Below are 63754 nucleotides of genomic sequence, written 5' to 3'. Positions count from 1 at the left end.
AAAGGTACCAATTATGAGATTAACGTGTGCAGCCTTAGGCTAAATGAGACAAAGCCTAATTTCTAAGAAATTAGAAAACAAAGAACATGTTTAATGTTTAAATAAAGAAGACAGAGGATTTAACCACAGAATTGATATATTAAAAAAGAACAAATCAATATTCGATCAAGTGCAGTAGTTTAAAATAGCAGAGCTTGACCGTTTTAATCTCCTCTTAGACATTCTTTCTCAAGCTAGCAGAATGAAAGGATAACAGGTCAACAAGGTCAAAGGGAATCTGTGGAATAATCATGTCATGATGTTAACACCCCGGCATCACCAGATTCTGGAAGGATAATGTCTGTGAGAACAAGAAAAGTTACATTCTTGCTCACTGCATCACCTTATACTGAGAAAATGCCCTTCCTAAGACACTTGTGCTATTTATACTCTTTCTGTCTATCTATATATCTATCTAGACTCCTAGGTAGGAGAAATCTGTTCTTACTGCCTTTCAAGTTTAATAAAGGCCGGTAATGTTTGGGTTAAATTATTCATTTGAGATGGTTGGGTGGGTCCAGGTTGTACAAATTAGCATGTAGTAAAGGTCATACATTTCTTGTATCAGATGTGCATTTTTTAAACTAATTTTTCCACTCTCAGAAGGTGTCACTCTGCTGTACAATCACAACACACGTTTTCATTCTTTTTCTCAGAGTTTGAATGGCACACAGAGGGCTCTGTCACTTGAATGTAAATCCATATGGGCTTTCGATTGCTTTCCACAAGTATCTGAGAGAAATGTCAAGTTTAATATCGGCGAAAAGGTCTGTTATGTCTTCTAGCTATTTGCTAGCCTTTCCTATCGGATGGCACTGGGCAGGAAGTATATCATGTGTTTTAAGAACTTTTTTCTCCTGAAAACAATAGCTCGCTGAGGCAGAAAACGATGCTTAGAAGTGCAGTGAGACAGCTGTAGGAGGGGGTCAATTTTCAATGTTCACTCAACTTGTACAAAAGCTTAATAAACAATGTCTATGCTGAGCAACAGATAGGTGGCATTTCATGTCATTTTACACAAACAGACACTATTATTAAGTGCCAAAATCAGTATTTGACGTAATATCAGTGAAATATGAATGCACCTTGTTACTCATGCTAGCTAGCAGTAGCATTAGCTGATGACTCAGCAGCTTTTCCTTTTATATTGATTCCCTCAGTTCCAGAAAACCAGCAGGGTGATAACCAAAGACTATTTTTTATCACCAGCTTAAGTCTCTTTTCAGGTACCTTGCAGCTGCCTGGGGTATACTCTACCTCTCATTCAGTCACAGTTGGAATAGACTCTAGCCCAACAGCAGTCCTGATATGGATAAACAGAAGAAAATGATGGAACGAAGTCTAATTTTTCATTTATTATATGTCTCATATGTGGGTTCATTACTGTAGACTGCAGTCCATGTAATCTTAACGAAAAAACGAGATGCTGAAAGTCCAAGATTTGCAAAAATAGAATCCTCTGTGAACCCATCGTTTACCCATTTTAGTATTTCATGAGCTTTGGGGATTGTTTCACACACTGACACTTGAGGTCATCGTGGTTTTATGTGGATTGTGGCCAGCAGACAAGACTCTCATTGGGGCAACAATAAAGTGTCAAATTAGGTTAACGGTTCTGAAGGGACAGCCTGCACTTTAAAAGGAGCAAGGGTTATGGACAGCAGACTGCGTAACAGAGTTGTAATTCAGATGGTGATCAGAGCATCAGACTGGGCAGGTCGTTATTGTTGCTCTGTGCGTGCTGACCCAGCTAACCACTCTCTGGGAAAAACAGGAAGCCATTTATCCAGGGCCAAGTTTCCCAACAGCCTTCTTACAGCAGCTCCAATCTGGGCTCTGTTGTTTTGTGAGCCACTGATGATTTTAGAACTAAATTAATTTTTGGAAACTGAGCCTGAGAGGCTTACGTAAGAGACTCTCAGTACTACTCTCCTCTGGGTCAGACAAGAACTCAATACATCTGGCCAGAGAATATCACCTTGGTCACCACTCAGTTTTTTTTAAACTATATATTTATTGTTTTTTTTTTCTTCATTTAAACATGAAGTAACACAGACAGGGTCGACGTAAATAAGAAAATATATTAGAAAAAAAAGTTATATCATCGGGGAGAAAATTTTGATATTTGGTTGCCAATTCAGAGTTATATATACACAAAAAGAATATCTTATTAATACAAATGTTATAAAGAAATAACACAGGAGTCTACAGTCATTTCTCTGTGAAAGCATTTCCATTTCTCCCAATATTGTTCATATTTTTCTGAAAATAGTCTCAAAGAGAAGGTTAGTCGTTCCATAGTGTGAATTTCATGTATTATTTCTGTCCAGTCCGAAACATTTGGTGCTTCCTCATTCAGCCATTTGCGTGTAATAGCTTTCTTGCTGGCAGCCAGTATCTGTAGCCGGTATCTATCCTGTTTCTTTAGTCTGTTTGGTATATTGCCTAAATAAAAAACACAGAAACTCCCTTCAAGCTGGGACCCAATTATCTGTTTAGTGTGTGCAATCACAGCTGACCAGTAGGGAGAGATTTTAGGACATTCCCAAAAGATATGGAAGTGGCCTGCTGAAGTCTATCCACATCTCCTCCAATATTTCCCTTGGTCAACATTTTTGCTTTGGTGTTCTTTAATCTTAGGTGTAATAAAAAACCTCATAGTGTTCTTCCAAGTGAATTCTCTCCATAGTTCGGAGCTGGAAGTAGTGGCTATAGTTTTACATATATTAGACCAATCTTCTTCTTCAGCTCTATTCCGGCCTCTTTCTTCCATCTAAATTCAATATACGTGGTAGACAATTTCCTTTCTGTTTGTAGTGTTGAGTATATCATAGACATTTTTTTTTTTTAGCACTTTCCCTTTACATATGTTTATAAAGATTTGGACTAAAGACCACCACTCAGTTTGATACAATAATATAAAACTTTGAAGAGGATAAAATATTTACTGTTGGCACGCATTTCAAGTGTTTTGTAACAAAAGGCAGAAATTGAGAGGAGTAGAATGTCATCAGAGACATCACAATGGTCTATATCTGGCTGACTACTACTTTAGTTTCGTTTCCTTTACATACCGTCTTCCTGCTTCCTGCCCTTTGTCTCTGTGTGTTTATAGATATGTTTTATGTGATTGTTATGGGAGGTTCCTTCCAAGTCTTTACAAACACTTCACATTGAGGATAAGCTCATTTTGAGGGTCACAAGCAGTCTAAGCAGAGATTTCAAGTCTTCCCTCCTCCCTCTCGCTAGCCGCTGTCCCCAGGTCCCTACCGAGGCATTCCAGGGCCAGCCGAGCGGCATAATCCCTCCAGTCTGTCTTAGGTTTGGGGTTTCCTGTCAGTAGGATATGTACAAAACACCTCAGCTTTGGAGGCATCAAGAAACCAACCATCTCAATCGGTTCCTTTCACCACAGAGGTGCACAGGCTATTTGACATTTACTGTAGACACAAATTAATTATTGTTGTTTTGCTGTCACACATCATTTTGTCCAGGTCCATATCCATTGTTGTGCCTTGTTTTTCCCCCCTTTATAGTGTACTGGTACCTTAATGCTTATTACCTTTACCAAAGAAAATTAGCACAGAACATATTGCCATAAATAATCAGACATGACAACTTCATTATTATACAGACTTTAAGTTATATTTGTTTTTTGCTAAATAACATCCTAAAAAGAGATGAATCAGTACTAACCTATGATGAAAACAACAACAACAACACTACTATAGAGACTCCATATTGCATCCTTTGCCACTAGCTGTAGTGGCGTCTAAGGAAAGAGCTCACAGACTAACATTATGACAACATACAAAAACTCAGTCAAACTCATCAATAATTAAAATGTCCTGAAACGTTGAAACCAGCAAATCATCTGTATCATTTTCACTCTATTACATCTTCATTATGCTTGGCACATTCCCATCTGTGGCAACAAAAACAGTAATGGCCTAGTGTGTTACGAGCAGCATACGTTTGTTCATGGTCATCAACACATTATTCCACATTTGATATTCTTTCACAATATTGGCTAAAAAACATGTTCAACTCATTTAATCATCCCAAAGTAAAACATTTGTTACAATGAAGTGTCACAACTGGCACGGAAATAAATAATAAAGATCACAAAGGAAATATCATTGAATGTTATTGCCAAACGCAAAAGTATTCCTATAAAAGTCATTGCTGTGATCTTTAGGGTACTCTGTAAAAGGACAGTTTCCACTATATCTGCATGTCTCAGTGAAACCAACGATTGCACTAAAGGCAACAAAAACAAGCTGCAGTTCATGTTTTTTCATCTGGAGGAGTTGGAGTGGTGGAGCCCCTAGTGGTCTGTCTGTAGTCAATCCTCTTCACTTCCAGACTCTGCACTAAGCTGAGGCTGTGCTGTATGCAGAGTCCCTTGTTGTCCAAATGTGGCACTCTTCTCTTCATCAGTCATCCAGGTTATTGTAATCTAAGGAGGTTGGAAATACTGGACTTCTTAAAAAACAAAGTCTGTTGTCACTGTCCCACCTTAAAGCCTTTGTGTCCAAACATGGTTCGTTTAAAGTACACGTCCAAAAAAATAGGAACCTCTTTGCGCTAGGAGTAGATAGTAATGACCTCCCGACCTCCTCCCCGAACCAACAGTACACGGTCTAGACCTTCCATTAAAACTTCCAGGAACTCCATATCTGAGACACACATTCTGGTTAAGGGGGTTATGCACTACTATTAGACTCAATATGCTTTATTATTTTCTTACCAGGATGAATCAGTAAATGCCACTTCAATATCTTTATTCTAAGTATCGGGTTTTTAGGTCTGATGTCATTAGCAGTTTCCAGGTCCAAACTCCACTTCAGGTCCCAAAGTCAAACGAACAGTGCAGCATCACTGAGAGCTAAAAACTGTCTAAATTCTTTCATCTTTAATAAAATGATCAGCGTTGCTGCTTTACCAGGTGTAGTAATTAATTTTAACATCCAGGCATCCATGAAAACAGAATTTATTAAATTTAATGGAGTTAGAAGTTAGCAGGAAGTTAGCTCGCTAGTTTCCACCCAAACATGATATAGCATGTTCTGAATGAGAGATTTCTGAAAAAATTAAACGTACAGCTCTGCTATCACTTCCAACATAAATGAAGACAGAAAAACTAAACAGCAGTAATGTTTGTAGGGTTACTGAAGTTGGGCTAGCTGTTTTATAATGTGCTACATTAGCATAATCTAAACACATTATCACAGTGAAGCTGGAGGATGAACGCTAATGTTTTTCCACTTAACAAAAATTAACATGAATGCTCCACAAATGCAATTGCATTTCTTTTAGGGGCTTGTTCAGATTAAATAAAACAAGATACAAAGCATTAAAACATGTTAAAAACACAACAGCCTTAATAAACGCAAAGTAGTCTGGACCCGGAAGCCGGGTTCATACGTCGTCACTTAAAGACTGGATAGAACTGCTGTTATAGTTGGATAGCTTAGCTTAACTTAGCTTAGAACTGGGGCAAAGAATTAACATTGGTCCAAAATGTAAAAAATAATCCAAAATTCAACCTGGAGTTACGAAGATATGGAAACATTAAGGATTTACTTTGTTTTTTATAAGACTGCTTAGAGTCCTATTAAAACGTTTTCACAACAGCATCTTAGTTTTTATGTTCAGTTTTAGTGTGGTTTAATTAATGACATTAACTGAGTCAATATGCTTTAAAATGCTTCTAGGAGGATTTTTTTAACCTTTGGAAGAAGACACGATTGTTGACTATCTATCCATGCTTAGTTAAGCTAGCTGACTCTAGCATACAAACATGACAGTGCTATTAGGGCTGGGCCATATCATACCGTTCACGGTAATACCGGTATAATGTTGGGCAACGACAAGAAATTGAAATATCGCGATAGAATTTGGGTAAAACGCGTGTGCCTATGTTTTCATACGCATATGGCGGAAAAAGCATGCCGGCGGTGACGGAGAATGAGGAGGGCGAAAGCGGATCGTTGAATGAAGCGGATGAACCAGAAGTGGTTGGTAAAAATGCTGCAGCTTCAGTGGTGTGGAACTGGTTTAGCTTTCGACCGTCAGATACACAACAAAGCACTATTTTTGGTAGCGCATGCTAGCGGGTCATCGTTACTACCGTGTTTTTTGGAAAATACGGCACACTTAAAATCAATCCTTTGATTTTTCTGAAAATCGACAGAGCACCTTATAATCCCGTGTGCCTTATGTATGAACTCTGGTTGTGTTTACTGACCTCGAAACGATTTTATGTGGCGCTCGAAAATCTGTCAAATGTTTTAGGACGATTTTGCTAAGCTACGAACCCACACCGCTTGATGGATTGTCGGAGCATTACCGCTTTTGCAGGCAGGAGTCTCGCGGAGTGATACGTACTGTGCTTCAACATAATATTACCGTATTGTGTGTGTGTGTCTGGTCGTTAAGTGATGACGTGACGAATCCTACTTCCGGGTCTAAAGTAGTCTGCGTTTAATATGGCTTTTGTGTTGTTAACATGTTTAATGTTTTGTATTTTCTTCTATTTAATCTCAAAAAGCTCCTAAAACAGTCAGTGATCACTGTTGACCTCCCTCAGCTTTTATTACCGCTAATCATTTATTTAAGCTCAGTTTTTAAAACCTTAGGATGTAACTACAGCCCAGCCCATGCAGCAGTATATGAATGACTAACCTCGTATTGTGGATGGATTATCTCAGTTGTACTCCTGGCTGAAGTTTGGTCCTTTTACAGCATCCTGCCATGCGATTACATTTGTTCCTGACCGAGAACACTCACAGTAACTTTTATCGAGTGGAAAAAAGTTAGCTTGTTTATATTACGCTAACATAGCTGTGTCGCTAGCGGTCACGTAGCACATCATTATATACCAGCTAGCCCAACTTCAGTAACCCTACAAACGTCACTGCTGTTTAGTTTTCTGTCTTCATTTATGCTGGAAGTGATAACAGAGCTGTACGTTTTAATTTGTTTCCAAAACCCCGCAGTCAGGACATGCTATATTGTATTTAGATATAAGCTAGCGAGCTAACTTCCTGCTAACTTCTAACTCCGTTAAATGTCATAAATTCCGTTTTCATGGATGCCTGGATGTTAAACTCAATTGTTACACCTGGTAGAGCAGAACGCTGATCATTTTATTAAAGATGAAAGACTTTAGACAGTTTTTCAACTCTCAGTAATGCCATAGTGATCGTTTGATATATGGACCTGCAGCGGAGTTTAGGTCCAGACACGGCTAGTGACGTCAGACTTAACAACCGGATAACCTCTTTTTAAGTTTTGTGGATATTATACATGGTTATGCTGAGGATATGTTGGCCAGTTTCCACTGGAAATGCCTTTTGGTTAAACTATCAGCAAGGAATTTGCACTGTTACGTTTTTATATAACTTTAATGCACATAAAAAACAGCTGCTTATTTTTGCACTAATAAAGTTGTGGAGTTGTAAAGTATTTTGTCTAGTGTCAATTATATCGTCAGTTATATCATTATCGCAAATTTTCAAATGTATAGCTTGATAAATATTTTTGGTCATATCGCTCTGCTCCAAGTGCTATGACTAATCTCATATTAATAGCAAGAAAGTGGGTGTCTAAATATCAAACAGTTTATCTACTGTGGTTGACTAAATGACTGAACAACTCACAGACTGAAAGAAAAATCCAGTTAAGGGCTTAATACTGCTGGTACTTTGAAAAAGGATACAGTTGTCATCCCCTTTCTTGTTCTTTGGTGGGCCCGGCATGTTCAGCAAGACGAGCTCCGAGTTACAGGATTTCTTCACCACCACCTCGTTCAGTTTCACCGCTGTGTGCATCCTCCGCACATTAGAGTGGTTGCTATGTTTAACCAGAGACATTAACAAGGTCTTTAATTTAACAAAAAATCATGCAACACAGTCAATCATCTTCTAAAGTATGCTATACTATCATTCATCTGTCCACTCAAGTGCAGTATAAAAGATTGGGGATGACAATGAAGGATGCAAATGCAGATGGATGCAGTTTCCTTGTGATAAAAGCACGAGCTTTTTGTCTCATCACGTATGCATGCATGAACTAGTTAATCGCTTTTCTACCAGCATGCCAACAGAGATTATTTCACACGTGAAAAAGTTCAAGCACATGCAGCCAAGAAGTGAAAGTTACTTACAGATTCTCCCACTCACTAGAGGATAGAGGATGGGGGATAGAGGATGGGGGACACACATCCAACATTAATAGCAAAATATAGCCTCTAAATATTCAGAGATTGTATTTAAATCATCACGCTGTCACTCCAGGAATCCCTCCTGCAACATTTTGAGTAAATTTGCAATGCCACTTTCTTGCAATATATATTCTAAATTCTGTTTATGTATGTGTCAAAAGTGTGAGGCAGCATACTTAGCTCTACTTACGGTTTCATGTTGAACATGTCTTTCACTGCCATGTTTTCTTTGTGTTTGTTCCTCTCATTCTGCAGTTTGTCTTTGGTCCAGGTCATGTGGACACGATCAGAAGTGGCGCCAGCAGCCTTGTCATTCGCTGCAGAATGAGATGCTGTGTTCCGGTCGTGAATCAGCTGAGCCTGAACAGACGGTGACATGATATAAAGTCTTATTAGTTCCGTGATCTTCACCCTTAATCTTTCATTAGGAGAGCTGATACTGAATACCACAGCTTTTCAGGAAATGGAGACATTCTAATATGGAAAGAAAAAATGATGAGAAGAAATGTCTGACATGACAGCAGTCAAGCGATATGTTTAAGAGCATAAAGTACATGCAGACTCAAAGAATCACATGAATGAAGAAAAGCCTCAGCTTCCCTCATGTGATGGTAACACTTCTATATATGACTAAATTATTAAAAACCTGCAAATTCATATGTGCAAAACCTTCTGCATATTCTTTTGCAGGACTTGTTTTTACATTTTTAAAAGTGGTTCTCTTTGACTCAAGTCTCCACCTGCATCTGGGACCCCATGCAGACACCTTTGGACTAGGCACGCGCTTCCAAACTGCCTCAATGATTCCCATCACCAACAGGGCAGACTCTGACCCTGTGGACCTTTCTGCAGCCTTTGGCACTGATTCTCACACCATTCTTCTCTCTCACCTCTGGCTGGCTTTCTTGGCCTCACTGGTACTGAACTCTCACAGTTTCAGTCCTACTTTTCCAACTGAACACAGCTTGTCACCTTAGGAGACTCTTGCTCCACCTCTATTCCAGTTAACCATGGGGTGCCTCAAGGCTCTGTGCTTGGACCCCTTCTCTTCACCATCTACATGCTCCCTCATGGGCAGTGGTGCCATGGTTTCTGTTTCCATTCTTATGCTGACAACACACAGCTGTCAGTGCTAAACTCTCCACAATCAAAGCTCCTTGACCAAACGTCTGCATGAAATTACAACATGGATTTTAACTACCTAGCTCAAAAGCAATAGCACTGTGCTTTTGCTTGTGGCCATCAAGACCCTGCTCCAGAAGAATGGAGCTCTTCATCGACATGGGTGATCCCCCCCATCTCAGCAACCCCTGGACTCAATTTAATTTCAATTTAATTTATATAGCACGTAATCACAACAACAGTTGTGGCACTTTATAATGTTATAATGTTCTACACTTTTATTCCAGGGTTATTATAAATCTGTCACCAAAGCAGCTTTTCTTCGTCTAATGAACATCTCTTGACTTTGGTCATCGCTCACTGACTCTTTGGCGCTATCTGGCTGCAATGGAGTCCCATTTGGGATCCCCAACATATCACTCCACATAAAGCTCAACTGGCTCCTGGTCACGTCACGCATCATTTACAAGTTGCTTCTGCTCATTTATAAATCCTGTTAATGACCTGGGCCCTCAGTACCTGTCTGGCCACCCATACATGCAGCCTTGGATGATGTGATCCTCAGCCATGGGGCTCTTTTCTGTCCCTCGCACCAACCTCCATATCTTCTTTAAAACTCCCATCCGTTCTTCAAAACTCACCTCTTCTTTAATTTCTAGATTTTTTATTATTGTTTTAATAAAGTGTCGTTGAGTTTCTTGAAAGGTGCTGAACAAATCTATATTGTAGTAGTAAATTGTATCTATAAAGCACTAAATTACAAAAATAGCTGGCCCGAGGTGCTTTATATTGTACGGTAAAATTACAATAAGAGAGAAAAAGAGAAAACCTCAACAATCACTGCTCCTATGTACAAGCGCTTGGCAAGAGACAAGAAACAGGACCGATAAAAGTTAAAACAAATAAGCTTCATGCAGAACCCTGGACACGCTCTCTTACCTATAGGTAAAATGTGTCGTTCCAGCTCTCCAGTGCAAAAATGCATGCATGATAGGGGGAAAAAATGATGGTGCATGATGCAAAACTAGTGACATTATTCTTTGTGTCAGACCTGCACATGTATAAGGCAACTGACCGCTCATTGAGAGTTCCACATCTTAAAATCTGAAGATGGGCACAAATCAAAAGATGAAGATTTGGGAGGAAATAGTCATGACTGATATTTTGGTGCCTGCCGCTCAGGGAGGACTTTGTGTCCCCCTAGCGGCTGTTTTTGGTTTCTGACACTCTGTTAGCAACATCCTGGAGGGTGAACAGCCGAAACAAGCTCATGCATACACTTAACAAATGAGTTAATTCAGAGCACTGTCTAAAGCATTCCGGCGGTTATGAATAGATTAGGATGGTAAAGATGATGAATGGGATAGAGCGACGGCTCCAGGGTTGTTTGTTTGGTCTAGTTGCCATGGCTACCTCATCCTCTGGAATGCACTGAGAGTAGAGGGGCGGGGCGTCGGCACTCGAACACTTCTTCCTCTTTATGGAGGCACGCGATACATCCGTGATGCTCTGAATCTGAGCCCATCGTCCATTCACAACGCAGTGATTAGGGGGAAAAGGTCAAAGGTCAAGAACAGCAGAACAGACCGTGAAGACTTTTGCAACACCTTAATATTTAAGCAGTTTTTCCTAAATCCTGTCATTATAAAAATATTAATTATTGTTGATATGTTTGTTTTAACAAATCCATCATATGACCATCATAAAAGTCTTGCAGGAAAACATTAAAATATGCCAAAATAACCAGCTTATACATCGCTTTACAATCATTTGAAAAACGTTAAGGATGTCCAGTATGTGTCCCTTTACCTCTCTCTCCCTCTCTGTGCGGGACAGCTGCATCTGTTTGAGCATTTGAGATCTCTGCTCCATCACCAGCGTCTTCTCATAGGTGAAAGCTGAGATATCACTGTCATGCTACAGGGAGAGAGAGCATCTGCAAATTCAGTATGAGTAGGTATGGAACTATTATCATATTAAGTAATCTAATGCAGATTTAAAAGTGAATTAAAAGTGTAGACAGTCTCACCATCTCCACTACCTCCACCACTGCATTTAGACGCAGTTGGTAGAGAAACATCTGGAGATCTTTCTTCATCTGAATGGAGTTGTCATCCATCTGTGCCACAGTGAAGATTCGCATTTTGCACTTCCTCCATACCTAAACAGAAAAAGTTATTATAACCAACCACCCAGAGCAACACGCCCATCTTTTATCCAGCTCAATTAATAGGCCACCTGAGTGCAGCACGAAAGATTAAAGACCTGCTTTTATTATTTTATTATGACTGAAGGCCGGCAGGCTCTGCATCAATATTAAACTGTGTGACATTAGAACAGGGGTGGGCAACTCCAGGCCCCGAGGGCCGGTGTCCCTGCAGGTTTTAGATGTGTCCTTGAACCAACACAGCTGATTTAAATGGATAAATTAGCTCCTCAACATGTTCTGAAGTTCTCCAGAGGCCTGGTAACGAACTAATCATGTGATTCAGGTGTGTTGACCCAAGGTGAGATCTAAAACCTTCAGGACACCGGCCCTCGAGGCCTGGGATTGCCCACCCCCCGCATTAGAAGCTGTTAGCAAAAGATCTTGATTTGCAAACAGGTCAACGGCTATTTACTACAAATCTTTGGGGAAAATGTTTAAAGGTTAAAAGAAGAGTAATTTTAATTTTGGTTGAAGTTGATTAAATGTAGTCCCATATGGTAATTGTCAAGTCAGAACCTACGGGACTGAGAAATGCAGCCACCTTCGAGGCGCAGTTCCCCACATGACCACTTGAGGCTGATTCCAAAAGCGACTTGATCATGATCTTTTTAACTCTCATGTTAAAGTGCAAACTTTAGCCTTGTAACTTACATGTTTACAGCCTGGTACCAACATGGTTTTGGTCTCCATAAATAACAAAACACATTCACAACAACATGCATGTGGTGATGTGTTTGTAAGATTTCCCCCTTTTGGGCATTCCTATGGCTTAAAGTCAGGGGTGTGGCCGTTTTGATTGACAGGTTCAGCTTCCTCAAGAACTGAACTCAAGACTTTATTTGTGATGTTCAGAACACTTGGTATCGCTGCTGTGTGATGAAGGATGTACAAAAGTCTAGTGAGGGCACTTTTTGCATTTGTATGTTGCTTAGCATTAATTAGCAGATATGGAAGCAGCTTGATAACGAAGCTTGCTAGTATTAGCCAGTAAGTTAGCATACACTCTGGCTGGAAGACAGCAGCCACAATGCTAACGGTGAGAACATTGAGACAAATTTTAACGGTGTATATAAATGCACTCTATTCATCCTGCTTACTGTGGCAATTTATATAATTATTGATTTTTATCTTACTTTGGAGTCCTTGTTTTTTCTTGAACGGTTCATATTTAAATTCAACTAAAGAATCTTAAAGTAAAAAGATAATTTAGGCAACACAAACAAAGACACACCTTGTGCTGACTAAGTAAGAAAGGCAGAAGCATGAGCAGTCCACCATCATGTACGATCCACCACACATCAACGGTGCCCTCCTTCAGACGCTCCTGGTTAGCAGGGAAATGGTCGATGTTCTTGGCTACGAGCAGAGCCTGATGTGCCGAAGTCGTCTCTCTAACGGTTTCTGCAGGGAGAGAAAAAAGATGTTCCTGAGCCCCGTCCAAAATCTCTAACCTTGTGCGTAAATATGGCGGCCCTAAACACCGGAAATTATGAAAACACCAGCAAACAGAAAAATGCAGCAAAGGCACATAAAACATGGAAGAAAAAGAAGAGGAATAAAACACAAAGGAAGTAGAAAAACCAAAATCTCACAACACACAGAAGTGTTTTTGGGAACACATTACTGTGACGAAGCAGCTGTGGAAGTGACACACACCCAAACATGTGAAGTACTTTTGCAGCATTTTTCTATTTGTTGGGGTTTTTCTTAAACTGCAGTCCATTTGAACTCTCAGGGCCACTGTAAATCTGTAAAACCATAAAATCCTGGCGCGCAACAATACTTGTGACTATCGCTTAATTTGTCATCTGCATCTGCAGGACATCTGGACTAAAAACATCTGTAATCTACTCGGTAATGTGTGATTACATGTCTATGTGGTCATAATAGAAGAAATGTAAAAAAACAATACAGTAAATGTCAAATGCTGATATTTTTGGCATTAATATTTTTGTAATGACATCTTTTCTATTTCTTTACGATAAGAATGTTGCTATAACGTTAGCACGCCATTAAGGACGGGTTTTGTCCTCTTAGTGAAGTGAAGGGCTCATTAAAAGAAATGCAGTTCTGTAAATTGTTGTCCACAGTATTTAAGTAGTTATGGATTAGCAAATGATTGATCTCAGTTATTACAGCTTTTGAAGCCTTTTGACATGTTGCCTCATCAGAAAGCCTTTTGTAATTTTCTCAGTATTGCAGTGTTGTCACACAAAACCCTTCTGTTGAGTTTACCTATAAAGTTTCTCCTTACGGAGGAGTCCCGGTCCTGTTTCCAGCCTGTTGGCCAGGCCATCAGCACGGCATTGTGCTTCATTCCCCCCAGTCCAGCTGACTGAATGAGTATGGAGAAACCATCTCGCAGGCTGGACGACACCACGACGTGAGAGAAACCCTTTGTCTTCTCCGCAGCCATGGCTGCTTTCAAGTTCTGCCGGAAGCAAGCAAGGAAAAGAAAGGAAGAGTTTTAGGTGCTGAGTGGTGTGCAATATTTTGATTCATTCACAGCTTCGGCAACATGTTGGTTCATATTCGAGCGAACATATAGAGCAGGAAAACAAACGTAATTACAAACATAAGAGACACATGGAAGAAGGTTAAACGCAAACATTAGCATGTACAGTGAAGTCATGGCTAGCCGATGAGAGCGAACGATTGAACAAACTGAGAAACCTGCTCTCCTTTCTTGGCCTCGTCCCCTCGGGTCATGTATGTCCCCTCCAGGACGGAGCAGACGATGGTCAGCCCCTTCCCCGCTTTGAGCTGCGTGGCGAAGGACAGGAGACGAGGGTGTGTCACCTCCAGGTCTGAGTTCAGTTTACACAACACCAGCAGCTGAGGCCTGAAGACAGAGCCAAAAATACAAACGTCTAGCAGCAAACAACCGAAAAACAATCAAAGTAATTTTTCTGAATGAATGACAGTCTGTCTGCAGACAACTGTAGTTCTTTAGAGGACAAGATGATAAAAAATGTAATGACTGTCAGTGACAATGAGGCTGCAGCTTAACTGTTCAAGATTTGAAATCAGATTCAGAAAAATAACTGTGCCGAGGTAAAGGTGATGTCATATTGTTCAACATTTGTTCAACAGCCCAAATCTGAATATTCAGTAGATTAAATGTAGAGCAGCAGATTTCTCTGCCAATCTCTGAGTTTAAGAAGAACGTGTTTGTGATTTCTAAGTGATTAAATATAGACCAATCATTATTTGTTGCCTCTAATTAAAATACTCTATTGTGAGAGAAGTGTTTTTGCACTCACCTCCAGTTTTTGGTGTGTAGCGGTGCCTCCTCTAGCCGGATGAGAGCATAGCGTGCTGCATTTAAGGACAGACCTCTGATTCCATCTCCCCACTCCTTCACTGCCCTGCACCACCATTAAAACTGTTTTACTACATCTCAACAAACAAGAACTCATTTTGATTTTCAGAAAAAGGTGTTGTTGGGATGGGAGCGTATGTGGCTCTAAAACTTGTAGAAACCTTTTCACCACCTGATGGCATCCTTCCAGTTGTGTAAGCTGCCAATTCCTTGCACACTAATGCATCTGCATAACATTAGAGATGCAGGCTTTTGAAAAGAGTGCTGATAACAGGCCAGCTCATTCCTCTCCTCTTTAAATCGGCGAGTACAGCGCCCGTGTTTTTCAATTTTAATATTTTTATTCATCTGGCCACAGAAGATTTTATATTTGGCCCAGTGAACATGGCGGTTATCGGTCATATTCTTTGCAAGAAAGAGCTTTAACCTGCATTTGTGGATGGCACAGCAAACTGTGTTGACAGAAATGTTTTCTGGAACGGTTCCTGAGCCCATGCGCTGCTTTTCAGTGACATAATATTGTCTGTTTTTCATGCAGTGCCAACTCAGACCCTTTTTGGCCTTGTCTTGTGCACACAGATATCCAGATTCTCTGAATCTTTTAATGATATCATGTACTGTGTATGATAAGATAGTTTGCATTTCTGAAATTGTTCCACATTTTGTCAATTTGTCACAGTTCTTTGAAGACTGGCAAACCTTAGCCTCTCTTTACTTTTGAAAAGCTCAGCCGCCCTAAAACGATTGTTGTGTATCAGTTTGTTTCTGACCATACCTTCTTGCCTGCACCTGGTTTAAACGCTGAATTGATCTCATCACCTGAAACTTACCCTTTGTATTCAATGTATTTGTAGATACAGCCGGCTATCACTATGACGACCAGAGCGTAGATCCAGGAGGAGATGAACATGAGGGAGAGACAAAGACTCATCCCTAAGAAGGACAGAGTCCTACAGGAAACAAGCAGTGTCATCATTACTGTTACACTCAGAGATAAGAGAGTTTTCTAGGACATGCTCTTACCAGTGATAGAACTTAAAGCGAGGTCTCCAATTGGGGGTGCAGAGCAAAGTCTGGACAGCACAGGCCAGGTTGACAAACAGATAGCACATGAGGAAAAACCTGAGAAGACCAGTGATTAGTATGAAATGTAAAGACATTAACAAATTCAGTGACAAAAAGAGGGAAAAAAGCACATACATGGAGAGGATGGGGGCTACATGATCCAGAGAGGCAATAAGGATTCCTATCTCGCAGATCCCAACAGTCAGCAGCAGAGCCCAGGTGGGCTCACCGTTAGCCTTCCCATGACCAAAGACCTGAGAAAGAGAGATCCAAAGGACAGAGGTTTGATGTAGTACTTATTTTTATCAAGGTCAAAACGGCACGCCTTTCTAACTCCTGTGTGAGAATTTGCAGCTTTTCTCTCATTTATTAGGTTAGAAACTGAAAAAACATTTTGAGAAAAACATAAAATGAAACAGATTAAATACACAACCCAAACATGCTTCCTTAAAACTCTGGGAAGCTGCGACGGGTATAATGTAACCAGTCCTTTAACAATTTATGAATGAAACAATCAGTTCAGAAGACTTTGTGAAAAAGAAGGAAATCTTTTAAACAATCATTTAAAAATGAGAAAGTAGACCAAACATTTTTTACAGTACACATTCATAAGTTATGACTACCTCTGCCGTTGGCTTTTAAACGGTAAAAAAGCACAATAATGAAGCACGAAAGGAAGCTGCGTGTGCACTTTCAAGATAAAAATGAAAAAGGAATAGGTGTTTTTCAAAAGAGGTGATCTTCCACTAACCTGTAAGAAAGGAATGATGCCGTCGCGAGCAATGGCCTGCAACAGCCGGGGGGCACCTGTAAGGCTTTGCAGTCCCGCCCCGCAGCAGGAAAAAAATGAGCCAATCACAATCACCCACGGTGATGGCCAGGCCAGAATGCTGATGACAGGTTTCGTCTTTACTGAGAAACCAAACCTGAAGCATACATACGCTTTATTAAACAGCAATCGCAATGATAAAAATGCATTATGAGACGTTCTGAAAAAACAAAGCACCTGCTTTTCCAAACATTTAAACATTCTTACTTGTCTCTCAGGACCACTCCTTCAATACAGGCTCCAAACAAGACCACAAAGGAGATATCTGACCAGGAAGTTAAGATGAAAACACTGGGACAATTTACATCAACAGCCTGTGACAATATCAATCTGCTGCTCTTCACCCACAGCTGGTGCATAAATATCACCTCATTTAGAAGCAGCGTGAATCTGGGAATCATCAACATTTTCTTCCCTCAATTCGTTTAATATTAGTAATGATAATAAGAAGACAAAGAACGCCCTGAATTGCGTAAGCCGTTAAGACAACTAATGGAAACAAATAAGTAATTATAAAGTCAACAAAAAGTGCTTACAGAATAAAACAGAGAACAACGTGGAAACAAAAGAAATCTAAAAAACAGTAAATATATGAAAATAATGAATAATAATGAAAGTAAGAGATGTTTGGATCCTCGCTGGATGTCAAACCTTTCTCAACTTTTTAGTCAAAGTAATAAGTCATAGTGCATGACCCATTACATCTCAGTTATCATCACACCTGAGGAAACCGGGCTTTCTGCCTTTCTCCTCAGACACTAGTGTTTCAGTTTCTTCAGCTGCTCTTGTAACGTAGTAACAGTGTCACCTCCGTCTCCACTGCACCTAGAGATAAATAGGTTCCCTAATGCTGACCAACAGGGATTATTAGTGGAAACAGTGGATTTACTTTAAACGACTTCTTAATCTCAGCTAAAAATGAGACCAAGAAGACAAGAAGTGGTGTCCCCCCAAACCAAACCTCAAGCGTGCCTTTACACTTGAACACTCGTGTGAACAAGCAATTAACCCTTAGGAACACCAAGAGAGTCTTGCACTGCCACACCTGATGTCCAACTTTCCCTCACTGGTCTTTCAGGTCTGGGAGGATCAAGAACCACAAGACTCCAGAAGGGCCTTTTCTGGATTTGCTCCTTGGGGAACCAGCAGCAGTGAAAGAGTTTCTGGGTGTTCCTGCAGCAGTTCCACAGACACAATCGACACATTCAGGATCTCGAGGATACAGATGAAGGATGTGGTGAGAATAGCCAGTATGGTTCCTATTGGGATGGATCTCTGGGCGTCTCTGAGATCACCTGACCTGTTAGAACCAGCCATTATACCTGAAACGCAACACAAACTTTACTCATGTAAACGCATTAAAACTATAATTCCTCACGCTCAAGTCCCTTGAAACGTTTATCCTAAATGATTTCTCATCTTTGTATAATGTGACCACAATAAATCATCTACCTGTGACAGAGGGGAAGTATATTCCCACCAGCAGAGTGAAGTAGGTGGCCCAATCGTTGAAGACGTAGTTCTTAAGTTTGTCGTTGTTGGCCTCGGCTGGTACAGAAGACAGGTTTTTCCTCTCTATCACCATGTTGTCTGGGCCATAATTGCCCCACAAGTTGTCTAAAGGAAAGACAAGCACAGGCTGCATGATCAGAATTTACTGCAGAAAAAAAAGACTGACAGGAGGAACTCTCAGTGGATTTTTGCTTGACGGTGACGCACCGTTGATGACTTCCCCCAGGACTCCCGGTGTGGCCTGGATCTCGGTCAGGTTGTTTAAGGCGAAGTACTCGTCACAGGTTGCGTTGAGATATGGACTGTCACAAAAAAGGTTCCAGAGCTCCACATCTGTTTTTGCGCACTTTTCAAACATTTCATTCTTCAGAGTGCGGTTCCCCAACAGACAGACACTAGAGGAGAAAAATGAGATCAAGCATTTCATAAATTGTTGCAGACACAGCCCCCCCTCCTCACGCACGACAAAGGAGTGTCTACTTATTATTTCTTATTGTCAGATTAGATTCATCCATGTGCATGTGACGAGGGCGACAATCTAAAATCCACCCATCCATCGTCTTCCGCTTACCCGGGGCTGGGTCGCGGGGGCAGCAGCCTAAGCAGAGACGCCCAGCCTCTACCGGCTGAGAACCGTGATCTCAGATTTGGAGGTGCTGATTCACACTAGGCTGCGAACTGCTCCAAAGCAAACTGGAGGCCATCACCTGATGAAGCCAACAGAACCACATCATCCGCGAAAAGCAGAGATGAAATTCTGAGACCACCACTTGGCTGTGCCTAGAAATTCTGTCCATAAAAATTATGAACAGAATCGGTGACAAAGGGCAGCCCTGGCGGAGCCCATCACCCACCGGGAACAAGTCCGACTTATTGCCGGCTACGCGGACCAAGCTCTTGCCACAGTTGTATAAGGATCAATGGGCCAAACACCCCATAATCCTGGAGAACCCCCCACAGGACGTCCCGAGGGACACGGTCTAAATCTGTGGAACAGGTGCTGGCTTTACAGATACATATTGGTGTCAGAATTTGAAGATGTTCAGTGCAGTACTGAGTAAAGGACACCAGAAGTAACGGTGCCAAGGTATTCAAGATCCCTTCCAACTTTACACTTTGTTACAGTCGCAGTCTCTTGGATGTCTTATGTAAATTTCAAATGCCCATGCTAATACATACGATCTTTTTTTAATAGTAGTTTCAAGTTTTATTGTCATGTACAGATAAACAGTGTAGCCACATTTATCCATAATGACATTCTTTGGCTCGTGCTCCTCAGCTTTACATGAGCATATAGAGAGTGCAGCTATATTGAGAAGAAAACAACAGAAAATAGCAGTGATAGTAATAAAATAATAATAACAATAACATCAATAAAAAGGAGAGAAAAAAGTATTAAATATTAGAGAATTTAGTTGGTATTCACATTTAAGACATTTAGTATCTAACAAAAAGCAAAGAAAACCAGCTGAAAGAGACTAGAAACTACAATTCTACTTTTGTGCAAGTTAAACAGATCTCATACAGTTACTCTAAGACGTTATTTTAAGGTTTTCCTAAAACTCCCTGAAGTCTCCAGTTTCTCCCATATTGGCTTCTTTTCATTGGCTCCCAGTTAAATCTAGAATTACATTTAAAATCCTTCTGCTCTCTTACGAGGTCTTGAATAATCAGGCACCGTCTTATCTTAAAGACGTCATAGTACCATATCAACCCAACAGTGCACTTTGTTCTCAGACTGCAGGTTTACATGTGGTATTTAAAAATAGAGTGGGACGCTGAGCCTTCAGCTTTCAGGCCCCTCTTCTGTGGAACCAGTTCCCAGTTTGGATTCAGGAGACAGACACTATCTCTAACGTAAAGATTAGATTCAAACGTTTCTTTTTGATACTGCTTGAGTTAGGGCTGGATCACTTGACACTGAATCCTCCAGTTATTAGTTTTCACTCCAATTTTCACACTCATACTTTCATTGTGTATTTATACACCACTCTACACTTAATTAGTCTGGCTCTCTTGTACTTCCTAACCTCGCCCCCAGCTGATCATTGCAGATGGCCCCGCCCCTCCCCGAGCCTGGCTCTGCCAGAGGTTTCTTCCTGTTAAAAGGGAGTTTTTCCTTCCCACTATTGCCAAAACGCTTTCTCACAGGGTCATCTGATTTCAGGTTCTACCTTATTAAAATAAATATAAAGCATGTACTGAATTGAATCTCCACTCTTCAAAAGCTGTATATCACTGCAGCATTTCCCTCCCCCCACATATGAACTGTACAGTGTGCAGAAAGACAGAAGCTGTTTTTCATATTTTCCCTTCTATTTACCAGATGAAGACAAATCATATCAGAGGATAAAATACACATTTTAAAAGACTATCTGACCGAATGACTCTAAAAGGTGTTTCAAGTTTCTTGCAGCTTCACACACTCACGTATACACTTACCCAAGTACTTAAAACAAACTTTGCAGTGGTTGCAAACTAACAAACAAACTAATCCAGTTCCTTATCTTAAAAAAAGGATAAATCAGCTGTAGTACAATAAACTGCTTAAAATGTATCTGTAAGCACTGACAGTACGTGATTTTCACTGTCAGAGAAAACATGCCAGCACTTCATAAAAAGCGGTTGCTCAGTTATTAGTCGCTCACCTAAAGTTTGAGGGTTTGATGGCCGTCTTGATGGCTCCTGCGTAAGTGGCCATGATAGACAGAACCACACAGGACAGAAACACCAGAGCCAGCTTGTTCACATACCTGCAGACAGAAGGAGAGGGGCAAATGTGAGCCTGTGTGGTGTGTTCTTCTGTTTGTGTGTGTCAGATGGTGAATGGAAACTTACTTCACCCCTACAAACACAACCAGTGCCATCAGGAGCAGGCAGCAGGTGCCATAGATTCGCATGTCGTTGGCCGTTGTTTCTTTGACCACTTTTTCAGGTGGAATGATGTAGAGCTGGTAGACGGCAAAGAGAAAAATCAGATCGATCGAGGGATTAATGTGCAATCAGAAGGGCACTGACATGGCTGCCTCCTTGTAGGACATAGAGTTTACAAACCAAAAGAATCTCTATGGTTCCAAGAATGTACAAGGATCCAGCGAAGGTGGTTCCCAGGTACAAACAAAGTCCCACAGCACCTCCAAACTCTGGACCCAAGGATCTGGAGATCATGTAATACGAGCCACCGGCTGTCAGGAAGTGATCACAAAAATACATTTTACTAGTTTCATATCTACACATACACAAATGTAAAAAAATAAATAATGCCAATAAAGTTTCCGGTGACAAACTGATAGCTGCCTGTTCCTGTGCTCGTAGACCAGTTTGGGCATAAAACTGTTTCAGAATGTTTTCTTTTCGCTCACAGGGATTACTTGCATAACACTGACCTCGCTGTTTGAAAATGTTGCCCATATTTGATATAAACATTGATTATTTTACCAGCATCTACATAACATAAAATAACGTAAAATAAGGACAATTGGTCCCCTTTAAAATTGGGCTCTGTCCATTTGCAGCTTTTGTGCATTGCATTAGATTTCATATATTAGCTACTGAGAATATTCTACTGAGATTTAAAAATCCAATATTCCAACATATCGAACTATGTTTTCCCTTTCAGACACAAAACATAACAGACAAGGGCCAAATATGCTTATGTTATTTACTCGTTTGTGTTCTGCTAAATGTATAAACTGTAAGTATGTATCAAGCGCTTGTTGTGTTTGTGGTATTACAAAGAAGTGTGTTGCCAACAGGGATGATGCAGAGTGTCCAATCAATCAGCAAATAGCAGATATCGGCTGATAACACTGGCATGCCAAACAATTGGTTGTGCTCTACACAGTGTGCAGAATTAGCTTGCTCTCACACAATGATGAAGTTTAAAAAACATTTTGGATGCTGTGCAAATCATAGCTCAATTCAAACTCTGTATAATCTCACTCACAATTGCAGCTATTTTTGCAGACTCCATGTGCATACATCTCTTGTACCGTAAAAGCAAATCAAATAATTCATTATGTACCTGGGACAACTCCATTTGTTGCAATGGCACTCATTGATATAGCTGTGAGCAATGTCTGCATGAAAAAAGCAAAAGAAAACAGGACAGATGATCACCAGTGGATGGTTTGTAAAAGCAACATAAAAGAAAGAAAGATAAATGAAAATAACTTTGACCAGCTTGTGTTTGTCAAGTTTGTTAAGTTGTCAAGGTGCAAGCATCATGCTCAGATAATAGTGCTTTGAATTGCAGCTGAGCGGAAGTACAATGTGTCAATAAAATACAAAGTACAGTAAGTGCCTGAAAACAGTCACTGAAGCCTCTGATTAGAATTAGGAGTGCAATAATGTGAAACATGCAGCATGCAGAGTACTAAATACTCTGCATGCTGCATGTTGTTTTGTGCAATATTCCAGTGGAAAAAACATTCCAGCATTTTGTTTCCACTCCATCAAACACAAAGTTGCCTAAATTTAGCAGAATCAGTGAAAGCACCAGTGACAAACCGAGTGTGACTGAGGGCCAGGCTGAAAATCAGAAACACTGAAGTACAGTCATATATTTGTGCATTTTGTATTTATTGTACTTAGTCAAGAAAAATAAGCTTGATTGTCTCACTCTGCAATGTTTGAGTTTTACTCAAACACTGTTGGAAAATTCATTTCATTCACCATACAGTCAAGCTCTGTGCAGTGAAACTGGTTACAAATAGCAACAAATAAAATACAAAAACGCAAATAAACTTTGTAGTTTCTGCAGAGATGAAATGGCGAGAGTCTCTGTTTCCAGGAGATTTGTTCTAGAAGGTTTCTCCAAGGTTTTACTGAATGAGCCCTTCTGTTAGGATGCTGCCCCACTAACGGGGAGGAACCTTAAGTGTCAAACACAGACACAAGAAAAATGAGACCACTGGCATCATCACCTCTATTGCCCATCATCTCTTTGGTGTGGAGCATACGAGCGTGTCAGGGTGAGTCTAAAATGTAAAGGAGTTGTAGTTTGCAGATTGTTCGCATCACATCACATGAGTGCTGAGCATTCAAGTTCAAACTTTGAAACAGGCACTTCTCTGTCTGGCCATCTGGAGCTACTGACGTATGTGCTGCGGTTGTAAATAAGGTTTTCTGCTCGTTTTGGGGACTCGGACAAAGACATTAATGCTCATCACACCATAAATTCAGAGGAGCTGTGATTGGCGTGACGTAAATCTCACACTCAATCGCAGCTACATCACTGATGGCTGGCCAAGAGGGACAGTTTGTTTAGCACTGCCACATTTTGAGACTCATTAAGCAGCTCGTCATCTGAAGCTGTCAATTACTCACGCAGATGCAGCACATGGAGACAATGGCGAAAGATCCGAGAATTCCTGCTGTGCCGACAATCCAGGTGAGGCGCAGAAAGAGAATCACCCCCAGAATGTTCTGCATGCAGGGCAGGTAGACCCCAATGAATGTTCCCATATGGGGGACCTGCCGACAGACAAACAGACATGCACAAAGGTGAGAGTGAATCTTGAATTATGCCTCATTGCACTGTTACTGAGGAGATGAACATGAGAGTAGGCTGCAATGTGGGGAAATCCAACACGTGTCCCTCCTCACAGCCACACCAAGCCACTTAAAAAACGTCTTGTCATTCAAAGTGTTAAATTACAAAGCACATCCTGCACTTAACATTACTGTATGTTTACAGTGCGTCGGCATGTTATCATCTGTTTAAGATGCATCAAACTCAATGCCACTTACTTCTAGTTAAATCTAAAAATAATCTCTTGCGTTTTCAAAGACTCTACAGTCAGATGTTTTCTGGTGGTTGTCCTCTTAATGCCCATCAGATCATGAGCAGCCAGCCCAGGGTTAGTGTCAGGTTTTCTTTTAGCCACGTGCCGTTTCACAAAATGAAAAAGTAAGGGAACAACTAAATCATACATCCTTGATTGGCGAAAAATCAAGTTACTGACTACACTGTATGACAAAGCTCAGCGGAAACCGGAATCATCAACACAAAATATTACATTATTCACTTTTAATTACATGCGTATAAAACATGTCGATAGGTTAAACAGTTTTACTGAAGAGAATAAGGCTAAAAAAATCTGTATTTTCGAGATAACCTTGTGCTTAACACAACTTGCAGAAAATGAAAACAATTAGATGGAAAATATGAAAAATTTAATCACACTGAAGCTGTCATTTACCGACTAACATCAAAGCTCATTAAAAACACCAGCAGGGTCACATAACTTGAACGATTTAAGTGCAGTATAGCATTAGCAATGCGGATTACAATAGCCAAGCACATGCATACGCACGCCTCCACAAACACCAAAGAGTACGTACCATTTTCCGACATGCAAACATTTTGTCCTGTGCTTTCTCCATTGCACTCAGCTGTTTGTCAAAATGCTGCAAAGTGCCTGCTGTGGATTTCCAAACCTCCCACATCTTCTCCTTTCTGTTACACTGCCTCGCTCTCCTGCCTGTTTTCTCCCCTTCACTGAGCCGTTTAAGTTAAAGGTCCAGATCCTCTGCAGAGCTCTCAGCTCTCATTCAGGGGGCGGGTTTTAGTCAAACATCATCAATGCTTCCACATAGAGCAACAGACCAAGGTCCCACTGTCTCGTCAATGACTAATGTTGTTTTTGACTTTAGCAAAAGCACAAAAGGGACAGAAATTGTTGCAATGAAAGCGCCTTCTCAGTTAAAAGCCCGTTTTCTGCAGCATGTACAACTTTTGCCACAAAGCAGCAGTTTTGAAACATATTTTATTGTGTGTTTGTCTGCTTTCTTTTTTAAACCTGTGGACCTGTGGTCAAAGGCTAGCTGTTCCTCTGTGTATCCGGTTAATAAGCCACTCTAACAGACTACTGGCAGTAGCTTGACAGTTATCAAAGTCACCCACCCAGGTAACATCTGTACAGATGTTTTACCAGGAAAAATGTTGTCGTTTTTCTCTTCAGTTTGAGTCGAAGAAAATTGGTCTCCCTGATCACATTTCCATACCAGGCAGTTTATTTAAGCACAAAGGAGATGAAATCAATCTTATGACCTAATGAAGGTGGTTGTTAACATTCCTCATCTAAGTCCTGATAAAAAGATACAACTGTTAATGTGCTGTATGTCTGGTTGTGTTGAACCGGCTGTCTGCACTGTATTTGTAAAATCCCCAGCTCTATCACATGAAGCTCAAGTGATTAAAGATGGATAGATTTAAAACAAAAAAATCTGAACATTTAATCTTTTCTGCCTCAAACTCTTCTGTTTTCTCTCTTTGTCGCACCATTTGACCTATTTTCACTTGCTCTTGGCTCAGTTTTTGGCAACATTTTTAAAGCAACTGAAAGATTTCCAGAGTGTGAGACCTTGAGGAGGATTATGGTAAGACATTCAGACTAACGGTTCACAGAATGAGTTTCCACCTCCGGTTGATGAGGGCCTAATCTGTGAACAAAGTGAAAAAATATCATTGCAGTCCATCGTCGTCACTGTGCACAGTGCAGAAGAAGGAACAAGCCTTTGGGCTCCTATTGTTCATGCTTGTGTTGCTGTCAGTTCTTTAGCTTAACTTATGTTGAAGACAACAGAAATCAAACAAACTAGTGCATCTCAAAAAAATCTTATTATGAAAAATGTTCTTTTTTTAAATTTTATTTAACTCAATAAGGTAAAATAAAAGTAAATGTTAAAGGGTGGGGTTTATAACTCATGCAAATCAAAGAAAACCGTCATTTGGACTAAAGCCCCATTCAAACAGCTTAAAGATGTACGTCTTGGTCCAGTTCTGTACATGTAACCATGGTCGGGGAAAGACTGATGACTCAGAACTCTTTCAGATGACGATCACCAACAGCGCCCACGAGGATAAACCACATAAGGTCATTGCTGAAAAGGTTGGCTGTTTGCAGGGTGCAGTAATAAAGTATATTAATGGAAAGCTGACCGGGAGAGAAAAGTGTGGTACAAGAAGGTGCATAAGTAACAGCCATGACTGCAGCGCTGATGTCGATTATGATGTTTGACGTCATGTTCGGTTCAAGAGAACTTTACAAGCGACGGTCTGACACTGGTTGCATCAAGATCATGCACCGACGTCTTCAGGAAGGGAGCTACTACTGTTTACTTAGCCTGGCAGGGCGAAGGACACTGTCTCAGCTGAACTCTGGACACACACGCACACAAACATATATACACATGCAGATGCGCAGCAGTCCAAAGTGCTCTTTTTGATGAATGTAAGTTTTGTATTTCTTTTTGAAATGAGGGTCCTAGTGTCTGGAGGAAGTGGAGAAAGCAGAGAATCCACTTTCCAACTTTATTAATTGCATTGCAATAACATCTACTGGTGTTTTTAACAATAGCTGTTTTTAAAAAATAGTGCACAGGTTAAAAGACAAAACAATAGGGCAGCAAGGCGTCGTTTGCATGCTCTCCCCATGCATTTGTGGCTTTTCTCTTCGTACTCTGTCTTCGTGCTGCAGTTTAAAGACATGCAGTTAGTTTGGTTAGGTTAATTAGGGATTCTAAATTGCCTGTAGGTTTGAATGTGAGTGCAAATGGCAGTCTGTCTCTCTACATTAGGCCTGTGACAGATGGATGTCCTTTGACAGCTGGGATAGGCCAGGCCCCTCTGATCCTGAACCGGAGAAGTGCAAGAAAATGGTTGGATAAAAAGATAATTAAGGCTTTCATCTTGAAATAAACTTTAAAAGGCTGGTTTCAAAGCATGGAAACAAAATAAACTACATGTAAGGATTAAATATCTTTAATAAGGATGCAGTAACAGTAACTTAACTAACATAGAGTAACTTTACAGTCGGATACTTAAAATTGTGGGTCTGTGTCTGTATCCAAACACTTTCTAACTGCACTGTTTAGCATAAAACGTCTGGTCTCTATAGATAATTACTCCTTCACAACAACGTCTTGGGGTTATTTTTCATATTAACTCAACCCTTTGAACGTGAGGATCAAAATTAGGACGTTTACAGCTGCTGTGCTGCTAATTCAATTCAGTGAAGTGAATGAAACACGAAACCTCCTTTTTTGTTTGTGCTGCCTTTTATGTTTCATGTTATACTGAAACAGAATGTGCTTGTATATCGAAAAATAAAAACAGGATGGCAGATGAAAAAGATAAGCAGATATTCCAGACGAAAAGAAAGGCCTTCTTGTGTACAGATATAATCGGTGCTGAAGTTTTATTGCAGACGCTAAAAATCCCGCCAGAACAGATTTCAGGAGAAAGCACTCCGAGTGTTGAGGACTACACTAACGATTATGTTGGCGCAAAGCATGCATGCTTTCATTAAGAGTTCTGCTGGCTCAAAAACAGGAGTCACGTACCATGACTGCAGCCCTCCTGACTCCATCCTCGGCTTCCTCATGCTCACGAACACCCTGGGTTAGGTTGGTGTAATTAGCCAGTTTGTTGAGAAAAGATGAAACCATGGGCGTACTGTCCATTTCTTCCTGTAAACAGACAGAGAACATATAAAAATAAAGACCAATCCAGGCCTTTCAAGCATGACCAAGAAATATTTCCTATTGTATGTTCCTCAGACTCCCTTTATTGACTCCAAGATCTTTATTGTGTATGTATGTAGCACACTTTCCATGTATGAATGACAGTGAGTGAACAGACTTTAAGATAACTGAGACCATCTCAGATTGATTTTGTTTATGAGAGATTTGGGACAAACTAAACAGAAGCACTCAATGACCCCAGTCTGACTTTCTTCCTATTGCAAAGATTTAAAAATTGCAACCATCTGGTCACACAGTCCTGTCTGTTTTCTATTAATGTTACATAATAACAAAAACTATATCTTACATACCGTTTAAATCGTTAGCAGCATGTTTTGGACTATATGTATTAAAAACAGACAAATCATTCATTTTTAATTCATCTTACCTCAAACAAGGCCATATTCTTGCCTTCATAGTAGGTCTCTGTGTCCATGTCTGGGTTGATGAATGCAGAGGACTCCCTCCGGTTGTCATCTCCTTTTGAGGTAAAAAAGGAGAAAAAAAGAAAGAACCAATGAATAAACAGGCAAGAGGTTGACAGAATCATTAGATGTGTATTTCCATTTGGATTTAACTAATTGTCACTGCAGAATTAGCTTACTGACTGCCTCTTGTATGTTGATGTTATAACTTGTTGCTCTTAAACAAGGACAGAGTTGTAGAAGACTTCAGAAAGGTGCGAGTCTGCCTGGACCGAGTGTCATCAGTTCTTAGTGAAATTAATGGGTGTTAGTGGGAGGCTACTTGTCTCAGCATGGTAATCCCAGTGAGCAGCCAGCATCACCCATACTCATCCCCATGACTATTCCATGTTTTTTTTTTTATTGTTAGCACACAAATAAATGTGTCACGGCTGGTGTGATCCTATACTGATGGATCTCTGTCAGTATTATGTTAGCAACATTACCAGAACCAATGATAGTCTGCAGTCCAAAGTCTCTCTAATAGTTAATGCAAATGACCTGCATAGCTACTACTCTTACTGACCACGAAAGACTGATGACACATCAGGGGCAGTAACTGTGGTTTAATGTCGTCCCAAGGATTCTTAAGTATGGGTTTTGTTGGACCTGTACATCAAACTACTGGCCCAGAGCTGCAACCACTGCCTTTGTAAAAACAGCACAAGACTGCATTACATGGTCCAGGCTGCATTTGATATAGCTGTGCTCTGTGACAACTGTGTCCAGTACCATTTATAGAGAATCAGGGGTCAAAGGTTTGATCCCCTGGAGACAAATGAAGGCTTTGGCCACACTTTAGGCTTATAGTTTTGCTAACAGCTTTTGTACACCACTTAAAGACACAGTGGCTTAGATTAACATTATGACTGGCCTGTTCAGACTGGCTTCTTTTGCCCCTGGTTGTCATGCAGTGGTCTATGACTGTTAGATATGGCATATTATCACACTCACATCACAGTGTTGTAGGCTACACTGTCGCCTTGAAGAGCCCAGGGCCTTGCATGGATTTAGTGATTGTTGAAGATAAATTAATGAGGATGGTGTACCGTAGATGCACATGACATAGTGAAGATTGTAAGAAAATTTCGCATGTGGTATTGAGTGAGAAAGAATATTGGTATGAAAGCTGCTTTTTCAACATTCATGCAACAAAAATATAAAAATATACAGGGAGTGCAGAATTATTAGGCAAATGAGTATTTTGTCCACATCATCCTCTTCATGCATGTTGTCTTACTCCAAGCTGTATAGGCTGGAAAGCCTACTACCAATTAAGCATATTAGGTGATGTGCATCTCTGTAATGAGAAGGGGTGTGGTCTAATGACATCAACACCCTATATCAGGTGTGCATAATTATTAGGCAACGTCCTTTCCTTTGGCAAAATGGGTCAAAAGAAGGACTTGACAGGCTCAGAAAAGTCAAAAATAGTGAGATATCTTGCAGAGGGATGCAGCAGTCTCAAAATTGCAAAGCTTCCGAAGCGTGATCATCGAACAATCAAGCGTTTCATTCAAAATAGTCAACAGGGTCGCAAGAAGCGTGTGGAAAAACCAAGGCGCAAAATAACTGCCCATGAACTGAGAAAAGTCAAGCGTGCAGCTGCCAAGATGCCACTTGCCACCAGTTTGGCCATATTTCAGAGCTGCAACATCACTGGAGTGCCCAAAAGCACAAGGTGTGCAATACTCAGAGACATGGCCAAGGTAAGAAAGGCTGAAAGACGACCACCACTGAACAAGACACACAAGCTGAAACGTCAAGACTGGGCCAAGAAATATCTCAAGACTGGTTTTTCTAAGGTTTTATGGACTGATGAAATGAGAGTGAGTCTTGATGGGCCAGATGGATGGGCCCGTGGCTGGATTGGTAAAGGGCAGAGAGCTCCAGTCCCACTCAGACGCCAGCAAGGTGGAGGTGGAGTACTGGTTTGGGCTGGTATCATCAAAGATGAGCTTGTGGGGCCTTTTCGGGTTGAGGATGGAGTCAAGCTCAACTCCCAGTCCTACTGCCAGTTCCTGGAAGACACCTTCTTCAAGCAGTGGTACAGGAAGAAGTCTGCATCCTTCAAGAAAAACATGATTTCCATGCAGGACAATGCTCCATCACACGCGTCCAAGTACTCCACAGCGTGGCTGGCAAGAAAGGGTATAAAAGAAGAAAAACTAATGACATGGCCTCCTTGTTCACCTGATCTGAACCCCATTGAGAACCTGTGGTCCATCATCAAATGTGAGATTTACAAGGAGGGAAAACAGTACACCTCTCTGAACAGTGTCTGGGAGGCTGTGGTTGCTGCTGCACGCAATGTTGATGGTGAACAGATCAAAACACTGACAGAATCCATGGATGGCAGGCTTTTGAGTGTCCTTGCAAAGAAAGGTGGCTATATTGGTCGCTGATTTGTTTTTGTTTTGTTTTTGAATGTCAGAAATGTATATTTGTGAATGTGGAGATGTTATATTGGTTTCACTGGTAAAAATAAATAATTGAAATGGGTATATATTTGTTTTTTGTTAAGTTGCCTAATAATTCTGCACAGTAATAGTCACCTGCACACACAGACATCCCCCTAAAATAGCTAAAACTAAAAACAAACTAAAAACTACTTCCAAAAACATTCAGCTTTGATATTAATGAGTTTTTTGGGTTCATTGAGAACATGGTTGTTGTTCAATAATAACATTATTCCTCAAAAATACAACTTGCCTAATAATTCTGCACTCCCTGTACAGCAAGCCTCTCTGGCTTTTAAAATAAGATTACAAAAGGGTTATATACCGAGGGTTATAGAGTCGGGGCAACAGCTTTGCTCAGATTGCTTCTTCTAAGCTGGGACTACCCACTAAGAGGCAGGATATCATCGGAAAACAACAATGAGATAGTGATTATGTACTGTAAGCCTGCCACTAACAGCTGTTTAAATCCAATGGCGTATCGTAGGATGAGGTTGCTCATAAACACAGATCCAGAAAGACATTCCAGAAGCTCTTGATTGTCCCAACTGTTGTTAGGTGTTGTCCAAAGAGTGATGAATTGTGTGTGTAAGCATTCAAACAGTTTTAGTGACCAAACCAGAACAGAGGAAATGCCATGTTTGCTGCTGCACATAAGGTTGTTTGCTTTGGGTCATTAGTTGCTCCTTTTTCTTTTCAGCCTTTTTCTTTCTGCATCTTTTTTAATTATACATCCACCCTTCCACTCTCTTAACTCAAGGGTGGGGAACTCCAGGCCTCAAGAGCTGGTGCCCTGCAGGTTTTAGATCTCACCCTGGGTCAACACACCTGAATCAAGTGATTAGTCTATTACCAAGCCTCTGGAGAACTTCAAGACATGTTGAGGAGGTATTCTAGTCATTTAAATCAGCTGTGTTGGATCAAGGAAACATCTAAAACCTGCAGGACACAGGGCCTTGAGGCCTGGAGTTGGACAAATTCAGGCTGTAGACTATCCCAGCTGTCATAGAGCAAAATATCAGCATCATTTCCTAATCAGTCCATAAAACATCCAGACATGCAATTTTATAAAAAATCTTTTTGCATATACAAACTCTAGTCTGTTTTACTTGTAAATGTAGAGGTTTTTTCACTTTCACTCTTGCCCGTCTTTCATCTGCTTTCAACTCTCAAATATGTGTTACTCTGTGGTATGTATGCGTGCTTATTCATGCCCTAAAGCTATCAAAACTATATCAGCAAACTCTAACTGTAATCATATTCACTAACCTTTGATTCAATGTTACTGATCATTAAAATTTAGTTTTTGCAAATCCTTGTGTCTGAATTAGGGTGGCTATAACTCTGGAGGTAGAGCAGATCATTTACTAATTGGACGGTTAGTGTTTCAATCCCAATTATCCTTGGGAAAGCTACTAACCCCAAGTCTCTGATGCATCCATTGGAGTGTGAACGTTAGATACGTAGAAAAAAGTGCTTGGGTGAATGAGGCAAGTTGTACAATGCTATGAGTCCTCAAGTGTAAGAATGTGCTATACTGTATAAGAACCAGCACATGTAAATTGGTTTTGAATATTGCAAAGTGAAATAGAGTTATCAAAAGAATATGAAGCTGTGACTTAATGTCTAAAATGCTTTTGTATTCTGCCAAAGAGATATCAAGTAAGGTTGAATTAGAGCCGGGCTATACTTTCATGTGATAGCAATTTGTTCCACAAGATGTCGTAGAGGTTGTGGCGGGCCAATGTAACCTCAGAAGTCATTAAAAACACAGTCATAGTAAAATGACATCCTGGGCAAATTCAAAGCTTCTTAATGGGATTAGATATATCAAAACTCCATATGTGAATACTTTTCAACAGAACCACTGGTGAAATAGCTGTTTCACCAGCGGTGCAAGTTTTAGATAAAAATGTGATGTGTGAAATCTAGAAAGATACACAAGCACACACACTACACTTCAAGGTCTATATAGAATCGACTATTTCTTAGCTGAATTACATGGTAAAATCCACCAAACATGATATAGTGTTGATCAACAGCACAAATGGGTTAGCTTGGAGTCCTATGTGTGTGTCACTGTCAAGTGTCCTTATGAGCTACTTTTTTCTCTTTCCCCTCACTACATAAGCAGTCGTGGCCGATGGCTGCCCTGCTAAAATTGAGTTTTTCCTCCAATGGTGTCCCAGGGCACCCCATCTATGAAACAAGCATTTGAAAGAGACTGCTGTACATAGCTGCATAAAGCAACGTTAATTTCAAGCCACATCTGTTGGTGTACAGTACCCAATTTTATATTATCTAAACCTCATGTGCCAGTGTTTAATTTTTCTAATAGTTTACTTAGGAAAACAAAGTCAGATTGCATTCATTTTCTGTATAGATCTTGTCAGAACTGTTTGATGGGGAACATGGTCTGTCATCATATAGTCATGTCAGACAATTTGCAAATCATCATATTATCAGGTAAAAATCAAAAGACTTCTAAAATGGGCTGAGTTCTAAATGTCCTCTGAAAGTTCGTTGAGTGAGCGTAAAGGACTCTGACAGTTTGATGCAGTAATCATGTTAACCAGCAGAGGTCTCCATTTCAATATGTACAAAATGCCACATAGACTTTGTCTATGTTCAATAAATGTTTAATCCATTTAAATTACTAAAACACACTAAAATCCATTTGGCACATGTAAGTTGTTATTAAGTGTCAGTTAATCTGATTTGATTTGATATACCTTTATTAGTCCCACAAGGGGAAATTTCATAAGGCTGCAAAAAATGATGTGTTTGCTAAGGTGACCATAAAAATATATATATAAAAAATATTTTTGCAATCTAACATTTGGCACAAATATTTTTTTCTTTACGGAAACATATGTTACATGCATGTGTTGCTTAGCGTGGACAACTCACATGATTCTTGGGAAACAAGTACAAAACTCAAAACGAGACTTTTTTTTAAAATCATTTAAAAAAACAAAACAAACAAACAGGTATTATAAATGACATCTCGGAGCACACCTGCAGGACCAGCCCACCAGGTTATCTGTGGCATGTGATTTGAGAGCCCCTTGGTTAGAATGACAAGCAAACAAAAACACAAACCCATGCCCTGTGAACGCTCCCTGTACAATTTAGCTAGTAACAGTTTGACCCAAAATAGACATCCTTTAAACAGGAAACAGGGTGGCAGCTGCTTTTGGCAGTTCTCCAACCCCAAAGGGCTAACATATGGAAAACAGAGCTACACATGACGATTTATGTCCTTTGCGTTGGAGAAAGAAGAAGGACATGAGAACCACCTCGAAATGAAACAGACAAATGCTATGAAGACATTTAATGCTGAGTTTAGGAAATTTGCTGGACGAGGAGTATCTAAGGTGTAAAGAGCAACAGTGGATAAACCATGGGTGAAAATCTCCATTTCCAATTCACTGTAAACAAGGATGTTAAAACCAGTTTTGGCATGTAATTTTAATTCCCTTGTTAGGCAAATGTTTAAATACAATATTAAACTTCTTAAATAATAGTTTCAAGAATGTGTGACAGGATCAGCTGCAAAGGTTGGTACACCAACTCACCAGTTAGGTGGTCTGTGTGAATGTGATCAACCAATTTGCTTGGCATAGCTCTAAGGGAGGAAACTGTTCAGCTAACAAAGCCCTAGATTTATATTTAAATCTAGAGTCTGTAGATCCTGACTGTGGTATTCTTCTTTCTATCTAAGGTATCAGTCACATAAGCCTAGAAACCAGGCAGTGACCCAACCAGTTGGTGTATATTCCAACAATTGGTGAGTGGTTGCTCAAGGTTGCTGTCTGGGTGAAACTGCATGCAATGAAGGTGTGTACTAAATACCTCCTTGTGATTGCATTGGTTTCTAGTGGATTGCCGCTGTTGGCTGTAATTTGTATGGAAGATGCCAACTTGCCTGGAAACATTTCCTATAGATTCTCTGAGATGCAGGAAACTTGGAAAAAAAATGCAACGCAAACCTCACAACCTTACTTCACTTTATAATAAAAAGCGCCTTGAAGCAGCTGTTAATGTGATTTGTTGTGCTGTAAATAAAATAAAACTTAATTGAATTAAAAGTGAAATTTCTGCTTTACAGTAGCGATCAACACACTCCGGTTTGTCTACTGCTTGGCAAGTAGTTTGGGTGTGTCTCTAGGACAACATGACCGGTTATCATTTACTACTCCAGTCTTCTTCTCTGTATTCGTTTTCATAGAGATGCCTGCTTTTTGAGTTTCATCAGTGAGGTTCATTCAGAAGCAAACAAATAATCTCAACATGTGTCAAAACTACGTGCTAAAACTTGACAAGGAAAAAGAGGGACAATATGAAACAGGACACTGTACACATGACACCGGATACTTCTTTGGAAAATGATGAGTTGTTTATACAGATTGCATCTTGTCTGTTCAGCACTATGCATAAATCGGTGCGTACGTGTGTGCTCGTCTGTCCGAATGCAGAGCAATCTGTGACTTTTGTCTTCTCCAGAAAGGACATATTGTAAGGAGTAAAGTTGTAGTAAAATGTTTTTACATTACATTATGAGTTGTTATAGGGTCACCACTCTAAAGGATCTGTTGGACCTTGATACACAGATAACAGAGGGTCTACATTGTTTGGAAACCTTTTTATTTTTCCCTCATTAGCATCAGTAAGAGATACAGGTTTTCAGGGGAGGATTTCCTGTTCATCCCCCCCTGTGGGCTCCAAGCAATTTTAAATAATTTCCTTATCCTATATGTTGACATAATGTAATCTTAAAAGAGCAAAAGCACTGAAAATAAACCACTACCCCCAAAACACCCCCAAAGTCATTAAATGAGGTAAAACAACAACAACAACAACAACAACAAATCACCCACACACACAAAAAGAATGAAGCTCACTCAAATAGGAAAAATTAAATAGAATATAAAAATAAAGAATGAATAAATTAAAACTAAGTTTAATTATATGAAGAACAAAAACTATGTAAATGTGTAAAATTACTACTTTTATATCACGTCACTCTGTATTATATATACATATGCACACACCAGCACCTAGGGCTGTTCGATATAACGATATCTATCGGATATAAAAACGTCTGTCGTTTCATTTTACGCTGTCGTTTATTTCGTGGTGTCGCAAAATAAACTGTTTACGGCAATATTGTTTCATGGTTTTGATGGTCACTGTAGTGGCTATATTCATTTCCTAAAGTTAATATAACCACACTACTGACAGACAAGCCTTTGTTTTGTATGCGTTGTCGTTAGCAACAACGACGGTAAAACCACGGCGTGTCCGCTTGTTCCACATAAACCTTTCACAATAAAGCTCAAGATCCTGTTGAGACTTTTCAAAATAAACTGAATCATGTGAAAGAGCAGATTAATTACGGATGAGAATTAAAAAGAGCCGCCAGGTGCTAAAAATAAACCTTAGACTCAAACGTTAGAACAGGCTTTTCCCCGCAGCACGCCGTGTAATAAATACTCACAAAGAAAACGGCGTCCGTTACAACTTATGTCTAAAAATGTATCGTTTCATGCATCGGTTAAAAAACTCGACTCCAGCTACACGACACACAGCTGGAAACACTTCACGCAAGTCGAGCTGCCCGAGATTCACAGAATTTACAGAAAATGTTACATTTTTGTGATTTATATCGTTATCGGACGATAGATGTCTTATATCGGGACATGAGATTTTGGTCATATCGCACAGCCCTACCAGCACCAATTTATTAAAACTATTCATTTTGCAAACACATATGACAACACCATATATAAAGCTAAAGCTGAGTCTGTACAATTCTAAAAAGCTTGAAAGTCAATATTTGGTATCAGCCCCTTGAGTCTTCCACAGTTTTCCTGGTATTCTTTAAGTAGTCTTCAGGAATAATTCTCCAGGTTTCCTGAAAGATATTCCAAAGCTCTTCTTTGGATTTGTCTGCTTTTTGTTCAATTTTCTGGTCAGATGATCCCACACTGCTTTAATAACGTTGAGGTCTGGGCTCTGGGGAAGCCAATCCATGACTGATTTCATTGTGTGTTTTTCTATGCAGGTATGTTTTTACTGCATTGGAATCACTGTCATACTGAAACGTTGTCAGTTAGCGTTGGGCGAATATATCGACTATCGACGATAGGCTGAGCCTATTGTCGATCATTTTTACAAGGGCGATTTTTTGATTTACTTGGCCATGAGTAAGTTAATAATGATGGAATTAATAGAAGCAGTAAACAGAAAAAAAATGATAATAATAGCGCCGTTTTAACAGCACACTAGGGCTGAACGATATATCGCATTTGCGATAATATCGCGACATGATCAAGTGCAATTTTCTAACCGCAAAGGCTGCGATTATACTCTGGACATGTCCAAATTCATGGGCTGCATCCTCCTGAGGCCGCATTTGTAGACCGATTACGTCACAGCGACGCGCCGAAGGCTGTCCAAATTACTACCATATCCCAGAATTCATAGCGCGGCCCAGCCAAACTCCAGTTTCCAGCAATGGCGGCCGCTACTAAGTTTTAAAATTACTCATACTAATCTTTCTGGGTCACAAAATAAACTTTTAACATATTTTCAGGCGAGAAAGTAGTTGTGTAAACATCAAATATCTGCTCGGTTTATCAAGATATCCCATATTTGCAAAAGTGCTTCGACGTTTTCAGAGGCGTCTGCTACCCACCAGCTCGACAGCTAGCCGGGAGCTCGAGGGTTACTGATGCGGCCGAGAACGGCACAACTCCCGGCACATCATTTTCAGATCACCGCGGAGTTTCGCTGCTCGGGTTAAACGTAATATATAAGTCACTTAGACAACCTAAAAATGTTATTGTTGGGCTTTTTTCAGTGTTTTGTTTGTTCGTGAGTAAATCGGTTTGGCTGAGATTAAAGTTATTAGATTAGATAAAATAAAACTTTATTAATCCCCCGGGTGGGTTCCTCCTTGGTTTTCACACAGCTGACTAAACGTCAAACAGAAAACTTATTAAACAGAAGTAGAGCTGGGCGATAGAACGATAACGATATGTATCGCGATATAACTTTTACTCGATAGAGAAATTACGCTATCGCGATAGACCTCGCCGCTCTTGTCCTCAAAAAAAAAAAAAAAAAAAAAAAAAAAAAAAAAAAAAAAAAGGTCAGCCGATCCAAATTAAGTAGCCGCAGCGTCACGTAGCGTGACTTGTTACGTACAGCACAAGTGCCAAGCCGCACGTGTGTTTGTTTGGGAAGCAGCCAGCGCGTAATGGAGGAAATGAGTGTGCCGACTAGAAAAATCAACCGAGCGTGACCGAAGAGAAAACAGATGATGGTTCCAGTGCCGGAGAGATTGTCGAACGGAAGAGCCATAGATGTTCCGTAGTGTGAAGGTATTTCGGCTATTTCAAGTCTGACAAAAACAGAGTAGCGTGCACTGTAAATTGTGCCGAAAGCAAGTCTGGAAATACAATAAACTGGTGCATGCGTCACTGTGCGCCACGTTATTGTTTCGGTGAAATGAATTTCTACAATACTGTTACTGTTAATTCTACTCTCTGCAGTGTTTAAATGCTTACATATACACACAGTTACTGTCCCTCCACACATACGACTCGGTTCTGCTTCTATGCCCCAGCTTTGTTTACTTTTTCCCACCGAGGCTTCTAGACTTCTGATTGGCCAACATTTCTGCACGGTTAGGAATCTAGCGCCACCTGCTGCTTTGGCATGTTCATAGCAGCGTTTTCCTTCATTTCTGCCTTTATGTGTGGACGGGATTATTTTTTAAAACGAAAACGGAAAATCTCCGTTTTCAAAAATACCCGTGTACGTGTGGACGTAGCCTCAGTCTCTAACTGGAAGCGCTAATTCGTCATTCGGCTTTTGTCAGACTAAAGTAACTGTTAAAACTGTTTGAAAAGCTAAGCTATACAACAAGGAGAGATTGAGAATTTCCTTTTAGTTCTCAGTTTATTTGATATTGACAAAAGTTAGTCAGTTTTGTCTGTTCTTCTGTAAAACAAACTAAGATTTATTTTTAGAATTAATATTTTGTTTCTAAGTGGAATTGACAATTTAGTCTGTTTCGTTTGTTCTATTTTGAAACTTAAACACTTTAGCGGCTGCCTTTTGTGTAGTTTGCAATATTTGCCTTTATTTATCTGAAAAAGTCTCATGTTCCTGAAGTACATCTACCCTGTTGAACTTATTATGGGAAATAAATATTTAAATAAAAACAAGCTGCTGATTATTTCACATTTTACTTGTGAGCAACGGCACATTTAAATCTTACAAATATAGTTATTTGGCTTATATCGTGATATATATCGTTATCGCCTGAAATGAAAAAAACATATCGTGATATGAAAAAATCTCATATCGCCCAGCTCTAAACAGAAGTATGAGACAGTCGAGAATTTACACCAGTGTCTGGTTATATTTTAGATAGCAAGAAGCAGACGGCCGAGTTTATTAAACTCCACCGAGACAGCGGTGACGCTAATCAGAACTAGACCGTCCAATTTCACGCCTTTAAACTTTAAAGGCGTGTTTGTGTGTGTGTTTATACAATTGCTATTATGTTTGCACTTTATGTGTAATGTTACTGACTGCAGAGATCAGTAAGATGTGTGTATTTTTTATTTATTAGTTTTATTTATTTAATATTATTTTTTAATTGAATGACTGTCTAGTAGTTCACAGATGTCGAAAAACTGAGTGTGGTAAAGCCACTGATTTTTTTTATATACATTTCTGCAATCTGCACATTGTACTGACTTTCATTTTAATGTTTACACCAGGGTTCCTTGTCAGCACTTTATGCTCAGATGTTTGTAAGCTAAAAATAAACTATTGTGTATGTTCAAATATACTGTTGTGATTGAAGAAGTTAAATAAAAATGTCAGTCATCAATTCATGCATCACCTCATGTCATCATAACAGAGGTCTGTCTTCCAGGAAAGAACAGTTTAAAATTAATGTAATATAGTATTGGCCATACTATATGATGTATTGCTTGTCTTTGTTTAATAATACAGAAGACAAAGACCTTAAAAAATAATCGCATATCGCATCGCAATCGCAATATTGGGGCAAAAAAATCGCAATTAGATTATTTTCCATAATCGTTCAGCCCTACAGCACACTCTTTCATCTGCGAGCAAATGCACCCTCCTCAGAGTGCGCCCAAATGTAGCGATGCATTTACGCAAACTCCTAACAGAAAGAAAGAAAGGCAGTAACCTATGTTCAGAAAAAAAACATGCGGATGGTGGACACATACATGCTCATGCAAGGTAGTGGTGTTTGAGTCCCAACACCACCAGCTGAAATGTGGCCCAAAACCATGACAGAGCCTCCAACGTGTTTTACAGATGGCTGTAAGGATGTTGGACCTCTCTCCTGACCTCTTCTGTATTGACAATAACTTGAACCAAAAATGTCAAATTTGGATTCATCTCTTCATGAGACCTGTTGCCACTCGTTCTCACATTAGTTCTTCTATAATTTGGCATACTTCAGTCTTTTATCCCCGTCTTAAAAATGAGTTCTTAGGAGGCAGCCGTCCACTGAGACCATTTTTGACGAAGCTTCTGTAGAAAGATCAACTGAAATGCCAGATACAGCTCTCAGGTCCTTTTTCTATTTCTTAACAGCATGGCTTTTAAATACCATCCATATTCTGCATACCTCAAATTGTTTCTTAAGAATATGATACTTATCATGCCAAGACATGTCAAGTCCACAGCCAATAGTTCTTTGGTAATCACTTTGCTCCATCTCCTTCCAATCGTGTTACCTTTGGTGTTTTTCAAAGATTCAAGAAATTAAAAATTGGTTCTTTACCAAGTTTTCAGTTATAGTAAATGGACTGGTTCTTATATAGTGCTTCTCTACTCTGACCACAAGCGCTTTACACAACTGGCCTCATTCACCCGTTCATACAAGCACTTTTTTTCTGTGTAAATGCTTTCTAGCTAACATTCACATTCAGAGAGCAACTTGGGGTTAGTATCTTGCCCAAGGATATTTGTCATGCCTGGAGCAGCCAGGGATCAAACCATCAACATTCCAACCTGGGCTACCTCCTGAGCTACAGTCACCCCAACGTTATGTGATTTGGTTCTACAAATCATGTGCGTCAATGTGGAGTCTAACATTTAGATTAAAAAGAGAGTAATTTTATTTAGCGCTATCCAAATTGTGACAAACAATGTCCATCAACAAGACTGAGTGCAACATATGACTGATCGCTGAAAATAAATGCATTTAGTCACTGTCTTTGTCCTTAAACTGATGGTGGATTAAGCACAAAAACGCACATGTTAAACATTAAAAACACCAAACTGGGATCACAGGAGAGGAAAAGGAAAGAAACTGGGTTTGTTGAAGAAAACCTGCCAGTAAGCATGTTGGATCAGTCTGTGAGCTCTTAAGTTTAACCGTTGACTCTCTTTCTGAAACAGATAACCATGTACACTTAATTTCTGTCAAATAAATAAAGTAACGTGTCATGGTTTGTAGTTCTTCTAAGACTGTATTTACCTCATTTTAAGACCTACTAAGAAGCAAGCTAATTTTTAATGTGGTACTCATATGTAAAACCTTAGAGTTTAAAGAGGGTCTGCTCTCTTTTTAACATTATTATAGTGAGGGTTAGAATATAAAAAAACCTAACCTGTTATGCTTGTTTTACTGATACTTCAAATCTGCCTCTAATCTCACAAATGCTTTGGGGGAACATGTCCTAACTGGTGGGTCCAGAATGATGACCATGGGTGACTCGGGCTCACTGTGAAATCTAACTGATCAAAGTCAGAAAACAAAAAACAGATAAAAAAAAAGGCCCACATATGAAAGATGAGCAAAAGAGGAGGCATAAAAGAAGTTCCGAGAGAAGCAAGACAACCAGAGTTCAAAGCAAAATGACCAGAAATGCCTTAGCTAAAGACAAACCTACATTTATTGCAGGAATTTTCCCTAAATGGAAAGTATGCCTGTTCATAAACATGACACTTGTGCAGTAGAGTTACTTCATCAAAATATTTAAACAAGGCAGTGTCTTGTAATTGGATTTCATTCGAAGCCATTTCTGCAGACTTTTGAGTCTAAAGTAATAAAAAGAACAAGCACACCTAGATTACAATAAAGATATCAGCTGACATTATGACTTTCTTTATCACTTAAAAATCTTGAAGCAATTTTTTGTCTTTCCAGAAAACAAAGCCTTCAAGCTTCTCCGCTTCTTCGAGCATTGCCCCGTGTCTGTTCTGTTTCTGCAACCTACATCCAGTAATTTTCTAACATCTACAAGTCTTTATATTGAGGATTTGCTCCTTATAAAATTCTCTTACTGATCCATTTAAAAACTGTGGCAAAAAAGTAGCCAGAAATGCACAAGAGGAGTTTGATAGATTTCAGACAGTACAGCATAAGAATGTAGATTTTTGCAGTAAAATGAGAAAACAACCAAATGTTTCAGCTGTTGCATACAATCCCACTGCTGAATATTAAACAAAGACTACTATTTGAAGTCGCGTTGCTCCCAAGCTTCGAAATACGACTTCAAGGTATCTGGAACGTGTAGCACAAACAACCTGACCCAACCCCCAAAGTGGTTGACTGGGAAACTGATGGATGTAAAGAGGTACAACATGTGCACAAAGAAAAATGGTTAAACTAAGTGTTATAAAGGTGAAAGAAAAACAGGCAGTAATTTTAAATGGTATAATAATATGTCATGTAAGGATATAGACTTTGTACTTTGTCACTGTAAAACAGTTAGGCCTCTTTTACACAACTTCCCTGCTGTTTGAGGTTAGTTTAGTTTACTGTATATTTAGTTGCTTTGTTCCAGAACTGACATACAGAAACACATGCAATGAGGCAAGGAGCCTTAACCATCATTCAGGGCTGCTAAGGCATACATACCAACACCAAGGCCCCCCTTCCTGCCCGACTCATCCAAGTGCAAGTTATAGCTAGTTCATCTCTGACTTTGCATTTTTCCTTGTGGGTGTCTATATGTGTTAAGCATGTGCCTGTCAAAACATGCATCTGTTTGTGTCAGCGCGCTTCCAATGTCATATTTAATCTCACAATGACGCATGCAGTTTATCAAAATTGCACACCTATACTTCCCGCAGTGCATGCTGGGATAGCAACCACAAAACCCCCAAAAAGCAGGCTTGTGTATGAGCACATCAGCAAAGAACTGTTTACACCTACCTGAAAAAGGATCCTCTGAACTGTCGGCCTCTTGCTCCTCTGAAAAGATTTTGCCCAAGCTGATAGGTCTGTTCCCTCCAGCTGCAGCTCCACTGTTGCTGCCATCTTCCACATCCTCCACTGGCACCACAGTGAAGGTGGGCATCTTGATTCTTCTTTTACCCGGAAGAAACTATGAAGAGATTACAAACTAGGAAGACACTGGCTTTTCCCACAGAGAACAGATTTTAAAAAGTGTCCAGATAAATCTAAATAAAAGGACTGAACCCGATGAGGCAGGCCAAACTTCACTTTAACCACAACATGGCACTCAGATCTTTTGTTTCCCTTCTTTTTGGTGTGTAATCCAATGTCCTCTAGACTCAGGGTGAAAGTACCGCCTCCTGCACATGAAGCAGGCCAAAGTCCTCCTGTGTATCAAGTTACGCCCTCTCCTTGTTTCTTTCCCTCCCTTTTCTCCTAACTGCTTCAGCACTGTTGGCCCACGTGACCCTCTGTTTACCATATGAACAGTTAGTCCACACAGAGGAAGCCCTGCAGCCCCTCCCACTCTGACGTCCCACTTCTCTCGCACACACCTTAGAAATGCAAGACGGCAGGGAAGCAATATCCAGAAGTACATATAAAAAGGATCTGACTCATCCACACGAAGCGGAACACCCGAGTCAGGCTTAGCAGGACAAACCTAAGTCTGTTTCTTTCTGCTTTCGTTTGTTCCTCTCCCTTCGGCTAATAGTTGTCGTCTCTGTGTTTTTCCAGGTAAACAAGAGGAGTGTTCCTTTTCCCACATTGCATGATGGGTAATGAGGAAGAACAGCGATTCAGAATATTCTTGCTCTCTGACGTCCGCACACATTGTAACAGCAAAGGAAACACCTTGGAAATCTTGAAGAGTGACTTTCCTCTTTATTTCTCTGTATTTCCTGTCTGTTGCGAGTTCCACGATTACAATGGACAGTCACAGGCGGAAAGGAGTGAGCTTTGAATAACAACGGCCACAAGTAAACATGCATTGTGTTTAGTTTGTGGGAACAATTATTTTATTACCCATCTTTCTCTTTAAAAGGCTGGCAGGGCCTGTCTTACTCAACTATAAACTACCTGTTACATCATATCTTTGTGTCAGTACTGTGAAGTCTGAGTACTGAGAAACTATACAAGTGTCTGTTTTTGAAAGTGTCTGTGTCAGTCAGTATATTTTGCAGCACGTCTGTTAGGTGTTTAAAGGGAAGCTAAACTACATGTCTTACTTGAGAATGCCATTTTGGCTTTTGAGGTTTAAAACTATAGTAAAATATACTATGGTCTGAAATTATACATGTCTGTATTCATCTAATGTATTTTATACCACTTGTATTTAAAGTTTAACACATTGTTGAGTTACTCTAACATAAACCCGAGACACATGGAAAAATGCCATTTACACCCTGAAATGCAAGACAGTATGAACAAGCAGCTTTACTGCTGCTGTTTTCTGTATTATTTTGGTAGTTCAAGTTTTGCTCTTTGCTCTCCAGGAGGATGGTATCATTTTTGTGCTATTTGTTAATTTTTTTAATATTACATTGCCAATCCTGGACCTCATCCACTACATAGCATTATTAATCTGGACATTAACTACGGTACACAAATGCCTTTATGTAACATTTCTAATGAATCCATTAGAATCACGTAATAGATTAATTAGACAAATCATCTCAGAAAGTTGATTCTGTTCATCTGTATGTAACGTTTTCAGTGCAAGAAATATTTTGTAACTTATCCAAGCGACTTCTTCAGTCTTGGCTGACAACAACACATTTGCACAAAGTACAAAACTAGCACCGCTGACTAACAGTGGGCCGTGAGCTAGATCTCTTAGGCTGTAAAATTCCCGTCAATAATGAATTCAGAAGTCGATGTGTAGGGTTAACCAGTAAGTGCCACAGATCAGGATTTTATGTTTGTCTCTCATAATCTATTGGAGCACAAACTGAGTATCATGAGGACGCTACAACAACACAAAGTGAACAACATCGCCACAGACACAGCAGCCAGGGAAGCAGAAGAACATCATGTCAAGAAAGCATGTTGTTCTAATAGTTTTCCGTTACTTGTCTTTTGTTCTGCAAACACAGAAACACAAGCACTTCAACTCAGAGGTGTGCACTGAATACGATGAATATGATACAGGACCACTGTAACCAGCTCCTTATGTTATTTCAGAACTTGTGCTGACAAAATAACCAGATACTCAGTATTGTTCACACTGACAATATTGTGCACCCCTATGTATGTTTACACAACTTATAATGTAGCAGGCTGCTGGGGATTACTCTGATCCCCTTATTGACAATTTGAGAGGTGAAACACAGTTTCGCACAAGTTCATGTACGAGATTTAAACTGCACACGCCAACATTCACGCTGTGTTTATGTTCATAACAACATCTCTCGAACACACTTCTTGTACAGCTTCACTCTGCTTACATTACCTGTGCTCACCTGCAGACACAGAAACACAAGCACTTCCGTTCAGCGCGGATTCACTCTGGAAGCCGCTCGCGCCACGCGCGTGTGCCAACAAGATCTAAGGACCCCCAAGCTGCCCTACCCAGTGCCTGCGCGAGGTCCACTAATGGGAATTATAATAGACCTGTCGCTACCCGGGGTACCGATCGGGTTTCCGGTACGGATCGGGTAGTGACAAGACCCTGTGCACGAGAAAATGCTAACTTCCTGGTTTGAGACCGGATGTAGGGTTGTACATTTCCGATAGCTTTACTTTGCGGTCAATCGCTACTGCGAAGATATCCTCCAAAATCATGTCCAAAACTCGAAAACGGAAAGATTGCGTTAAGTTACAAAGAGCAGAAGGTGGGAACACTCACCACTGTTGTGTCATAAAAAATCTAATGATCAATTTTGACGTTTAAAGCGTTTAGATCGATCAGTTGTTTACATCACTCAACACAAGCAGAACTACATCACTGCAGCAGAAGACACATCGTCCACATTCAGAAGCACATCTCTGTATAGTGACTGGTCTCATGATCTAAACAGGCAAATGTTCAGCATTCAAACTACAGGTGAAGAATAGTCAAACCAGATGTTTCCCGTTATGTCGATATCAGCTAGTCAAGTACACACCTACACAGCATGTTAACAAACCGTGAAAAAAGCCACACAAAAAATGAATGATTGCTGGTAACGGTTTCTATACATTAGTATGTACGAAGGGTATGTTGTGACTTGCCTTCAAAATTACAGCGGTCCCTCGCTATAACGCGGTTCACCTTTCACCTCGCTGTTTCGCAGATTTTTTAGTGCAAGTTTGCACGTTTTTTTTACGTCACATTGTGTCCTGCATCCTGATCGCTGCAGACGATCTCCTCCGTGACGTCTCTCCTGTACAGTACAGAATCGCTGCATCCATCGCTAGCAATGTGACTCTGAAGTGCAGTGCTTTATGTCCACGATGTCCACCAAACGTTTTGCACCGTCAAAAAATAAAATCGGCTACTTGATTTCACCTATCCTGGTTATTTTTAGAACATAACACCCGCGATAAACGAGGGACAGCTGAGAAATATAACATTTGAATCCCTTTTCTCTTTTGCTCTGAGGCGCAGGAAAAAATATCAACAAGTCGATGAACATCATTTACAGATATATTGGGTAAATGCCCGAGACATCTATAGAAATGTAAATCGCCGCTTGATTCATTTGCTTAACTTGTTTTGGACCGTAAACCAGGCGCGAATAGGACACCGGAAACAAAGCTCCCCACAGGAGTTTCCGCACCGGAAGTAGCATATGCTAACGTGCAGACAGTCAATTAACCCACTAAATGTTGTAGTTGGATTGCCAGTGAGCATAATATATGTCAAAATAAAGTAATAAAAATGTAAATCAACACAGTAACATCAATAAGGAACAAAATTAAATAAAATTATGTTTTGAAATCCACTCCTGTGGATTCAAAAAGGTGAAAGGGGAGCACCATCTCAGAATCGAAGAGGGGGCCTGAGAGTACATCTTTTCATCTTATAATGCTGTGACCACCCATGGTACTCATGGCTATTTGTCACTGGTCATGACGATTTTCATTTTAATGATAATATGAATGAAATTGACCTCATCGTCCAAAGTCATGCTTTCCCCAGGCAGTATCACTTAGAAGGCATAGCGTGTATTTTTTGACTGCTATGCAGATGATACCCAGCTTTCTCTATCCATGAGGCCAGATAACAAACACACTTAAACTACAGAAATGCCTTCAAGATACAAAGACCTGGATAACCTCTAATTTCCTACTTAATTCATATAAAACTGAGGTTATTGTACTTGGCCCTAATAATCTTAGAAATATAGTTTCTAACCACATGCTTACTCTTACTGGTATTGCATTTAAAATCCTTCTTATCACATACAAGATCTTGAATAATCAGTCCACCCACACATGCAGGGCCTTGGAGTAGGGGTATGTCACCAGGGTGCAGAGGAGGCTACCCCCCCCCCCCCCCCTGTCCCCTTCTGGCTGCCTCTGCCTCAATTTTATCCCACAACTTAGACATTCACATTATTCACACTCTCATTACACATACATATAGGATCTTGGGGGTGGGCACAATCACGGAGTCCAAATTACCATCAGGGTGTACACCTCACCCCTGGCGTCGTTGCCCACCTCTCAATTTTAAATACACTTAGACATTGAGGGCTATCAGGAGGGACTATGCGCTTACCTGCTGCTCCTTGGCAGGTAGCTCCATGCCCTCCTGGGTTTTAATTGCACCGTAGAACACACATGCATCAACACTACAATGAGCGGGTGGAGGGAGGTTTGGAGTCTTCTCCCACCCCCATTCTCTGCGGCCTGCTGGAGCGGGGGGCTAGGAGGAGTTGGCCGTCCGACTGCGGTCTGGAGTGTGGGGCCTCCCTGCTGCTACGGAGTCGGGGTGGTCTGCCTCTCCCCACCGCAGGGAAAAGGGTAACACCACCTGGGTCTGGGTGCAGTTCCCCCCTCCAGGGGCAAGGGTACCTAGACCCGGTTTGTAGAGTACGCTTGGGGAGTGTGATCGTGTGTACAGCGTCTCTTTATGTCTGTCTCCACGTTGGTTGAGTGTGGAGTGAGTGCATATGAGAGCATGAGGGGGAATGGATGTTTGTGTCTGTGTGTGCCTGTATGTCTGTGTCTATATGTCAGGTTGGGTATCAGACGCCACCTCTCTGGGGACACCTCAGGCCCTCCAAGGTTTGGAGGCCTATCTCCGCCCACCACCACTTCCCCTGCCGGTGGCGGACTCCCTCAGGTGTCGGTGCGTTGGTGGTTCTTTGTGTCTGGGGGTGGGCGTCCAGGTACACACTGGCTCACTCCTTGGCGGCCGCTTATCGGGGCCTGGAGCCTGGGGCTCGCTCGGGCCCCTTCGGTCACTCAGGCACAGCTGGCGGCCGGCGGAGCTCACGGGCGCGTCACTGCAACTCCCCCTGGCTTCTGCTCCGCGGCTGCTGAGTGAACCCTCATCTGGGACTTTCCTCAGCTCTTACTGGGACAGTGGCGCGGCTGCCCCTCTGTTGGTCTTCCTTGGTCTCTTGTGTTCTGGGGGCCTCTGGATGTCTGGAGTTTTGATCTCCTCCATACCTGCTTCACACCCTGGAGGACGGGGCTGTGGCCCCCCCACACTCCCTAGCAGATCGTTACATGGAGAAACCTTTGGAATACAAGCGCGCTGATCCACACAGGTATGCACACGGGTGTTCACTGCTCGTAGACCCAAATTACACCTTTCTTGGCTGCTACTTCGAAGCACATCTGTCCTGCGTGCTGCACAACAACATTGAATATTTAGTATTTACTGCTGTTTACACTTAGCTAGATTAATGCGATGGTGTTGTGTTTAGTATGTTGCTTTGTTTCTTTTTTTTTTTTGTCTTTTTTTGCTTGTTTTCTATTCTTCTCTCAACAGGTGATCCAGGAGATTTTTATTTTTTTTCTCCCCCCCTTTCTCACTGTCCCTCTCCCCTTCTGTTTTTCCTTTCCTTCCTCTTTCTTTCTCCCTTTCCTATCTCTCACTCATGTCTGTCCCGTCTGTAACATCTGAAAATAAAATATAATAAATAATAAAAACAAAGATCGACCAAATGGACCAATACGGCAATGCCACGATGATCCATTTGGCAAAGTAAATCCATTGGGTATCCTTGTTGGTCTTCAGACAACAATTCTGATGGCTAAAGAACCAAATGGGACAGGCGAGAAAAAAAAAAAAAAAAAAAAAAAGAATAATCAGTCCCTATCTTATCTCAAAGACCACGTACCTTACCGTGACAATAAGCACATCGCTTTCAGATCGCTGGTTTACTTGTGGTTCCTTGGGTATTTAAAAGTAGAATGGGAGGCAGAGCCTTCAGCTTTCAGGCCCCTTTTCTGTGGAGCCAGCTCCCAGTTTGGATTCAGGAGCAGGCACTATCTCTGTTATTAAGATTAGGCTTAAAACTTTCCTTTTTGATAAAGCTTGTAGTTAGGGCTGAATCACTTGATAGTGAATCCTCCATAAGTTATGGTGCAATAGGCCCATAATTAATGGGCCTAATGCAATACCTTCCCACTGTTGCCAAAGCACTTTCTCACAGGGGTTCATCTGATTGTTGGGATTTTGTTTGTATTATTGTAGGGTTTTTTACCTTAGAATATAAAGCCTTTACAACAACAGTTGCCTTGAGTCAACGTTATTTTTATTTGTTGCTATATAAATAAAATTTAATTGAGTTGGTGCCATTGTTAGTCTCTTCAAAGTCATCAAATGATAAGTACTAAGGTCACACCATATAATGCCAGCAGAGGGTGCTGCAGGTTCATGAGGCCTTGAACCTGCAGCGCTGACAGTGAAGTGCAAAGAGATGGCAACTCAGTGTCCAAGTCACAGGGAATGATATTTATAATTTGCAAGCAGCCAGTGGTGGACTAGCTGCACATATGCTTTGGTTCACAGGAGGATGGCGCAAAGAGCACCTGAATCTGAACAGAGCTGTAGAAAATGATATACAGTTATTTAAGATAAGTCCTGCTTGTTTAATGAGGTGAGATGCAAATTTTGTATCTACAAAACCCCATTTTTTCCTTCATATCATTTGTGTGTGATATTGCTATGCCTATGCCTGAACCAGCACAGATTCTCCTTCCTGGACAAAACTGCCATTTTATCCTCAGATGGCTCATGTGTGAATGTTGAAAAAAAAGGTAAAACCTAGAGAAGTAGAGGTGAAATCAAATCCCTTTAGCAAACAGTAAAAAGGTCAGTGCTGACGCAGACCTGGGAGCAGGCTGTCCTCCCTCAAGACTATATTCTTAAGTGGCTATAGATTCTATTTGTAGCATTTTACCTGTTTACTGACTCCCCCACTCCAAAACCAGGTAGCTGCACAAACATACTGCAGGGTTTGGATGACCTCTTGTGACATCACACAAGGTATAAATTTCAATTGCCTGCACTGTGCTGTCAGACCACAAAATGCAACATCAAGAGCAACAGAACTCGTGTTTGTCCAAGTTTTCATTTAGTCAGAGTATTTGACGAAATCCAGAGATATTGAATATATGAACAATGCTTCTAATTATATACACAGACACCCAATGAAAAGTAATTCCTTCTATATTAAACAAAAGTGTTGCTGAGATTGTGTTAAATGCTAAATACACTCACCAGTTATTTTATTAGGTACATCTTGTAAGTACCAGAACTGTCTTAATTCTTTGCAGCATAGATTCTATAAGACATTGGAAACATTAATCAGAGATTCAGGTCTATATTGACATGACAGCATCACTCAGTTGCTGCAGAGTTGTAGGTTGCAAATCCGTGAGGTAAATCTCCTATTGCACCACATCCCAAAGGTGCTCTATTAGATTGAGATCCGCCTGTGGAGGCCGAGTACAGTGAACTCATTGTCATGTTCAAGTGTGCACTCTATCATGCAAATGTCAGAGCAGAAACTGAGACTCATCAGACCAGTCAACACGCTTCCAATCTTTTATTGTCCAGTTTAAGCCTGTGCTAATTGTTGCCTCATTTTCTTGTTTTTACCAGGTTTAAGCACCCGATGTGGTCGTCTGCTGTTTCTTCTCTGATCTCTGGCATGAATAGAGATCAGAGAAGATCTTCTCTGATCAGAGATCTTCAACAAGGGAACTGCCAATGGTGCATACAGATTTTCTATTGTTTGGACCATTCTCCATACACCCTTCTCTAATGTCTTCATACTTGAGGAACAAAGAAAATAATAATTCCAACTGACAAACATAAAAAACCATTGACATTTTTTCCAAAAAAGTTTATCTTCCTCTAACATGTAAGGTTAGGATAGGGTTACCACCAACAGTGACTTAGACTGTAAACTGTTAAAGAAACAACCACACATCATGGTGATGCCTAACTTTGAATTATACTATTAAATAAACTCAACTAAAGTTTCTGAACCAAAAATCTTTTTGGAACTGCTATACTGTATAGTAGCATTGAAGATCATATAATGCCTCCCTTGTCCGCATCACTCTTCTCCTTTTAGAGACATGACCACTTGCTCAACATGCAGCAATCTCCAGAACACCCAAGAATAACCCGCTCGGTCCTTCTTCACACTTTAACTTAAACACCGAGTTCTCCTTCGTTATGGAAAAAACCAAAAATGAATATCTTAACTATTAGGATTCACTGTGTGTACTCAGCCTACCGTAACCAACAGGGGGGCTCCAGGCAAGCATGGGCAGCAGTCAGACAACTATTTTTGGTATAAGTGGAAAATTTTGTTTTTGAATGGGGACCAACAGCAAAGGATCAGGAGAAAGTCTGTGACTCCTGGGGGACTGTGGGAAACAGTGACCCTCTGCAACACTCTGCTGGCGCTGAAATTCTGCATGTGGGTTACCAACAAAACAGCAGGCGAGGGAGGGTTGCCAAGCCCATAATTTGACTTTGGGATCAGTATGTGTGTGCGAGTGTGTTTGGCTGGTGGGAGGTGCAGAGCCAGAATTCATCATCCTTAAAATGCTTTCCACCTGCAGATGAAAAAAAAAAGTCCAAAATCAAGTCAGTTTTCTTCTTTGTGTCAGCATTTTACACGAAAACAGATGAGGTGAACCACTCCTTAAGCTAGAAACACTGCAGAGGAAACCGGTGGGAGGAAAATGTAAAATGTGGAGAAACGAAAAAAAGGCAAATGATTAAATGAGTGGGTGATAACTAAAACTGACAGACTAGCAACAAAATGTGGGTCTGGAATCTGCTCAAAAATTCGCTGAATTTTTGGAGGGACTTTAGCACAGGAGGCCAAGAGCAGTTGTAGTTTCAATCAGTAAAAGCAGGACAAGGAGACTCTTGCCAAACATGAGGCAAGATTTCAGACCAATTAATTTCTTTGAAGTGTGACTGCTTACTGTACATAGTCCAGTAGACATGTTTGCTTAAGGGAGTTTAGAAACAGTCTGACTGAGTGATATATCGCTCTCGCCCATATTTCTGCCACTTGTCATCGCCCACTCCCTTTCCTCCAGAGTGGGCAGAGCATTGGCACCAACCCTCTTTCCAGCTGGTGCAACCTGTAGGGTGTGCATTCGAAACCACTCATGGTGTTTTTGGCCACTGATTTAGCTAAAATAAATAGATATGTCAGCAACTCAAATAGAAAATATAGAACATAAAAACAAACAAAAAGAAAATTCATATAATCTGTAAATCAGGATTTAAAATATAATTTGGTACCCCAAGAGTGCCTCTTTGATGTACGCAAGATGTATCCCAAATAAACTGAAAATGCTAAAGGCTTTGTGGGGAAGGCTTTGCCACATTGCAGCTGAGGAGGTAGAACAGGTCATTAACAAACTGGAAGGTTGGTGGTTCGATCCCTGGCTGCTCCAGTCCACATGCCAAAGTATCCTTGGGTAAGAGACCAACCCCAAGCTGCTGTGCAGTGTGCTTATGAGATACAGTGTGAATGTTGAACAGAAAAGCAGAAGCATAGAAAAAAGTGTTTGTGTGAGTGAGAACCTGTCCATTTACTAATCACTTACTTGTTTCTAGCAAAATACATTCAGCATCCAACATCCTCAGAATGTGTTCTCTGACACAAGAGGCTTCCTGAACAGACTCTCTAGGTGCCGGTGCCAGACAAAGAGCAAGGGTCCAACTAAAAATGGAAAGAGTGACTAAAAAAGTAGTTAACGTGACACTAACCCCAAAACTGAGAGATGTAACAAACAATGAACAAACAGGAAATATGAAGAGCTTGTAAAAACACAACTGCTCACTGTACCCTTTGGGCTGGGGACCCTGGTCAGTGCCTGAGAAGCTGTCCTTTGGTAAAATTTCTTATAGGTATGGTTCTGGGGAAAATTCATTTTCTAATTCTGTAAAGTAGATGACCTGAGAGGAGGATGCTACCAAAGTCAGGAACCAACAGTGTTGGTCAAGTTACTTGAAAAAAGTAATCAGTAACTAATTACTGATTACTTCCCGAAAAAAGTAATCCCGTTATTTTACTGATTACTTATTTTCAAAAGTAATTAGTTACTTAGTTACTTTTTAAAACATGATTTATCCCCTAAATAGGTAATAAAGCAATAGATCTTTCAGCCAAATTCTACTTTTCCTGCATAATCCATCATATAAAATGTAATCAAATGAAAAAGTCTCTTTTAAAAATTGTTTTATTAGTTTTAATCTTTTAACTTTATGCATCAGGCAAACATTAAATTATCTGCAACATTCTCTGACTGGAAGAAATTTGTTTAACATTTAAACCTATTTTCTGCATATTCCAGCATATAAAATAAAATCGTTTATGCTTACGGGAAAATAAAGGTAATCGAATTACCTTTTTTGCAATAGTAATTCCTTACTGTACTCGTTACTCGGAAAAAGTAATCTGATTACAGTAACCCATCTCTGGGAACCAACAGCATAAACAACAAACCTAGCCATCTTGATGTCACCCACTGGTTTCAAGAGCCTGCATTTTGAGGCTTCGGTGTTAGTGTTCTTCCTGCAGCCACGTTTGTTTATGGAACCAGAAGGTACCTTGTTTGGATGAAAGCATGGAGTGCAAAGTTATATTTGGGTTGATTTGTACCATGCAACAAACCACAATATTAGCCAGATAATGATGAATGATGAATTAAAATGATGAAAATGACAATGACACCAGTCAGCTCCAGCTGCCTGTATCAGGATACTTGGCAGTCCACAAGGTGGATGGATGGGTACAGGTGGATGAGTTATGACTTGTTACCAGGGAGGATACTATCTATAGAGACCAAAACTGATGGAGATTTTAACATGGGAGTCTAAGGGGATTTACTGACTTCTGAAGCTTACCTTGAGTGGTCACTTCACTCCTGAGGTTGTCCTTTGGAGTTAACCAGTAAAAAGAAAAGTCACCAAAACATAACAGAAATACAATTTATTTTATGATGATGGCAAATTTAAAAAAAAAAGAACCCAAGTGAGAATAACTATTAAAAGAACGCTGAGTTCAGTGTGTCACAGTTCACTGAGGACTCACATGCAGGACTCTTTGGTTTGAGGAGACCAGTGGGGTTTATTTCACATTCACCAGGTGTACAGACAGTGAAGGGAATTGTGCTACATACAAATGTGACAGGGGTCCGGGCTCCAGGGAATCCAAGGTGGGGAGGACAGGGGAAAACACTCGCTCGAGCTGAGATACACTGATGCGAGTCACGCAATGATCCAGTGATGAATGGCTGCCATCCCTCTGCTTAAATGCAGTGAGACTCAGGTGTTTCCATTTCACGGGTGCCGTGAAACTGCAACGAGTTCCACCCCGGCACAAGAGAGAGAACAATAATGCAGATCAGCTACCTGCTGATCCACCGGGCCGTGACACGATTATTTTTGGCATTAGAAACATACACATCTCTGTGACGAACATTAAAAGTTCTTTTTTCCAGGACCAACTCTTCCTGTACATTTACACTGAAATTGAAGCATAACCGACATATTAATGTAGTTTAATGATTTGCCCCTAATGATTCTTTCAGGCTTAATAGATTGACACAAAGGCTAACCGAGTATGACTTTGAGAAGCTTCCAGATCTGTGTTGTGTCATGAGAAAGAAGACTGAAACTCCCCACCGTTATAAATACACCTCAGCCATCAGAAAGCCCTGCGGCCGTGAGATGATTACCATGTTTCGCCACCAAAACACAGCTGCTAACTATGTTAAAATAATAACAACGTCTAAATCTATGAGTGGTGGAGGGCTGAGAGGAGGAAGTCCAACCGCACACTCACACAGCAGCGTGCACACACACACACACACACACACACACACACACACACACACACACACACACACACACACACACACACACACACGCCTCTCATCCTGTCACGCAGTGATTGTTAGCCCACATGCTTGGTGTGTGTCCACCCAGGAGTCAACCGCCAGCAGCGACGGGCTATAAAGCATGCGAGTGATTGCACGAGTCATATTTAGAAAGTGCCTGACTTTTACACACGCACAGTTACCCATTTGTACGTAGATGTGGACACACACAAACACACACACACATTTTACCCATGCACTTCAGTGTTTTTCAGGCATGACCAGATGTGTCCAAATTTCAAACATATCTCACAAAGCCTCATAATTGCTATGTCTATTTGATGTTTCTGTATTTTTTTGACCAACACACACAATCAAAAAGGTTTTATTGCTAAAACGGGCAACACAGGAGTATGTTGTTAGACTTACACAAATACAAGCTGGGACTATTTATTCATTTGCCATGAAAAGACTCATACTTTTCTTTACAGTTCAGTTTTGTGGATTAAATGTTCCAGGTCTCTGTCTATCATTATTTAAAGATTCATGAGATGGCAGTTATGATTACAAGGGGTAACTAAGTTTAGCACGAGGGGAGAGTGAACACTGTGAAGGCTTTGAGTCTGATGCAGATTGACTGAAGTATGCAGTTCCTAGCTGAGAAGTGTGGCACACAGAGTGGAGAATATGTCCTCCATGTCTGTGGGGCCCTTCTCAATGGGGGCCAGGTTAGATTGTGCTAAGCTCAGCATATCCTAGTCAAAAACCTAGATTTCTTACCAGTGCACCTGGGTCCATTTAAATGCTGCAAAGTCGCCATGTTTTATGGAGATATGCTGGAGGCACGGTAAATGGTAAACGGACTGGTTCTTATATAAAAGCCCTCTTCTACTCTAACTGAGGACTCGAAGTTCTTTATGCATTTACAAAAGCACTTTTTTCTCTTTCTGTGTAAGTGCTTTCTATCTAACATTCACACACATTCCTATTCGGGTGGATGTACTGGAGAGCGTTTGGGGTTCTTGGGTATGTTGCCCAAAGATATTTGGCATGCAGACTGGAGCAGACGGGGATCGAACCAACCTACCGATTGGTAGGTGAGCTGCTCTATCTGTGGAGCTACAGCCACCCCACATACAGGTTAATAAGCATATGTGTGTGTTTTATAAATACATGTCACTGTCAGTCGCTGCACACAATAAATAATAAAAAAGAAAACAACCCCCCCCCCCCCCCCCCCCACACAAAATATTCATATTAAATAAACCTGTGCATTTTTTGTTGATGAAACATGATTGAAACATGTTTAGATGAAGTAAGTTCAGCTCTTGGAATATTTTAATCCTTCACAATTTTGTAATTTTATTCCAACACTATTCAATAATTTTTACCCCAATACTACTTGGTCACTTTAATACTACATGTTGTCTTCATATTACATAATATTCAACAAAGTGTAGAGTGTGGTTAACATAAAAAGTAAATGGATTTACAACTACCATCCTGTCTTTATCCGGGTTGCAGAGGGGCTGGGGCATGTCCCCAAAGAGATAGGTTAAGAGGCAGGGTACTCCCTGGACAGTTTACCAGTCTGTCACATAGAGACAAACAACCATTTGCGCTCACATTCACGGGTAATTTAGAATCACCAATTGACCTAACTCTAATTGCATGAGTTCTTACTGTAGGAGGAAACCAGAATACCCAGAGAGAAACCACTGCAAATGTCAATAGAAAATTGTGCTTAGTCTGCATATGATAGAATACTGCATGATGACCTTTTGATGACTCAGACTGTTGTTCACTACAAGACTTGTTCTGTTCCCTCTTATCATACAAAGAAGGAGCAGTTTCTTCTTCTAGCGATAATAAGAGCTGAACAAGCACACGGTTCCAAAAAATAGTAATGTCAAAGTATCTTACTGTATATTTTACAGCTTTGTACTGTCTTTCTAGAATATCATGAAATTTACATAAGTAGACGGTGATTTTACATGTCAAAGGTAAAATAACATAACATCACTGTAAATATAGTAAAACACAATTTACTTGTTTTTAAATATATTTTTTGTACATATGCGTATTTAGATTGTAAAAATACATTCAGAAATGTATCATCATTTCACAAATATTTGTCTGTTATGTGAGAGAATGATCTGTTAAATTCAAATGTAATACTATGGAAAAATATATAAAATGATCGAAAATTAATGAGAATAATCAATAATTAAATGAGTATTTGAATTATAATTGTGCTGAACATGTCATGTCATCTAGGTCTGATTCAATAATTCAGAGGTAACAAGTGAAAATATAATTAATAGGAATAAAAACAAAAAAAACATATAAAACATTGCACGGCCACGCTGTGCTAATTATATATTTTAAAAAATAAATGTAGAGGTAGGAATTGCAATTAATATAAATCTCAAAGTATTCACAACATTCCTGAACAGAAATAGGCCTCTGCACCTGGGGTGAGGGTGTGGCCATGAAAACAATGTGACATGCCATTGGATGTTGGGACACATGACGCTAAGCATCGGCCAATGAATGTGAACTAACAACCACAAGCTCGCAGGTATGGCTGCACTGTAGGAAAACATCCTAATATGAAAGTATTTTACTGCATTTTACAGTTTTGTTCTGTTCTTCTAGAATATCATTAAAGTTACGTAAATAGACTGATTTCACATTTCAAATGTAAATTAACGTTAAATCACTGTAATGTAATAAAACATAATTTTCACGATTATTAAATGTATCTGTCTGTACATATGCATATTTAGATTGTTAAAATACATTCACAAATGTATCATGATTTCACAAATATCTGTCCGTTATTTGAAAGATTGAACTGTTGAATTCAAATGTAATGCTATGGAAAAGTATATAACATGAGTCCTATAAGCTTGTGTTACATCACATAAGTATTATTATTATTGCTGTGCGATATGGCAGCCTCGCCTCTGTCAGTCTGTCCCAGGGCATGCAATCCATTATTATTTAAACCAACTGTTAACTGTATATTTCTGTACATTTACGTACTATGATTCATATTGCCACATTCATTGACCTTGTTTATAGGTAATTTCATTGTTTGATCACGTTAAAATGTTCCTAATTTAATGTCTAAAAGCACTTGGAAAAGGCAGAATCCCATGTAAAATTAGTGCAACAAACTGTATTTTCATTACTGAAAATGACTGTATTTTCATGAGGAAGTTATTTTCTGTTATTTTATGATAGTATTTTGGCGCCCAGCTGCCGGAATATTACTGTGTTTTTAAGATTTGTTTTTTTCCCCTATTTATAGATAATTTCATTGTTTAATCACATTAACATGTTCCTAATTTAATGTTTAAAATCACTTTAAAAGGCAAGATCGCATGTAAAATTAGCACAACAAACTGTATTGTCATTACTGGAAATAAACGTATTTTTATGAGGAAGTTATTTTCTGTTATTTTACGGTAGTATTTTGGCGCCCCAGCTGCCGGAATATTACAGTTTTTTTAAGATGTTTTTTTTAACAGTGCAGTTTCACTCCCTACCAGGAAGAGGAGCCGCCTCTTACAGAAACACACACATACGCACATACTTAAGCACCAATATTCCTCTGTCATGAACAAACGTACTTACTGTTGTATTACCCTTGTATATAAATAAAGACCAGAGTAGAAACAGAGTGCAAGTCCCTGAGCCCCCGCTCTCGTGCGGGTGCTCTGTGACTGCCCTTGCTGCAAGTACTTCCCCCCCCCCCAATTTATCTAACTCGAAACTTAAAAAGCTTGGATAGATAGTGTGGAGTTTTTGTGTTTGGAATAAAAATGCCCAGAAAATTTAAGAAAAAGGACGTAAGGTAACGTAGTGAAGTGGAAGAAGATGCTTTGTCGCAAGCTAGTAGTAATATGGAAGACGACCAGCAATCCGATGCTAATGCTAGTGCAAAAGACTACCCAGCTACGATGGATATGATATTAAAAGAATTCTGTGCTTTCAGAAAAGACACAAATGAGCAGTTTAATACCATAAGGGAGAATGTGGACGGCATTGGTAAAAGACTCGATGAAGCAGAGGGACGCATAGACGTTGTGGAGACTCGAATTCAGGTTTCGGAGGAGATGCTAATGGAATTAGCAAATCAAGGAGCGTCTCCAGGTATTTAGGAACCAAGATGACCGTGGATAACCAGGCTGTTTGTGACGGAGCATCATATTAGAGGTAAACTCAAGAGTATAGAGACTTAAGATGAACTGAGACTACGAACTTTATTTTGATAAAGATGTTTTTGTTATATAATTAAGTAATTCCATAAAGAGGGCATATAAAAGTACATTAAAGTCGGGTCATTTATATGCATAGTAAGATGGACCCTACAGACCACTGGGCTTCCGGCCTGTGTGCCGAAGAGGGCGCTCTTCCACAAGTGGACAGAAGAGTTTTTCCCTCACTAATTACAGCTAATAGAGCGTTTATGTTTCTGGAAGTCAATATGATTGTATGTTTTTGTTGTATAATGTTTTTTTTTCTCTTTTTTTTCTCATCGGGGTGTACTTTTCGATTTCTGGTCATGTGCAGAGATTAAAATCATATAAGGCCGTATAATAATGCCTCGCAAGGTAACTAAAGTAGTGTCATTTAATGTAAATGGTTTGGGGAATCATATTAAAAGAAGCAAAATTATGTCAAAAATAAAAAGAGAAGGAATAGAAGTTGCCTTTCTACAGGGATCTCACTTACCACAGTTTGAGCATGAAAAACTTAAGAAATGGAAATTCAACCAGTATTCTTCTTCTTGTCCTCAGAGTTCAAAAAGGGGTGTGGTAATTTTAATTTTGAGTAGGTTAAATTTTGAATGCATTCAAGAAATAGGCGATAAGGAGGGGAGGTTTGTGTTAGTAAAGGGGTATCTGGAGGGTATACTGACTACTCTTATAAATGTATTATGCTCCCCCAGGATCAGAGTTAAATTTTTTTAAACAGGTTTTTGAAATAATTGTTGTAGAGGCACAAGGTATTCTAATTTTGGGAGGAGATTTGAATGCTCGACTCAATCCGTCTTTGGACTCATCAAACCCACACGCCCCGGGATTAATAAAATAATCAAAAATATTAAATTAATGTTAAAGGATTTAGGGCTTATAGATGTTTGGAGAGAGTTAAACCCCCAAAAAAGGACTATACCTTTTTCTCTCACCCACATTCATTTTATTCTAGATTGGACTATTTCTTTATGTTTCAAAAAGACTTTAACAGTGTGGTCAATTGCAGGATAGGAGTGATGGATTTATCGTATCATGCCCCACTGCATCTGGAAGTAGTGCTAGGATACGAAAGAAGAGATACATCTTGGAGATTAAATACAAGTATTCTATGTCTGTTGAAAGAGCAAATTAGCCAAGATATAATAGATTATGTAGCTGAAAATGATAATGAAGAAGTCTCTCCGAGTATTTTATGGGATGCCCTAAAAGCGGGAGTATGGGGTGTCTGGCCCATTGCTACGGGCCATTCGATCCCTATACAACCGTTGCAAGAGCTTGGTTCGCATTGCCGGCAATAAGTCGGACTCATTCCCGGTGGGTGATGGGCTCTGCCAGGGCTGCCCTTTGTCTCCGGTTCTGTTCATAATTTTTATGGACAGGATTTCTAGGTGCAGCCAAGTGGCGGAGGGCTTTCGCTTTGGTGGCCTCAGAATCTCATCTCTGCTTTTCGCGGATGATGTGGTTCTGTTGGCTTCATCGGGTGAGGGCCTCCAGCTTGCACTGGAACGGTTCGCAGCCGAGTGTGAAGCAGCGGGAATGAGGATCAGCACCTCCAAATCTGAGGCCATGGTTCTCAGCCGGAAAAGGGTGGAGTGCCCACTCCGGGTTGGGCATGAGTTCCTGCCCCAAGTGGAGGAGTTCAAGTATCTCGGGGTCTTGTTCACGAGTGATGGGAGAAGGGAGCCGGAGATCGACAGACGGATTGGAGCTGCAGCTGCAGTAATGCGGACGCTGCACCGGTCCGTCGTGGTGAAGAGGGAGCTGAGTGTAAAAGCGAAGCTCTTAATTTACCGGTCGATCTACATCCCTACCCTCACCTATGGCCACGAGCTGTGGGTAGTGACCGAAAGAACGAGATCGCGGATACAAGCGGCAGAAATGAGGTTCCTCCGAAGGGTGGCTGGCCTCTCCCTTAGAGATAGGGTGAGAAGTTCGGCCATCCGGGAGGGGCTCAGAGTAGAGCCGCTGCTGCTCCACATTGAAAGGAGCCAGCTGAGGTGGTTCGGGCATCTGACAAGGATGCCCCCTGGGCGCCTCCTGGGTAGGGATGGGTATCGTTTAGGTTTTATCCGATATCGGTACTTTTGAAACGGTGCCGGTGCTTAAACGGTGCTCAAACCGGTGCTTAAAGAATGGAGAACACAAAATTGGTCCAAAAACCTCTCATGTTCAGCTGTTTTTTGTAAAGCTTTTTCTGCAGCTATGGGGCATATATGGTATCACTCTTGGCTGGAAGCAGTGCTTAAACAATGGAAAAAACACAAACTTTGTCCAAAAACCTCTCATGTTCAGCTGTTTCCCTCTTTTTCTTTGGTCATTTTAGCCTTTTTGGCCAGGGTGAAGGGAGTATCTGCCATCAAACAAGAGGACAGCCGCATGTAGCTATGATGGTGTTTGCTAGTTCACCTTACATGCATTAATGTAATAACGTGGTTAGCCTACTCAACGTAAATTACACACGAACAACATTAAGCTACTCACGCAGAGAAGAACGGCTGCTGCTGCATCATCATCCGTCATCATTTCTGCTACACTGGCAGGGCTAGGGGCCAGGACTCTCCTCTTTGGGTTTTTGGGTATGTTGCTAACTCCGGGTCTGATAACAGGCAACCCACCCGCAGTAGATGCGCTCGGTGTGAGGTCTCGCAGCAAGCTATCAAATACGGCGCATTTCTCGGCTTTTAATAAAAAAAACGGCATGCGTCGCCAGGTGTTTCATCGGATTTGAGGTGTTACCTCCTTTGACAGTATCACAGTATCAGCTTAAAGCACTTGTTGCTGCTGAGTTTGCATCTTTTGCTGTGAAGTACAGCCAGACTTTTGACCGCTTCGCCTTGAGCATTTTTAATCTGTAGCTCTGCTCTAAAAGAACGTACGTACCTGGGCCCGCCTACTATCCTCGGAAACGTAAAATGATTGGCTAGAAGTGTATCACAGCTCAGGAAAAAAAAGCACCGAAATAAATCACCGAAATGTGCGCTGCTTTTCGGTCTGGTTACTACCGTTTATGTCAGAACCGGTGCCATCATGGCACCGGACACCGGTACCCATCCCTACTCCTGGGTGAGGTGTTCCAGGCATGTCCCACCGGGAGGAGGCCCCGGGGCAGACCCAGGACACGCTGGAGAGATTATATCTCTCGGCTGGCCTGGGAATGCCTTGGTGTTCCCCCGGATAAGCTGGAGGAGGTGGCTGGGGAGAGGGAGGTCTGGGCCTCTTTGCTTAGGCTGCTGCCCCCACGACCCGGCCTCGGATAAAGCGGATGAGGATGGATGGATGGATGGATGGCCCTGAAAGCGGTTATACGAGGAAAACTTATAGGCTACAGCACCAACTTAAAAAAAGAAGAGAAATGAGCACTTAAGAAAACTCCAGGCGCAATTACAATATCTTGAAGATGTCCATAAAACAACACAAATCTGTTTTGGGTTATGTCAAGGGCATCGGGCGTAAAACAAACACATGGAGATACCTGCTTTTGGTGACCCCTTTTGGCAAGGGAGCAGCCAAATGTAGCTTAATGGCACTCTTTCTCTGTTTTCAACCCTCGGTGTCAAGTACATTCCTGTGTAACAGTATCAAATCTGAAATTAATATTCAGGTAGTGTGACAACTCTAGTCCTTACTCATTTTAAAATGCTAACACAACGTTGTCTAGTTCAGCGCATGGTTATTCTAATAGTATTTTTAAGCTGTTTCCACAAATCATATTGTTTGGTGGTCTACATGATTCCATGTCATCGCTAAACTGCATTTAATACCAACATGTCTCCATTTGGCCTGAAATACTTTTAAATTCTTTTTTCTTTTTTTTTTACCCAAATGTTTCCAGCTGTCATCATGACCTACTGTTACTAAGACACTGCAGAGGTTCTGAAATATAGGAGTTTGAAAGGACATTTAGCCAGTCGACTTATGTAAAATGCTGAATGTGTCACAGCTAGAATTACAGCAAAACCCCAGCCATGGCTATAGTCATTATCTCACTGTTATGTCATCCCAAGGCTGAAGGCCATGTCTAATCTATAGTTTAACTTGTCAGACATTGGTGAAAGAACCAGTGAACTATCTCCTTTAGTGCAGACTTGTGTCTGACAAATTTAAAAAACTTTACAAAACTTGGTGAGCTAATACAAAAACAGTCCTCAGAAAAGTCCTAT

At 40.5% G+C, this 63754-nt stretch overlaps 1 protein-coding gene across 3 annotated transcripts; it reads right to left on the bottom strand.

Annotated features, from left to right (window-relative positions):
- Window positions 1-3662: 3662 nt before the first annotated feature.
- On the bottom strand, window positions 3663-44355 carry LOC308383780 (solute carrier family 12 member 7-like). 3 transcript variants are annotated; one of them, XM_080861894.1, is made up of 27 exons: window positions 43003-44355; window positions 28242-28333; window positions 27674-27799; window positions 23654-23800; window positions 22350-22404; window positions 21380-21510; window positions 21164-21276; window positions 20974-21078; window positions 18533-18720; window positions 18266-18430; window positions 18037-18135; window positions 17021-17078; window positions 16736-16910; window positions 16120-16238; window positions 15943-16041; window positions 15750-15869; window positions 14861-14965; window positions 14271-14439; window positions 13833-14028; window positions 12829-12998; window positions 11418-11549; window positions 11198-11305; window positions 10802-10903; window positions 8457-8626; window positions 8210-8224; window positions 7763-7896; window positions 3663-4718 (listed from the first exon to the last, which is right to left on the bottom strand). In XM_080861894.1, the coding sequence occupies exons 1-27, from the start codon at window positions 43145-43147 to the stop codon at window positions 4627-4629; spliced, it is 3330 nt and encodes a 1109-aa protein (XP_080718020.1). In that variant the 5' UTR covers window positions 43148-44355; the 3' UTR covers window positions 3663-4626. The 3 variants fall into 3 exon arrangements, with proteins under 3 accessions (XP_080718020.1, XP_080718021.1, XP_080718022.1); XM_080861895.1 differs by lacking the exon at window positions 10802-10903; XM_080861896.1 differs by lacking the exons at window positions 27674-27799; window positions 28242-28333; window positions 43003-44355 and adding an exon at window positions 24671-24836.
- Window positions 44356-63754: the final 19399 nt, after the last annotated feature.

The sequence above is a fragment of the Rhamphochromis sp. 'chilingali' genome (assembly GCF_963969265.1).
Source record: "Rhamphochromis sp. 'chilingali' genome assembly, chromosome: 16".
Taxonomy (NCBI): Eukaryota; Metazoa; Chordata; class Actinopteri; order Cichliformes; family Cichlidae; genus Rhamphochromis; species Rhamphochromis sp. 'chilingali'.
This window is presented reverse-complemented; position numbering and strand designations above follow the sequence as displayed.

Coding starts and splice junctions, on each gene's coding strand:
- LOC308383780 (XM_080861894.1), bottom strand. CDS start 43,147: ATGCCCACCTTCACTGTGGTGCCAGTGGAGGATGTGGAAGATGGCAGC. Junction 21,511..22,349: donor AACAAATGGAGTTGTCCCAG/GTACATAATGAA, acceptor ACTTCCTGACAG/CCGGTGGCTCGTATTACATG. Junction 12,999..13,832: donor CGTAAGGAGAAACTTTATAG/GTAAACTCAACA, acceptor CTCTCCCTGCAG/AAACCGTTAGAGAGACGACT.